Genomic DNA, 71,313 nt, shown 5'->3' on the forward strand with positions numbered 1-71,313 from the left:
AAGTTCATATCAATCCAAATTGAATTATTATAACTGTAGGATACTAACTGTAGTTTTTATGGTAACCAAAGAAAATATCTGTAGAATATACACAAAAGGAAACTTAAAAGAGAAAATTGTTCACTACAAAAAAATCAACAACAACAACAACAAAAATCAACAAAATGCAAATAGTAATGGAGGAAATGAGGGCTTGAAAAGCTATAAGACATACAGAAAACCAGTATTAAAATGGCAGAGGTAAAAAAAAAAAAAAATAAATAAATAAATAAAATGGCAGAGGTTTGGCCCTTCTTTGTCAGTAATTACTTTAGCTATAAGTGGATTAAACTCTCATAAGGAGGCAGAGATTGGCAGAACAGATTTTTTAAAAAAGTATCCATCCATATGCTATACAACAAGAGATTCGCTTTAAATCTAAAGACACAAATAGGTTGAAACTCAAAGGACGAAAAAAGATACTCCTTGTAAATAGTTACCAAAAGAGACCTAGGGTACCTATACTAATAACTAAATGATCTAAGTTACCAGAAATAAAGAATGACATTATATGTTGATAAAAGGGCCAGTTCATTAAGTGTATGTGTTTGTGTGTGTTAAGTCACTTTAGTCGTGTCCAACTCTTTGCGACCCCATGGACCGTGGCCTGCCGGGCTCCTCTGTCCAAGGGATTCTCCGGGCAAGAATACTGGAGCGGGTTGCCATGCCCTCCTCCAGGGGATCTTCCCCACCCAGGGATCAAACCCACACCACTTTATGTCTCCTGCATTGGCAGGCAGGTTCTTACCATTAGCACCACCTGGGAAGCCCAGTTCATTAAGACACTGTGACAATTATACATAGGCCAAACAGAAACCAAAATATATATTGCAAACTTTGGCAGAGTTGAAAGAAGAAATAGACATTCTACCTCAATACTTCACCTTCAATAATGATAGGAGAAACATACAGAAGATCAATAAGGAATTAGAGGATTTAAGCAATATATAAACCAGTTAGATGTAACAGACATATACAAAGTATAGATGCCAATGACAGGAGGATATACATTCTTCTCAAGTGACAAGGAATATTCTCCATGGAAAGCCAGGCCCTCCTTGTAAGGCTCTCCCTGTTTGAGGACCTCTCATGGCCTCGAGTGTTAGGGGCCTGATGAGATTTAGGATACTGGACATTTGAGAAGTAAAATAACTTGGAGGATTTTGCCAGATTGTTCTTTATCCGGTATCCCTTCCTTCTTATCTGGTGCATTATGGAAACAGCCCACAAGTTCCCCTGAATACAGTCTTTTTATTCAGTAGAGTTTTTATTATAATACATTCAGTGCCCCCATGTCCCTGTACAGCCACCCCCCATCCCCCCACCCCACCTTAGACTTGGAGTTTGACCCCCAACCAGGACAGCAGAACCAGACAACTGGGCCTGGTTGTCTAAGTTGAGCCCAGACAGCATTTCAAAGTTGCACTCTGTTTCTTTTTTGTCCACGTTTGATTTCTCTCCAGCTTCTTGGCTCTCAGGAGCAGTGTGGGTGTTGGCTAAGTGTGAAAGCATTTCTGGATCTTGATGTTTAAAGAATGGTGGGCAGAATGCTGTCAAGGGGAGGTCACTACAAAGTAGCTGAATATCTCGGGCTAAACCCCTTCTGCCATGGGATTGAATGGAACCACATCCTTTACTGATAAGCTATTGCAGTGGCTTGTATTACAACAGAAGAACACGTTTTTCTCCCGAGGGGTGATGCGTGTATACTCTGCACATCTTCTTGGGCAACCCAGCACAGAATATTGGTAGATATAATCTGAAGAGGGTAGGAGAATAACCAGGCCACAGATTAGACATCAGGCGGGGCACGGAATGTTCCCAAGTGAACAGTCCCTTCCTTTCCTCCTATCCCCATAGGTAGACCCTAGACTTGAAGCCCCTTCCACAAAAGGGGGAGTTTCCTTCCAGGGTGATTTGCTTCTGCTCCCAATGTCCACACACACTTACAGCAAAGTTGCTGTAACAGACAGACTCTATTAGGGATTCAGTCACTGAATACTAGAAATGCAAAGGAATTTGGAGACCATCCATCAAAACCTCATCACTGTAAGGTAAGAAACTGTAAGAAAGTCAGTGTCCCATCACTCCCCATCTTCTGCCTGCATCTCACCTCCGGTGTAATGATGAAAGTATACTTCTTTGGTCTGGCATGCTAAATCAGGATATCTGGGTTGGCAGGAATCTAAATTCTTTCTGCAGTTTTTGCCAATATATTCATCACAGGAGGTGCAAGAAATCAGTCTCATCATGGTATGATCTGGACAATACGGGAGAACCACAGGGTGAGAAAAAAGGAAAGCCAAGTAGCGAAGGGGAAGAGAGCAGGGCCCCTGCTGTAGATGTCAGGATTGAGGCCAGATTACTAGGCTTCCCAGGCCTTCCTCCTTGCTCCCCGAGGAGGCTCTCTGCAGAGCCAGATCTACCGAGGAATCTGTTTTAGGAGTCACATGGTAACCAGGAAGCGTTCTCCCTTCTTTCTTTTCAGATTCACCCTGCAGCTGTGGCTTCAAAAGTGACACTGAAATGTGCATTTCATTGCTAGTAGGGCTGGGTGAGGTTAGTTGAGAGAGACAGCCCGGGATCTAATGGGAGAGAAGAAGGAGGAGGATCTCCCTTCTGAGCTTTCTTATTAAGCCCTGGGTATTAGCTGATGAGTCTAATTTTCCCAGCTATTGATGTGTCAATCGTTCTTTTTTTTTTTTTTTTTCAATAAAGTAGTATTTTTTTTTTTTTCTGAAAGTCACTCAGTTGTGTCTGACTCTTTGTGACCCCAAGGACCATAGCCCTCCAGGCTCCTCTGTCCATGGAATTCTCCAGGCCAGAATACTGGTGTGGGTAGCCATTCCCTTCTCCAGGGAATCTTCCCAATCCAGGGATCAAACCCAGTCGCCCACATTGCAGACAGATTCTCTACCATCTGAGCCACCAGGAAAGCCCAAGGATACTGGAGTGGGTAGTCTATCCCTTCTCCAGGGGATCTTCCCAATCCAGGAATCGAACTGGGGTCTCCTGCATTGCAGGTGGACTCTTTACCAGCTGAGCTACCAGGGAAACCCACTGATTCTTTTTTTTTTTTTTTTTTTCAATAAAATAGCATTTAGACGCGTTTATTACCTGGAGAAGGGAATGGCTACCTACTCCAGTATTCATGCCTGGAGAATTCCATGGACAGAGGGGGCTACAATCTATGTGGTCCCAGAGTTGGACACAACTGAGCGACTAACATATACACATGAGTTTCTTAAGCATGTAAGAGCAGTTCATAAGCTGGAAGCTTTCAAATTTGAGACTGATATGAAGCTCAGAGACCTAATGTTACAGGATGACTTATAGAGTGAAAATAAGGAAGCTGTTTAACATTACAACCATTGATTGTTACGTGGGGTTTTCAGAAGGCAGGGATTGGTTAGAAGAGGTTGTTATTGTTTGTTCAGTTGCTAAGTTGTGTCTGAATTTTTGTGAACCCTTGGACTGTAGCCCGCCAGGCTCCTCTGTCCAAGGAATTTCCCAGGCAGCAAGAATACTGAATGGGTTGCCATCTCCTCCTCCAGGGGATCTTCCTGATCCAGGATCTAACCCAAGTCTCCTGCATTGACAGGTAGATTCTTGATTGCTGAGCCACTTGGAAATCCCTAGATGACTTAAGTTTCTTTTGATTATCAGAGGCATTTATAAGAAATAACTCCCTGGTAGCCCAGATGGTAAAGAATTGCCTGCAATGCAGGAGACCCAGGTTAAATCCCTGGGTCAGGAAGATCTGGAGAAGGAAATGGCTACCCACTCTAGTATTCTTGCCTGGAGAATTCCATGGACAGAGGAGCCTAGTGGGCTACAGTTCATGGGGTCACAGAGTCGGACCTGACGGACAGACTCTCAATTTCATTCGCTTCAGTTCAAGAGTTAGATTTGGTTTTGCTCAGCCCTGGGAGTTCTTTATCATCCCTTTCCCTCACACCATTCTTGGAGTGAGAGGGTGGAGAGCTACTGGGCGGCAGGAGCAGCAGGGTCTTCAGGAACGGTTTTCACGATGGGGAAGGGAAGTAGCAGCCGCTGAAGCTCAGGGGCCTGGCTCCAGCAAAGGCTGTCTCTGTAGCTCCCCCTGCTCCCCAATCAGGTCTTTTTGGACATTACTCCCAGCCCCCATCGCCCTGCCCTCTGCCTCCCTGCTGTTGGACTCACCCTCTCTAAAAGACCAGCACAGAAGCACGAGGGTTCCGGGGAGCAGGAGGAAGAGGAGCCAATCCATAGACTGAAGAGCGGACAGTGAGGCAGACAGCCAACCTCCCCCAAGTGTCCAGCGATGGTGCGGCAGACAGGATGTGGAATGGAGCTGCAGCCGTGGTTCCCTCCCTATCTCCTGCTCTGAGTTATGCCCTGGGCTGGAAGAGCAACACTTCCCTTGCCTATACTGGGAGGCCCTGCCTGCAAGGCTGTGGGTGTTCTGCTTCCTCTTCTCATTCCACCGCCAACACAGAGACTCAACCGAGGAATTTACATGGGAAGGAGATGAGCTTCCTCAAGATAGAACCTTCCTCAAGGTGACCTTCCTCAAGAACTTCATCCCAGAGAAGACAGGGGATCTAAGTAAAGCAGAGATGGAAGTCACCTTCAGAGTCCATATTTTCTTGGCTTATTCAACTTACTGTGTGTAAAGCTGCAGACTGTCCCCCTGAGCCCAGGTATTGGGCTTTGCTTCGCAGGCATCACAAGTGCACGGAACACTCCCTTGTTGCGTTGGGTTCCTTGATTTAGCCAAATCACGTAACACTGGGCTGGTAAAAGGAGAGACCACTCAGGTGAAGGTAAGGAACTGGCTCACCTCAGATTTGGGGAATGTCTGATAAGAATGCCGTTGGAGGGACTTCCCTGGTGGCTCAGAGGTTAAGAATCTGTCTGCCAATGCAGGGGACACAGGTTCGATCCCTGATCCAAGAAGATCCCCTGTGCTGTGGAGCAACTAAGCCTGGGCGCCGTAACTAACGAGGCTGTGCGCTTAGAGCCTGAGCTCTGCAAATAAAGAAGCCACCGCAATATGCATTGCTCTCCACAACTGGAGGATAACCCCTGCTCACCACAACTAGAGAAAGCCTGTGCACAGCAGTGAAGACCCAGCCCAGCCAAAAAAACCAAAGTAATTAATTAATGGAGTTGGAAACTACAAATTCCGTTATCATTAAAAAATGTCCAGCACAAGGAACCTAGCAAACCCTATTTTATAAAAATCCTCTCTATGTCTCATTGTCTTTGAATGACCTGGAAAACATTTGTTTCCCAAACTTTAACTCTTTATATACGCCTTACTTTCCCTTGAAGACTGTGAAATGAAAATATCTCCTGCCGTATCAATAAACAAGAAATGTCACAGCCATCAGTGACTTCTACCCTCCACAGGTGAATGAGAGTCCCAAAACTTCCATCCAATGTATGCTCCCCCCACCAGCCCAGAGACTGCAGGAGAGCTGGAGGAATGCAAAGAGCAGCCATATGCCACTGCTTAAGGTGAACAAGGAAACAGGATTTGCATCTCACGCTGGTCAGAATGGCTGCCATCAAAAGTCTACAAACAATAAATGCTGGAGAGGGTGTGACGAAAAGGGAATCCTCGTACACAGCTGGTGGGAATGCAAACCAGTACAACCACTACAGAGAACAGTGTGGAGATTCCTTTAAAAAATGGAAATAGAACTGCCATACGACCCAGCAATCCCGCTGCTGGGCATACACGTCAAGGAAACCAGAATTGAAAGGGACACATGTACCTCAGTGTTCATGGCAGCCCTGTTTACAATAGCTAGGACTTGGAAGCAACATAGATGTCCTTCGGCAGATGAATGGTAAAGAAATTGTGGTACATATACAAAATGAAATAATAATCAGCTATAAAAAAGAATGCATTTGAGTCAGTTCTAATGAGGTGGATGAAACTGGAGCCTATTATACAGAGTGAAGTAAGTCGGAAAGAGAAACACCAATACAGTATATTAATGCATATATATGGAATTTAGAAAGATGGTAACAACAGTCCTATATGCAAGGCAGTAAAAGAGACACAGATGTAATGAACAGACTTTCCGACTCTGTGGGAGAAGGTGAGGGTGGAATGATTGGAGAGAATAGAACTGAAATATGTATACATTGCCATATGTAAAACAGATGACCAGTTCTAGTTCGATGCATGAAGCAGGGTACTCAAAGCCAGTGCTCTGGGACAACCCAGAGGGATGGGGTGGGGAGGGAGGTGGGTGGGGGTTCAAAATAGGGGGACACATGTGCACCTGTGGCTGATTCATGTCAATATATGGCAAAAGCTACCACAATATTGTAAAGTAATTATCTTCCAATTAAAATTAGCTAATTAAAAAAAAAGAAGCAGGATTTGGCCCCAAATAACTGAGGTGCATATGAAAGGAATTAATTCCATGAGCCCAGAGGCTTGCATCTTCCCTTATATAGAATGCTAAATTCCTTGAATTAATACCTAATCTTTGATGTTCAGATGTCTGCTCCCTTTGTTGCAAACTTTTATATAACCTGACTCCCTCTTTCACCTCCTTGGAGCCATTTTCTCAGAGCTACTGAGATCCTGTCTCCCAGGCTTCAGCTCGGGAGGCTCGGGAGTCCTAAACGTTCCCAACAAAAGAAATAACTCTACTTTCAGGTTGTGAGGACAACAGGATTAGTTGGTTGGGGAGCTAAGATCCCACATGTCTTCTGGCCAAAAAACCAAAACATAAAACCAAAGCAATATTGTAACAAATTCAATAAAGACTTCAAAAAAAGAAAAAAAACAAAAACCCTTCAGGGAGCTCAGCATTTTTTTTTTTAAGAGCATGAACCACCAGTCTCATTGCAAGCCCTGCAATAAACCTCTCTCTGCTCCAAACTTAGTTTGTTTGGCCTCACTGTTCATCAGGAACAGGAGCTTGTACCTATAGAGAGACTGATGCTGGCAAAGGCCAACTCCAAGCACTTCCTAATCTGCAGCTCTGGGAGAGAACTGAATCTAGCTGCATGGATGTCTCCCTGAGGGCCTGGAATGTGGTCCCAGCCAAATCTCAGAGCCCATTGTTAATCAACTCTACTTGAATATAAAACAGAAAGTTGTTCTTTTTTTTTTTTAAAGAAGTGTCGGGTCTTTTTGTTTGTTTGTCTGTCTGTGGCTGTGCTGCTCTCAGGCTTTCTCTAGTTGTGGTGCACAGGCTTCTCACTGCCTTGGCTTCTCTTGATGTGGACCACCGGCTTCAGTAGTTACAGCTCATGGGCTTATCTGCCCCCGGGACATGTGAGATTTTCCCAGACCAGGGATCAAACTGATATCTTCCACATTGCAAGCCAAATTCTTAACCACTGGACCACCAGGGAAGCCCCTAGAAATGATGGGTCCTGGGAAACGCTTTGCAGAGAGAGCCAATAGGACTCGCTAATTGAATGTGTGATGGGGTGGGGAACCAGGAAAGAAGAAAGAGAAATCTCTGAGGACCCTTAGTTTTTAGCCTGAGCAGATGAGTGAATGGTGTGGTTACGAGTGACATGGGAAAGAATGTGAGGAAAGTGAGGTGAATCTGGAGGCGGTTGGGAGGGTGGTGTGTGGAGGGTATGATGTTGGAGTGAGTTAGGGTATGAAATCAGTTTTTTATTTGGGGGGCAGGTAAAGTTTGAAATGCCCATCAAACGCAGATATTTAAAGGGCAGAGAGGGGACTTCCCTGATGGTCCAGTGACTAACACTTCACCCTCCCAATGCAGGTTTGATCCCTGGTTCAATCCCTGCCAGGGAAATAGATCCCATATGCTGCATCTAACACATAACACAGCCAAATGAATAAATGTTTTAAACAGTTTGAAAAGGCAGTGGAGAGTTTAGAAGGGAAGGTGAAGATTTGAATTATCAGTCTATTGAGAGTATTTAGAACTAGGATACCTGTTCACTAGAGGAGCTAATTAATAGGGTAAGAGGACCAAGGACTGCGGAAGGCATATTATGTCCATAGCCTCGGATTTTTGGTACTGAAAAGATAAAGAAAAATAAAAACCTGAAACTCAAGCCACAGATGTTATTATTATGTGTTGCTGCTATTATTATCTGCAGTGCTATTGTTATTGTTATTTTGTACAGTTCTTGTGTGCTGGCCTGCACAGAGGACATGCCCAATAAACACAGTGTTTTCAGCCTGGCTCTAACAGTGTGACCTATGCTCCTTGCCAAGAATCCTCCTGAACAAGTGCAGGCAGATTTGTATCTGCCGATTGTCTTCCGAGGATCAGCCCAGAAGAATAGGGGAAGTCATGATGATGGAAATAGCAGAAATAGGACCCCCAATCCAATAGCCTATCAAGCCAAGTGGTGTTACTGACTGGTAGGAGATGGGACAGAAGACAGAGGGAAGACTGCTGACGCAGAATGAGAAACAAAAAATAACATGACAATTAAATATGCATATATTATGATTCAAATTAAGCTCCAATATACCTATGGTACTATTCCATCAATTTTGAAATTATGGAGACCTGAGCAGAAAGTCCTCATCACAGTATCTTTGAACCTGAATTCCAGACTTCTACTGGGGAGAGGAAATTTGCTGAGATGAGGAGGGGAAAAAAGAGATGTCACAGGAATCTTTGAAAAAAAAATTATTTATTTGGCTGTGCTGGGTCTTAGTTGCAGCATGCAAACTCTTAGTTGCAGCATGTGGGATCTAGTTCCCTGATCAGGGATCAAACTTGGGCCCCTGCTTTGGGAGCACAGAGTCTTAGCCATTGGACCACCAGGGAAGTCCCTCACTTTCTTGTCCTGTGTATGAGCACACATTCTCAGGAAATTTCTAAGACATAGAAAGGAGACCGTGTCCTCTCATTTTGCATTGTCAACTGTTTGGCACCTGTTTAAGTCTTTGAAATTATAAGAGTTGGGTTTTTTTTTCCCTCGAGTATATTTTTATCTTCTAAATGCACTCATATCCTCTTGTTCCTTCTCCACCCACTTCTGGATAGTGCCAACGGTTCCAGGGTTGCCTTGTTCCTTTTCTCACCTGAGTAAGCTTTTCACCTCTCATCTGATGCCCATTTGGACTTTAATGACCAGAAACTATCTCATCTCTAGACCTCAAGAAGCTGTTCTGTTCTCCTAATCCCGCAGGCTGTGTCCGAGTCTTAGTTCCCAGGCCTAACAGGCTTGCATGCCACTGAACTACTGTGTCCGAAGCCTGCTCCTGCCCTACCCGGGCTGTATGAAACTCCAGAACACTCCCTGCATCATTGTCCCTCTTTGAAAGGAGGATCCAATCTAACTCTCCCTGGCACTGTGGGTCATGACCAAGGGATGTGCTTCTCTCAGGGTCTCATCTCCTTGACTTCAGTTAGGCAACACCTCCTGCCGTTTCATCATTGTATTCCTTCCTCCGAGCCTTCTCCTGGGTTGAAGGGCTTAAAATAATCTCTCTTTCCAGCTTTCCTCCCTTCTTTCTTCATTCCTCCAAGCAGCCTCAGTATCCCAGCTCTGTAACGGCAGCTCTCCTGTACTCCAAGGACCAGAAGCAAAGCGAGCTTCTCTAACCAATGCTCATAAGACTCCTTTTCAAGGGATGTAATTCAACAAATGCTCAGAAAAACAAATATCAGATATTAACACATATATATGGAATCTAGAAAGATAGTACTGACCTATTTCTCAGTTTGGGAATTTTATGGCCAATCACTTCAAACACAAGAACATTACAAGAGTTTTAAAAATCTTGCCAAGTGATTAAGAATCCCTGGCCCATGGAAACCAACTTCCTTCTTCCCACAGGAGACCATTATAGCATCGTGCTCAGGGGTTGGGTGAAGCTCTGTTTAAATCTGATTCTTCACCTTCTGGACGTGTGACCTTGTGTGTGTCCTTTAACCTCTCTGATCTGAGGGTTTTTTTTTTTCACTAGAGAAAATATAAAATATATTTATCTATCAAGAAGAATTGTGAGGGCTAAATTAGCACACGTGAGCTATTTAATTGTTTTAAAATACAGCTTTTGAGGAGGCCAGGAGACATCATCAGTGGAAATGACAGGGGGACCTCTGAAGGACAGTCCCTCTCAGAGAAACATTGACCACAAGATAAAAGTCATCACAGTCAACCTCATCTCAGGCTTACAGCAACCACGGAAAGGATGACTCTAAAGGAGACAGTTTCCACATGGTAGGGGTTTTGTGGCCTTTTTAAAATAATAACTTTTCTCCCAACTTGCTCCCTCTATCTACACACACACACACACACACACACACACACACACACACACCACCTTAGGACTGCTGGTCTCTGAGCATGGCTTTCACTGGTGAATTTACCAGGAAAAATAGAAGAGGAATCTCTTATTTCTCCTTTGCTGAAGTCACCCTTAGAAAGAGTTCTCCTGGTGAATAGCCAGAGTTGGCTGATGCGGCAGATTGAAAGCCCAGGGCCTTTTATTTGAGCTGTAAGCTGCAACAGGAACAATGGGTAGATAGATTATTGGCTACATCTTCATTGTTGTTGTTGACCACCTCCCTAGTCATTTTAACATCATTTTATCTTTTCCCACCCTCAGCACCATTGGCATGAACTGTCTAGGGAACTGTGGACATGTTGAACAATTTTGAAATTCCCAGGAAATCCTTGGGGATGGTGAGTCTCATGGTAGAAAAGAATACACATAGAAGTTCTCCCCAGAAACACGTTTTTTTCATGTTCTTTCCTGGATATTCACATATTGTCTGAAAATTCCATTTTCACATCCCTCAAGGGGGTAGAACTTCTCTGGTTTCACCTAGTCTCAGTCAGCCAGAACGGTGCTGCTCCCTTGCTTAAGGGAAAAAGAGACACGATTTTCTGACTGAACTGTTCCTTCAAACCCTGATCTAGAAGAAATTGTTCTTTGTCTGTCAGATCACTGGTATAAATCCTATGGGTGCTGGGAAAACCCCAGGAGCTTACGGTCCCTGGGCTGCCTTGGAACAGTAACTGTGGTTCTTCATCTTGTTGACCTTCCCCCAAGGGGCTTCCGTGGTGGCTCAGACGGTAAAGAATCTGCCTGCAATGCAGGAGATACAGCTTCGGTCCCCAGGTTGGGAAGATCCCCTGGAGAAGGGAATGGCTACCCACTCCAGTACTCTTGCCTGGAGAATTGCATGCCTGGAGAATTCCACAGACTGAGGAGCTTGCTGGACTACAGTCCATGGGGTCATAAAGAGGTGGACATGACTGAGCCATTAACACTTGCGCTTTCAAGGTGGCATCTGCCTAAGCTGAGAGCTCATTCCTCAGATCAAATCCTGGCACTCACCACCCGCCCCATCAAGCTCTTCAGATGACATTGTGTGAAAATATCTCAGTTATCGATGAAGTTCAGGATATTTTTACTGTATTCACTATGGAGAGTAGCGATATGTCTTTTGAAAATAATGGTAACCGTTGGAAAGTGGATGTCTATTCAAGAAATACCACTTTTATTGTTTTGCATGATAACGGAGATGCAAACCAAAAATCCTAGCTCATCATCTAAACATCTTCTAATCATCTACATAAAGATATAACTGAGTACTCAGCTAATCACCTTCAGAGGTGAGGAAAATCCAGGGCTGCTCCTCTGGACTAACTGTACCTCCAGAACCCTGTGATAGAGAGAAGGGCACCCTGAGTACAGGAGTCCAGACTCCATGTGAAGAAGGTAAGTATTAGTCACTCAGTCATGTCCACCTCTTTGGACTGTAGCCTGCCAGGCTCCTCTGTCCATGGAATTCTCCAGCAAGAATACTGGAATAGGTTGCCATTCCCTTCTCCAGGGATCTTCCTGACCCAGGGCTCAGACACGGGTCTCCTGCATTGCAGGCGGATTCTTTAGCATCTGAGCCAAGGCATAGATCTGATTCCATGTGAGGTCTGGAGCAATAAGCAAAAGGGATTCTTTCCTGAATGCTTTTAAGTCGTGGGTCTATAATTTATGACATAAGAATAATTATTTTGGATGCCCTAAGAGGATAAGAAAAAGGATTAGGAACACTGAGAAAAGGTATGGACTGTGACCCAGTAAGAAAATCAGGTATTATGGGATACAAAGACCGGGAATGTGGATTTGAGGAGATTTTAGGAGAAAAATAAGCTGATGAAATAGAGTTCAGGGACTTCCCTGGTGGTCCAGTAGCTAAGAATCTGCACCCTCAATGCAGGGGTCCTGGGGTTTGATCCCTGGTCAGGGAACTAGATCTCACATGCCACAACTAAGACTTAGTACAACAAAATAAATACTTTAAAAAATAATGTTCAAATATAAACAAGGAGTTCAGGCGGACTGGTAAAGCTGAGAAGGGAGCATTTCTGCTTTAGGAGAAGGGGTACAATAATATCGACAGAGTGTAATGAAGAGAGGAGACAGTTTCTGATGGGATAGAGGAAGGAAACCTTCCCTCCTTTTGTGTGGGCTGCCATTAGCCAAAGAATTAAAGACAGAATTCCTAGGAGAAAAGGAGGGGAGATCTCAAAGATCAAAGAAAGGAATGTGAGGATGTAAGAGAAGATGCTAAGTTTCCAGGCGTTGAGAGCAGGAAAGGGACAGGTCTGCCAGTGGGAACACGGGGCTTCCCAAGTGGCTCAGAGGTAAACTGCCTATCAGTGGGGCAGACTCAAGAGACGCGGGTTCGATCCCTGGGTCAGGAAGATCCCCTGGAGGAGGAAGTGGCAACCCACTCCAGTATTCTTGCCTGGAGCATCCCATGGATTTTCTTAGAATCCACAGCCTCAATCCCCTCCACAGGAATTCTACATTCAGTTGCCACCCCAGTTGGTTACCTCGTCACGCTCAGAGTTGAGGTAACTGCCCCTCCTCATACCTGGCTCCCTCGGCATCAAATGGGAGGGACCAGCTGACCTCCCTCCAGGAGAAGTAATCTCAAACCTCTCTCTTAATAAAAGCCTAAGTCTCAATCATCGGGAAACTCCAAGTATGAGAAGGAATTTCCTCCAGTCTCTCATCCTCTGCCCCAGTTTTGCTTTGTCCCAGGATGACTGATGGTGGGAAACTGTTTCCCTCCCGAGTACCCTGTCACCTCAACTGCATTGAACCTCTCCATCTCTCTTCCCCATTTTCTATAGTACTGCGTTTTAAAGGCTCTTTGGTTCACCCCTCTTTTGGACTTCCTACAGTCCGATTATTTACACTCATATTCTCTTAGATTTTTTTTTGAATTTTTTTATATAGGCCATTTGAAAGTCTTTATTGAATTTGTTACAATATTGTTTCTGTTTTATGTTTTGGTTTTTTGGCTGTGAGGCACATGGGACCTTAGCTTCCTAACCAGGAATTGAACCTTCACCCCCTGCGTTGGAAGGCAAAGTCTTAACCACTGGATGGCCAGGGAAGTCCCTTCTCTCAGCTTTAATGAGCGTCTCAGTGTAAATGTCTCTGGATCTAACCCAGCTTGCCCTGATTTATCCTTGTCTTCTCCCACAGTGTGGTCTAGTGAGAAGACCACAGGATGTGGCATCAAAGCTTCCTGAATGCTAGGACTGAAACAATCAGACCCAGGACTTACCTAGGCAGTCCCTCTTCCTCACAATTGGCCAAAAAGAAACATTTCAGAGTTCTTGACTTCCCTTGAAGCAGGAAACACCTTTGAAGGACTTCTGTAATGTCCCCACCCCTAGCCCTTCCTGGGGAAGCCCAACCTGGCAGATACATAAAGAGGCACCTTGCAGCTTCCTGCTCCAGCCTGCTCTTTCCTCCCTCTGAGATGGACAAGTCCCTCCTGCTCGAGCTCCCTGTCCTCCTCTGCTGCTTTCGAGGTGAGAGGCCCTGCGGTTGACAGTTGGAGAGATGTGTCCAGGATGTTGGAATGGGTCCGGGTTCCCGTGACAGAGGTTCTCTTATGAGAGTCATGGGTAACAGAAGCTGTCATTGTAACACCGTGACTTTCACACACAATGCATCCCATCCCTGGAACCTTCAGCAAACTCTTAGTCTGCTTGCAGGAGGAAATAGGTAGATTATAAGGGAACTGACAAGATTTTCGTAAAAGCTGTGAGGTGAGTTTGTAAAATGAAGTCTGCAGAGAGTATATCTTTTTGTCTTTTTTCCTTAACAGTACTGTGTGGGTCATTTGCTGACCAAGAACAAAAAAGTGAGTAGAAACAGATCAATGGCGTGGGAAGGGCAATTTGAGGGGAAGGGGAGATGAGAGGGGATGTATGAGCATTGAGGGTTGAAAGGAATCCAGAGACAAACCTTGGATTCCACCACTCGGCCACTTCTTCCAGCAGGATGGGGCTGGGGTGGGAATTGACTTTGAGCCTGATGGAAAAACCCAAGCAGCAGTTGGCAAGGCAAAGGATCCGTGTGTTAAAAGGTGAGGGAAAGGGGAAAGGGGGACGTGGAATATTGATTTTTCAAGCGCTAGCTGGCTAAATCCACAGAGTAGCAATTCCATGAATTTCAGAGGCTTTGTCACCTTGTCAGCTTTCAGCTACCTGCGGGTAAGAAAGTCAGAGAGGTCAATTAAAGTGAAGGGAATGTGGGACTTTGCTGGCGATCCTGTGGTTAAGAATCTGCCTGCCAAAGCAGGGAACACTGGCTCGATCCCTAGTCTGGGAAGATCCTACACACTCCAGGGCAATTACTGAGTCCGAGTTCTCTACCTAGCCCGTGAGCAGCAACAAGAGAAGCTGCTGCAATGAGAAGGCCGGGCCTTGCAACTAGAGAGTAACCCCCCACTCCTGGCAACTAGAGAATGTTGGTGCGTAGCAAGGGAGATCCACAGTTCAGCCAAAAATAAAGTAGTTTAAAAAAAGAAGGCAATAAGACACTCACACACACAAAGTGTTCATTTATCTTCCTTCTTCGAGTCTGTGCTGTATCCTAAGGGGTGGTGGAGAGGCTGAGAGCCCTCTAGAGATGAAGAGAGTTGAAATGAGGGAGAGGCACAGAGATGCCCTGAGATGGGAACTCGGCTTTGGAGGGACAGAAGGTCCCAGAGTGGCTCCAGGTGAAGAGTTCGGAATGGGCCTTGTGCGTTTTCAAGGGTTACAGCAATGCGAGGCAAGGGTAAATCTTAGAGAAAATTGCATCTACATGTTATTTCTCTTTGCCAGCACAGTCGGTGAACTATCTGTTGATAAAAGCAAACTTCCTGGTGAGTATGAAGAGGATACAATCTGATGCTCTCAGCTTTGATTTTGATCCTCTTTTCCTTATCTTCCTGCCTGTTCTATGAGCTAAAATCCAGAGACGGTAAATTATAGCCCTTCTCTTGGCTCAGCCTGCATGATAAAGGTGGATGTCCTCCCTTCACGGGTCTCTGGAAAGCCCTCAGGGCTCTCAGAGGACTTCAGATTTGAAAGGGGAGATGGGTCCTTTCAGAGCAGCGCTTTCACATCTACTTCCCTACTCTCTGGCCCAAATTATAGAAATGATTCAGTGTAGGACGTGCCACATCCAGTTTCCAAGACAGAAGTGTTCCAGAGGCAGAGGACTATGTACTGCAGTGAATGAAGCTTGCACAACTGGGAGGATTTACAAAAGTAAGTTGTGGGTTGGGGGCGGGAGGACAGGGTGGTGGAAGCAGACGGACGTGTCGGCCACAGGAGAAAGGCGGGACCCTGCTTCAGATCAATCCTAGAGTCCCTAGTGTGAGTCACTCTGTCGTGCAGGACTCTTTAGGACCGCATAGACTGCAGGCTGTTAGCCTCCTCTATTTATGGACTTCTCCAGGCAAGACTACTGGAGTGGGTTGTCATTTCCTACTCCAGGGGATCTTCCCAACCCAGGGATCGAACCAGAAGTCTCCTGCATTGCAGGCAGATTCTTTACTGTCTGAGCCACCAGGAAAGCCCTAGAATGACTGAGTATCTCTACCCCATCACATGTCATGATGAAAAATAGATAGAGGTGGTCTCTAGGGAGTGGGGATCTGTAGCTATGGAATCAGTATTTTGAGAAGCCTGAACAAAACAGAGGAGACCAAGTTGCCAGAAAAGGAAAGGCCAGTGTTGAAGTGAGGCGGGCACTTTGTTCTCTCCTGGCCTGGCCTTTCCGTGCGGGAAGTTTTAAACCATGAAAATAGAGGGACCAGGGTCAGCCATAGATATAGGCTAAGTGGCCCTTCATAGGTAAGTTGAAACAGCATGATTTCTCGGATTTCCTATCCTTTGTGCTGAGCGATACCTCAGTATTTCTAACCCTTACTTATACCAGTGTCAACATTCTCCGTGGAAACACCCAGCTCTGGCAATCCTTGAATTGCTGTTGTCATCACAGCCCCACAGTCAGGGATTTTCTTTCTTTTTTTTTTTTTATTTGCTTTAAGCTACTCTGCTATTGTTTCTCTTTTGGGAAGTACCCAGACTGCAACATCTTCCAATTCTTCACCTTTTTTTTTTTTCATTTATTTATATTAGTTGGAGGCTAATTACTTTACAATATTGTAGTGGTTTTTGCCATACATCAATATGAATCAGCCATGGATTTACATGTGTTCCCCATCCTGAACCCCCCTCCCAACTCCCTCCCCATCCCATCCCTCTGGGTCATCCTAGTTCACCAGCCCTGAGCACTTATCTCATGCATCAAAGCTGGACTGGTGATCTGTTTCACAATTGATAATATACATGTTTCAATGCTATAGAACAAACTTTTGGACTCTGTGGGAGAAGGTGAGGGTGGGATGATCTGAGAGAAATTCTTCACCTTTAAATAACCAAGACTTGAACTACACAAGGTTGGTTTTTGTACACCTGCTGCGGGCTGGGAAGTTTTTTGCTTTTGCTTTGTTTTTAGAAACCTCTGTGCTGATAAGTTTCTCCTGCTTCTGCAGATGATGGCACTCTCTGGTTAACCTTCAGGGGGTGCCTAAAGAACTGCGCTAACGTGAACGACATAAGGTGGAGTGTCTACCTGGTGAACTTCAGGTGTTGCAGGAGCCATGATTTGTGCAATGACGACATCTAGAAATCACTGGTCCTTTTCTGGCTCCAGTCTCTGGGTAGGTGACATCCTTGGGTCCACCTCTTCACAGTAATCTAAAAAAAAAAACACATTTCAGATTGGAAACACACGGCTCTGCCTTCTGCATATGTAAGAAGAAAGCCCTCTCTTTTTCCAGATTTTCTGCCATGGCCCCTGGGAGGGGGTGTATGGGCAACATCTTGAACACAGGATCAATACATCCTGCATGTTTTTATAGAATCCAGTGCATTCACTGAACACCCAAGCTGCTTCAGAAAGGAAGAAGGGGGGATGGAGAGGGTAGGAAGAATTGAGAAAGTGGCATTGACATATATATACTACCATGTGTAAAACAGATAACTAGCTGTGTGTTGTGCTAGGCAATCAGTCGTGTCCGACTCTTTGTGACCCCATGGACTGTAGCCTGCCAGGCTATTCTGTCCATGGGATTCTCCAGGCAGAATAGTAGAGTAGGTTGCCATGCCCTCCTCCAGGGGATCTTTCTAACCAAGGGATTGACACTGTCTCCCATATTTCAGGCAGATTCTTTACCATCTGAGCCACCAGGGAAGCCCAGATAACTAGGGTAGCCACAGGGAATGACCTAGGGGGTGGGATGGGGGGAGGTGAGAGGGAGACTCAAGAGAGGATATATATATATACACACATACACACATACACACATAATTGTGTCTGATTTGTGTTATTGTATGGCAGAAGCCAATATAACGTTGTAAAGCAATTATCCTCCAATTACAAAATCAATTTAGAAAAAGAAAAGGAAGAAGAGATTAAGTCAGTTTTTTTTTTCCTGCTCCTTCCCTTCTTTCTGAGGCAGAATATTTTCATTTTTTTCTCTTGGTATTTTTCTTCTTGTCTCACTCCAATTAAAGCAAACAACCCTGGCCTCACAGGGAGGGAGGGGGTGACATGAAAAGAGATGACTTGAGTTTTCTTGAATTTTGTTCTTGAATGTTATTCCCAGAGTGAGGAGAAGGGCAGAATGGAGAAAGAAATTCGTGCCTGAACCATGAAGAGTGGAAGATTGTCTGCTGTATAGAATGAGACCCTCTCTGGGGTTAGGGGTTGGAGAAGAAAGGAAAGTGTGTTTGGAATTCTAGAGGTAGTTGGGGAGGAGTTGGAGGCAGGCTCAAGAGGGAGGAAATATGTGTATACATACAGCTGATTCACCTTGTATGTCAGAAACTAACACAGCACTGTAAAGCAATTATACTCCAGTAAATAAATATAGCATGAAAAGCATAAAGGGATAAGGAATAAATGCTAGAGTCTTAACAAAAAAACTTAAAACAGTGTATAAATTCAGAAAAAGTCATGTCTAAGTGTTGTTTCTGGCATAGCAGATTGCTAATTAAGATAGCTGTTTTCATGGAAAAGTCCAACATTCTTTTAAGTCAAAGTTCTTAAAAAAATCTTTTGGTAAGGGAAAAAACATTAACAAAAAAAATGTTTTATAACTTCCTCCCCATGGATAGGAGAATAAGAGTGATACTTTGTGGATGTTTTCAATGTACTTTATCAGAACTTGCTTTATGACCAAAAATATTTTGTTTTATGCAACTATAAAATATTTTCTCATTCTTCCTTGGACTCTTTAGGATTAATCTAGTATTTGTCACTTTATCTTCTCTATTACCTTATACATTCTTTAAAAATTCTTTTAATAGATATGCCTACTTAACTGTTTACATGCTATGTTAAACTAGTACACTTGCCACTTTATTAGCAACACAATGACATTATTGAATACAAGAATTTGATTCATTTACTCATTTCTGCTTCTTATGCTCCTATTGAGCCAGGTGGGCTGCAGTCCATAGGGTCTCACAGAGTCAGACATGACTGAAGTGAAGCAGCACCAGCATCATAGTTCCAGTTTTAGTCTTCTGAGAAACCTCAATCACGTTTTCCACAGTGGCTGCACCAATGTACATTCCCACCAGCAGTGGATGTGGGTTTCTCTACATCCTCACCAGCATTTGTTATTTGTGTTCTTTTTGACAATAGCCATTCTGACATGTGTGAGGTGATATCTCATTGTGGTTTTAATTTGCATTCTCTGATGGTTAATAATGTCAAGAAACTTTTCATGTGTCTGTTAGCTAAATCTCTATGTTTCTTCTTTGGAAAAATGGATATTTAGGTCTTCTGCCATTTTCAATCAGGTTGTTTGTTTTTTGATAATGAGTTGTATGAGCTGTTAGTATATCTTGAATATTAACCCATTGTCAATCATGTCATTTGCAAATAGATTCTCCCAATCCATAAATTGTCTTTTGCTTTGTCAATAGTTTCCTTTGCCTTGCAAAATTTTTTAGTTAAATTAGGTCCCATTTGTTTACTTTTGCTTTTATTTCTTTTGCTTTAAGAGACTGTTCCAAAATAATTGCATTACCATTTCTACTAGGATGTGTTCCGCTTATGTTCTCTTCAAGGAGCTTTATGGCTTCATGTCTTACACTTAGATTTTTAAACCATTTTATTTTTATATATGATATGAAAGAATGTTCTATTAGTATAATTTGTGGCTGTCCAGTTTCCAGCACTGCTGTTGAAGAGACTGTCTTTTCTCTACTGTATGTTCTTGCCCCCTTTGTTGTAGATAACTGGTCATCCGTGCATGTGTTTATTTCTGTGCTCTATTCTGTTCCATCTATCTGTGTCTGTTTCTGTGGCAATACAACCTGTTTTGATTATTGTAGCTTTGCAGTATAGTATGAAGTCTGGGAGGATTATACCTCCAGCCTTATTCTTTTTATTCAGGATCACATCCACATTCAGGTCTTTTGTGGTTCTATATAAATTTCAAATTATTTGTTCTAGTTCTGTGAAAAATGTCCTGGGTATAGGCAATGACTGCATTAAATCTATTGATTGCTTTGGGCAGTATGGTCATTTTAATAATATTGATGCTCCTAATTTAACAGCACAGGATATCTTTGCATTTATCTGTATTGTCTTCAACTTCCTTCATCAATATTTTATAGTTTTCAGAGTATAGGTGTTTTACCTCCTTCCTTAAGTTTGTCCCTAGGTATTTTATTCTCTTTGATGCAATTTTAAGTGAGATTGTTTCTTTATTTTCTCATTCTGATATTTCATTATTAATGTATAGAAATGCAACATATTTCTATTTATTAATCTTGTGTCCTGCAGTGCTGCTGAATTTATTTATTAGTTCTAATCATTTCCAGGTGGAGACTTTAGGATTCTTTATATGAGGTTATCATGTTGTCCACAAATAGTGACACTTTTAAGTCTTCTCTTCCAATCTGGGTATCTCTTCTTTCATTTTCTTTTTGTCTGATTTCTCTGACTAGGACTACCACTGCTATGTTAAAAAGAAGTGGCAAAAGTGGGTATCTTTGTCTTGTTTCTGGTATCCTTGTCTTGTTTCTGAATTTAGCTAGAAGTCCCAGCTTTTCACCATTGTGATACTGGCTGTGAGTTTGTCGTAAGTGGCCTTTATTATGTTGAGAAATGTTCCCTCTATACCAACTTTTAAAAATTACTTCTTCACTTATGGCTTCACTGGGTCTTCGCTACTGTGTGTGGGCCTTCTCAAGTTGTGGTGAGCAGGGGCTGCTCTCTAGCTGTAGTGCGCTGGCTTCTCACTGTGGTGGTTTATCTTGCTGTGGAGCATGGGCTTCAGGGTGTGTCAGCTTTAGTAGTTCTGGCACACAGGCTTAGTTGTTCTTCGGCATGTGGAATCTTCCTGGACCAGGGATTGAATTGGTGTCCCAAAGCCCTATACTAACTCTAATGGAAGTTGGTTTTTTTTTTTTAATCTTAAATGGATGCTGGACTTTGTCAAAAGCTTTTTCTGCATCTATTGAGATGAACGTATGATTTTTATCCTTCCTTTCACTAATGTCATGTATCACATTGATTGATTTCTGAAAGTTGAATCATCCTTGTGACTGGAATAAATCCAACTTGGTCACAGGGTATGACCCTTTCTATATATTGTTGGATTTGGTTTGCAAATATTTTGCTGAGAATTTTTGCATCTACATTCATCAAATATATTGGACTGTCATTTTCTTTTTTGGTGTGTCTTTGCCTAGTTTTGCTCTCAGAATAATGGTGGTATCATAAAATGAATTTGGCAGTGTCCCCTCCTCTTCAATTTTTCTGGAATAGTTTGAGAAGGGTAAATAGACTTCCCCTTTGAAACTTCCTAGCCCTGGACTTTCATTTCCTTGGAGGTTTCTTATTATTATAAATTCAGTTTCGCTTCTAGTGATCTAACTGTTCAAATTGCCTCCTTCTTCTTGATTCTATCATGGCAGGCTGTATGTTTCTAGAAATTTATTCATTTTTTTCTTGATTGTCCAATTTGTTGGCATGTAAATGTTCTTATGATCTGTTGTATCTCTATGGCATCGAGTATTATTTCACCTCTTTGGGATTTTTTTGTTGCTGTTGTTGTTCATTTGGGCCTTCTCTCTTATCTTCTTGGTGAGCCTGGATAAAGCTTTGTCAATTCTTTTAATCTTTTAAAAAAACCACCACTTGGTTCATTGACTTTGTTTTTGTCTCTTATTTAGAAACCCTGTTTCTCCGAATATTACTAAACCCTTCAGCTTGAAAGTTCCATACAATTGCTTTGTCTTATTTGATCAATTTTGCCAGCTTAGGTTCAGCACCCACCAAGGCACCATTGGCTGGAAGAGAACACTGGACCTGAATCTAGAGTGCCTGCACTTGCTCAGGGACTGGCCTCCCTCACTGTTGCCTCGGCTTCCCATTTGTTTCTGTAAAATGTAAGGAGTGAAGTGGTACCACACCTGGACCCAGAAAAGTAGGGGGTGATGGGGGCTGTCACATGGGGCAGTATGGCAGTCAGAATCTCATGGAAACCCAAGACAGGAAGCAGACAGGACAGACTCGGGAAGCCTGGACCTGCAGTCTTCTAGATGCGATGATGAGACTAGAGGGGCCTTGCCGCGGTGCTTCACAGAATCTTCACTTCCACCTTAGTTGTCAATGTGGCGTCAGTCTCCATCTGTATCACCCAGTGTGTGCCTGCTACCCTTCCTGCACCAGAACTGTCCTCACGTTGTGTCTCGGCTTTAATGTGAAGCTTCCTCTTGGTTTCTAGTTTTAACTGATTTGAGACCATTCTAGAAACTAATCACACATCACAGTGAGTCCCCCACGAATCATTTCATATTTGGAACCTGCTGCTACTATCTCCATTCTACTCTTATAAACCAATTAAACAACCCTGAATGGAAGGCTCTACCACATTTTCTACTTTGCAAGATGTTAAAGTATAATATTCATTCTAACATGATACAATTTGGGGGAAATTCCACCACACATAAATTGGAAATATTTTTAAATTAATTTGTGTATTAAAATTTTTTATTTGGGCAAGTAAAATATGGTAGAAACTAATAACTAATCATAGGCCTGCATATCAGGAGGAATACTACAACATATAGAATAATATATATATGTATGTAAATATATAGCTAAAAAATAAAATAGTAGCATGTGTAGATTTTAACACATAGAAAGGTTACTATGATAAAAGAAATTTTTTCACCAAAGGTGAGTGAATGATAACTTGGGAATTAATTATTTTCATTTTACAACCAATTGTTTTGTAAGGAAAACTACAGTGAAGATCTGAAACTCTTATCTCTCTGATATTTTCTGTTGAGGGACTGTGCTAAGAGCCAAAAACACCTCAGTCTTCTATCAATGAGTACACTGAATACAAGGTAGTATTTAAATATTTTTGAGGACTGGGTGGTTGAGTATTGCTCACATGCCAGGAACCAGGGTAACTGACCACCATTCAGCTAAATGCCCATCCGGATATACTCGGCTTTGAACTTGAAAATTAGGTAACATGTTAGAAACATGGTGATCCAGTGCTACACGGTCAGGAGTAGCTGTGGTTGGTATGGTTTCCCCAAAAGGATGTCTAGCGTGTGAGTCTAGTATACTGACTATTCCTTTCAGGGAAGTTGGTGCTTTCTAATTTCTCATTGACTTTCCCTAGCCTCAGCTGAATACCAGCCCTTTCTAGCCCTCACCAAATACCTCTTCTACTCTCCTCCCAAATATTCCCACAATCTCTTGTGATTTCTGGTCCTTAATTTTATTCCCTCTGCTTTCTCCTGACCTTCTCTCAGAAGCTCCTTCAGAAAAATACTTTGCTCCTTTTTGCCAGAAAATTTAGAACTCTGAATTTAGCAACAAACCTAAGGGCAAGTAAAGATTGCCTGGAGATGTCAAGTAGTTAATAGATGAGAAATCCAACCAGAAGGCCGCATTGACTTTGGTGGCGGGGTGAGGGTGGGGGTGGGGCTACGGCTTTGCACTTTCCTGTTAATGGATGCAATATGAGAACTACTGGAATACAGTGGTGGGGTCTGGCTTCTGAGAAAATGTGAGATGATGGGAAAGACAGGACCAACGTGGAGGTGAATCCAGAGGCATGCCAATGGGTCTCCAGTTCTCTGATGCGGAGATAATGTAGAAACCATAGTGTATGGTTGACTGTAGGTACGTGACATAGAAGAGCTTAAATGAGAATATAATACCAAGATAAGTCAACTTTTAATTCAACAGCCTCTTTTCTGCAATATCCTTTGCAGTTATGGGGGGAATTAAAGAGGAAATAAGCTGGCAAGAATGTATTCAACATTTCCAAGCAAGAGTGCTCTTTTTCCCTCTTTTGTTTATTTTATCCAGATTCTAGCTGAAAAGATTCATTTCAAGGAATTAATATTCTTGGAGATGTTGGAAAAAGATTCTTGGGTCTTGGGAGATAATTGCCAGAAACATGCAATGGAGGAATAAAATTGAAGGATGGTTTTCTTAGAGAACACTGTTGGATTTATAAACAATTCAACGATTTATATAATAAGCTACAGGCAATCCTTTGCACCAATTCAACATGCACGAATATCAGTTTTCACAGCGTAGTTAAACATTTGTCCCCCAACGAGGCTGAACTTTTAGCTGTCACAATATTAACCATGAACAATTGCATTAGTTTTGCTAATAGCCTTCATTTAAAAATCATTATGCAAATAAAAGATATGCATCATGAACAGTAACAATTACATAACTTCTTTCAAAGTCTTAATGATTGGTCACTGAAGAGCTATTAGTTACACATAGATAGTGAAGTATGTAGTTGTGTTTCCTCCTTGTCTCCCAGTGATAAACTGATGCGCTGTTTTACAAAAATCGACAATCAAAAGAGGGAACTATGGAGTAGGAAATGGCAACCCACTCCAGTATTTTGCCTGGGAAATCCCATGGACAGAGAAGCCTGGTGGGCTACAGTCCATGGAGTGGCAAAAGAGACATGACTTAGCAATTAAACAATAACTGATAGATAGCTTGTCAGCATACATCCAAAAAAAGCAGTATTCACTGAAGACAGCCATTTTTCATTGTTTTTACAATTCTAATATACTGTTGTCCATTTTATTTTATTATCATTTTTAAAATATTTATTTATTTGGCTGTGTTGGGTGGGTCTTAGCACATAGGATTTTTCATCTTTGTTACTAACAACATTGTAAATCAACTATACTCCAATAAAATTAAAACATAAGAAGGAAAAAAAAAAAAGAGGGAACTAGTCAACAAATATGACAGAACAAAGAAAGGAAAAGTGATGTATTGGAAGTGAAATTAGACTGGATTAGAAGATTGAAAAATGGCCACAGGAAAGCAAAGATAGGATGAGACCTGGGCCCACATGAAGCTGCAGTACAAACCATGTTTTAAAAATCTGATGAATATAAAAACAAGATAAAGTTGCTTCAACATCTTTTAGTTTACTTTGCACTGGGAATAGAAAGTCACTTATGGTTGAAATGGAGCATTTACTTCTACTTTGGATTGAGGAGTGGAGTCAAAACCAAATCCCCAATCCTTTTGTATTGAAGTTAGTTGCTGTGCTGAAGGAAAATGGTAATTACAAGGACATCTATTTGCTGCCAATAAAACCTGGTTTCATTGTTTCAAAGTCGACCTGAATTATGTTAAACTATTCAGTGAAACTGCAAGCGCAGATAAGGATGTTACTGTGAAATTTGCACCCAGATTTGCATTTGGGTGCAAATTTGCATTTGGGTGTACCCAAATTTGCACCAAGAATTACAGGCAGTCCTTGTTTTGCACAACAGTGAGAGACTGTATTATGTGAAAAGTTATACAATTTGAATAGAATAGAAATGGAGTTAGAAGATAAAGATGACCGGGTGAACATTGACACTGTTGCCAGTCAAGAATAAGCTCTAGGTGTGCAAGAGGAAGAACTTAGTGAAAACAAACATAAAGTTTTACCTGAGGAAAACAGTTGTAAAGGATAATCCAGTCTCAGAGGAAGTGATGCTGTTGATAAACTTCACATTTAAGGAACTCCCAGAGGTGTTGCAATACACTGACAGCACAAAGGATAAATATTGGAAGCTGATTCAAACTTAAAAGGAATGTGACAATTTGCTAAAGGAGAGCTAAGATGCTCACTCCATATTTTAAGTTATACAATGGGAAGAAAGCAAGCACTTTTCAGACTGCTCTTGATATATTTTTAAATGAAGAAAGAAAACATTCTTAACAAGAGGAAAATGTAAGATGGTATTACCACTGGGTAAGGGCAGGGCAAAAATTACTGGGAGGGATGGTTTCAAAATGTTAATCATTTTACTTATAGTCAACTGGTTCAAGATCATATATACTTTTCCTTCCCTCTAGTCCAAACTTTGACTTCTCTGAGAGGGTACTTCCATCATTGCACTTGTCATCATTCATGCAGCAATATGTTTCTCTCAGTAAGTCATGATGTAGGAGGTGGGCTCCTTCTTCACAATCCTTAGAAGACAGTGCTGAGTAATGGTAGAGCTGTCTGCCTAAAGAGAAGAGAAAAGAAGTTTGTCACTTAGTCCTGTCCAACTCTTTGTGACCCCGTGGACTCCAGCCCCCCAGGCTCCTCTGTCCATGGGATTTTCCAGGCAAGAATACTGGAGTGGGTTGCCATTTCCTTCTCTAGGGGACATTTACAACCTAAGAGTCAAACCGTGTCTCCTGAATTGCAGGCACATTCTTTACCAGCAGAACCAAGGTGGGAAGAGAAGAGAAAAGCAAATATGATCACCTTGCTTGATCCCACCATGTTTCAAGCAGTGACGTCTCCCCAGACCCTCAAAAATCTCCTACACACAGGAAACTTGCCCCAAGGCTATGTCTGCATCTCATCTATGTCTCTCTCAACAGGACCAGGCAAAAGACATCGACCTCCTAGACAGCCTCCATCCCAGATCTCTGTACGGAGAATCCCACTTTCCCACCAGCCCATGGTTCCAGTCTCCCTCCATGTGTTGAGTCCAGGGATCGTGGCCACGACTGATAGTATCTTTTGTTTCTTCCTATTCCCGCTTACCCGTAAGAAGATCATAAGAATAAAAGTGTTCTGTGGTACAACTCCTGTTAGTGAGCAGTATATTCCATTTCCAACAGTCTTTCATAGCCCTACGACAATGCAGTCCATTAAAATATTCACAAAAATAGCAATATCAAAACCCTAAAGGAAGAGAGGAAAACTATGATGCAGAATTCTAGGGACAGGGATTCTGTTCAGAAGCCCACCCCCACCTGGACACCTTTACACTTCAGTGGTGTAACACACACAGGAAGGATGCGGACACCCTCCCAGCTTCTGTCAGGGGGTCGTTACTCCCCTCAAGAGGTTAAAGATCTCCCCCTCTCACCCAAGGCTGGGGGCTGAAAGAAGACACCAGAACAGTCAGTGGGGAAAGGGGAATGTAGCCAGGGAGGGTAGAGAGATAATGTGAACAGAACTCAAAAATGTCCCCTCCCATTGTGGCATGATTTATCCAAGAACTGAAAATGAACTACACCGTACAATTCGCTGTCAGGACTCTGTCTCCTGTAGAGAGAAGAAGAAAAATTCTCCTTGAAGCACCTCACACCAGTCAAGTCACCAAGTCCCTCTCTTCCTCCCCATCCATTCTCTGCCCACCCATTTGCCCACCAAGGACCACCCTCACCAGGCTTACTCTCATTCATGAAGAGCACCGTGAACATGCTCATCAGAAGCAACCTGAACATCTGGGGGCCCATTCCTACCGAGGTCCCAGTAGGAGGCTTCAACTTTTTTTATCCCCACCACCTACCTGCCCTCAGGCGTCCCACTAGAATCGCAAAGTCATAAATTTCAGGTCAGTCCACTTCAATCCTCTCTCTCCAGTGTTCCCAGGAGACAGTACATCCTGTCTATTTCCACCTACTTAGAACACAGGCCAAGCAGATGTCCTGTTTCATTTTATTAGATCTATCATAAAATACTAATTAATGCTGGCATCGAATCTCTCTCCTTAACACCTCTTCACATGATTGTATTTCCGCCTGTTGGTCTACACAACAGGTGTATATCCACATCCATGTGATGCCCACTCAGCTACAACAAAGCTGAGGCCACCGGGCATCTGGGAGTGAGTTTCTCAGGTCCCTTAAGGTACCACAACCCTCCCAGACACTCACCTCAGTCAATTCCCCAGATACAGTCTGACTGCCTGGTGGAGCATCCCGCTCTGAGATGGATGTGACAGCCCAGGAAAACAGGCGACAAAGGTGAAAGTGATCCCCGCTTCCCTCCAGCTTTATTCATTAAAATTCTGAGTTGGGACAAAGACCAAGAATGATTACAATGGAGAGACAAACGCTCAGAGTGATGGGGAGAAAGAGGGAGAAATGCTTCGATTACTTGCTCAAAAGGTGATGTGGCGGGATGAGAAAGCCACAAGCCTGGCTGGGATTTAAGACTTACTGGCCATTGTCAAGGAAGTAATTCACTTAGGGACCACCTTTGCACATCTTGCATTCAAAACATGTGAGACCCACACAGAAATTCATGGACAGAAGTCCCAGGGGTCTGAGCTAAGAGCATGAAGCTTAGCCCTGCAAGCCCTCCTATTCTCTCTGGAAAGATGCTCCTGCATCAGTGATTGAAACCCCAAAATCCATGCAACCCAAACATTTCCCCTGTGTTTGTTCAGCCACTTTGAACGACATTATTCTCAGAATAAAAATCACAGTAATTTTGGAATCATACCAAATTTATTAAAAAGTAAACAAAATTATCTTTGTATCTCTGAGTCTGAAAATAACAATGTGAGTATCTTGCCTTATCTCCATATGATAATATTTCTGTAGGTGTATCTCATAGTCATGACATTAAAGACTATCCTAGTTGTCATGATAGATGTGATATGCTGACTCTTTGTTGTGGAATTTGTACCCTTCTTGCTGTACTTCACTTCCTCTCCTAGAATGTGAGGCCCAGACGTGGCAGGAGATTCGGGAGCTCATCCTCAGGGACCCTCCTTCCCAAAGGCTGAAACCTGAGCCTGTCTGACTCACCAGAAGCCTTGCCAGATACTTAGCCTTTCTTTTTTTTTTTTCCCATTTATTTTTATTAGTTGGAGGCTAATTACTCTACAACATTGCAGTGGTTTTTGTCATACACTGAAATGAATTAGCCATGGATTTACATGTATTCCCCATCCCGGTCCCCCCTCCCACCTCCCTCTCCACCCGGTCCCTCTGGGTCTTCCCAGTGCACCAGGCCCGAGCACTTGTCTCATGCATCCAACCTGGGCTGGTGATCTGTTTCACCCTAGATAATATACATGTTTCAATGCTGTTCTCCTGAAACATCCCACCTTCGCCTTCTCCCACAGAGTCCACAAGTCTGTTCTATACATCTGAGTCTCTTTTTCTGTTTTGCATATAGGGTTATCATTACCATCTTTCTAAATTCCATATATATGTGTTAGTATACTGTAATGGTCTTTATCTTTCTGGCTTACTTTGCTCTGTATAATGGGCTCCAGTTTCATCCATCTCATTAGAACTGATTCAAATGAATTCTTTTTAATGGCTGAGTAATATTCCATGGTGTATATGTACCACAGCTTCCTCATCCGTTCGTCTGCTGATGGGCATCTAGGTTGCTTCCATATCCTGGCTATTATAAACAGTGCTGCGATGAACATTGGGGTGCACGTGTCTCTTTCAGATCTGGTTTCCTCAGTGTGTATGCCCAGAAGGGGGATTGCTGGGTCATATGGCAGTTCTATTTCCAGCTTTTTAAGAAATCTCCACACTGTTTTCCATAGCGGCTGTACTAATTTGCATTCCCACCAACAGTGTAAAAGGGTTCCCTTTTCTCCACACCCTCTCTAGCATTTATTGCTTGTAGACTTTTGGATAGCAGCCATCCTGACTGGCGTGTAATGGTACCTCATTGTGGCTTTTATTTGCATTTCTCTGATAATGAGTGATGTTGAGCATCTTTTCATGTGTTTTTTTGCCATCTGTATGTCTTCCTTGGAGAAATGTCTGTTTAGTTCTTTGGCCCATTTTTTGATTGGGTCATTTATTTTTCTGGAGTTGAGCTGGAGGAGTTGCTTGTATATTTTTGAGATTAATCCTTTGTCTGTTGCTTCGTTTGCTATTATTTTCTCCCAATCTGAGGGCTGTCTTTTCACCTTGCTTATAGTTTCCCTTTGTTGTGCAAAAGCTTTTAAGTTTCATTAGGTCCCATTTGTTTATTTTTGCTTTTATTTCTAAAATTCTGGGATGTGGGTCATAGAGGATCCTGCTGTGATTTATGTCAGAGAGTGTTTTGCCTATATTCTCCTCTAGGAGTTTTATAGTTTCTGGTCTTACATTTAGATCTTTAATCCATTTTGAGTTTATTTTTGTGTATGGTGTTAGAAAGTGTTCTAGTTTCATTCTTTTACAGGTGGTTGACCAGTTTTCCCAGCACCACTTGTTAAAGAGGTTGTCGATACTTAGCCTTTCAAATACCTCTCAGCCCAGGATCTCAGTGTGGGTCACAGATGGACCCAGGACAGCTAAGGAACCTCTCCCTGCCAGTGATAGATGAGGACATGCTTTCCAACCCTCTCTTTTCTCCCTGCCTTTAAATGAGTCCCAAGAACTAGAATCCCAGCACCCCCAGCTTCCTGATGCCCAGGGCCTGCTCCTGCTCCGTGAACCCCTGGCCCCCACTCAAGGGCATTCCACCGCTTGCTGCTCTTCCCTAGACCTGGGTGGAGGCAGTGTGTGGGACATGGCATCCTGCACTGTCCTCCTCAGAGCAGAAGCTGTACCCATAGGCTCCTTTGTGGTCAGCCCAAAGCTGGGTTTACTTTGCCGCTGTAGGAGGACAGTGAAAGGGCATGCAAGGCAAAGGAAAATAAAAGCAAAAATTCTCAGGGATTTCCCTGGTGGTTAAGACTTTGTGCTTTCAATGTAGAGGGTGTGGGCTCGATCCTTGATTGGGAAAGGAAGATCTTTCATGCTGCCAGGTGCAGCGTAAAAGTGAAAAAAAAAAAACTCCTGAAATATTTCCTGCATTCAGCAATATCTTCAACTACTTCAGCCGACCTCAGACAAGCACTGTTGCTGGCCTTGCTCACAGAGAGGAGGGCTGAGAGTGGATCACTTTGTCCCTGAGGAGTCAGAGGATACAGACTTATTTTACTACCGAGTTCCACAAGTGCCCCTGGCTAAGCAGGGGAAAGAGAGTGTGGGTTTAGGGAAACAGTCACGTTTCTTCCCTCTCTCCTGCCTCACTGCCAGATCAGCTGATCTCCTGATGCTGCGACCCACCTCCAACCCCTGCTCCCTCAAGCTGCCTGGATCAATCTCAGGACATTGCCCTGCATGTCTGGATCTCACCCCAGAAACCACTGACCCACCCTCTCTTCCTCTATAGTCAACCCAAATCAGCCTCCTGACCTGGCCCCACTCACCCTCCTTTAATGGTCTTCTCAACTTTCTAGGCTTGGACAGTCTCGAAAGTTCACTTTTACCAAACGGGTAAAATAGAGGAGCTGGGCATGGAAGCAACATTGCCCAATGCCTTGACTTTACACCTATGAAACAGGACTGGATTCAGATTTTAAGGCAGTATAAAGGCAGAAGGAGACGCTGATCCATGTCCTCTCAGTCAGCAGGGCAGAGATCATGTCTGACAGGTGAGAGAAACGGAACGTGACCTTGGAGTCAGATAATGGGCTCTGAATCACCACTTCTCATCAGTTCAGCTCTTCTCCATGCTGGGCTTAGGAGACTAACTCTTGGAACACATGAAAAGGGAGGGGATCAGTTGCGGTAAGACGAGGAATAATAACTAGCTGCTTCACAAGGACTCCTCTGAAACATTTCTCCATGACCCCCTCCTGAGACATTTCCAGGAATGAATTAGCAGGGTCTCAGTCTCGAAGGTGGAGAAGGCTTTCCCTCGAGGCCATTCCCTCAAGCGCCACCCCTTCAACCCAGCTATCACCTTCCAGCCCCGTGCTCTGAGAGTAACCCACCAACTTTAGGAGTGAAGAGTACAGATGGGAGGCTCCTGTAAGCTGCCCCCAAACAACAGTCCCCAACTATTATCTAGGACTGCAGTCACAACAGATGCTGACCCAGTCCTTCCTACTGTACAGGCTTCTGGGACATTGACTTGTCAGGCTGAAGAGGCAGTGGAGGTTATACTGCCCCTAGTGGTGCATTTCTGCCAGTTCTTGCTTACCCCCTCTCCCGGCCCCCGCCCAGCTAAACCCAGGTACAATGCCCGCCAGGGTATTAACACTGACTCTGACGTCAAAAGTTCGTTGGGAAGTGGCTGGCAAACGTGACACCGTGGGATCCAATATCTCTATTTCCCCAAGCCAGGAGTGAATCAAGTGTGTGCTCAAGACTACCCAAATAAAAACCTGCATGGTTGGGCTCTGGTAAGAACATGGAATGCTTTTAATAGTTTTCCATAGCAGCCTTGGGGGTTTCCCAGGTGGCATTAGTGGTAAAGAACCTGCCTGTCAATGCAGGAGACATAAGAGATGCAGGTTCGATCCCTGAGTGGGGAAGATCGCCTGGAGGAGGGCACAGAAACCCACTCCAGTATTCTTGCCTGGAGAATCCCAGGGACAGAGGACCTTGGTGGGCTACAGCCCATGGGGTCACAAAAAGTCAGACACGACTGAAGTGACTTAGCACGCACTTAGCAACGCTGTGCATCATAGCGTTGACCTCCTAGCCAGGATAGATGTCAGAAACCTCAACCAGCGGGAACCACTCTGAATAATGCCATCTGCCAGAGAGTACAGTGGGCTAGGGGCCTGCAGCTAAAGCTCTGGATTGGGATGAGGAAGAACTTGGCAGTGGGCGCTGCAAGAGTGGCCTGTTAAATTTTAACTGCCACCAAGGCTTAGATCTGACTTGCATGTTCCGAATGAACAGGAAGGTCAGGAACAGTTTATTCTAGAATGACCTTTGAAGATGGAGGCTCAGGTTCAGAGCAGACTGTCTGGTTTTCCTTGCTGGGTGGACATCAAAGATGTTCGCCAAACTCTGTTAGTGTATCTGGGCGAGACTGGACCCCACCAGACAATTCTGGATGGTCACAGTCTAGGAAACAGCCAGAGAATGCATAGAAGTCCCAAGAAGCTTGTGTTAAATGTCTAGAAAGCCTCTCTTTGTGTCTCCTCTTCACTTCTAAGGTTTCCAACTCCCAGGGAATGCTGGCAACCCACCAGTGCCCTTCTAGATGTTCCAAACCTCTGGGAATTGGCAGTATTCCCTAGGTTGCTTGGGAGGAGAAGAGGGGGTCGTTGGGTAAAATGAAGGAGAGAGCCTGCAGGGAGTGTCAGGATTCTTGGGAGACAATCTATTCCCCAGCCAAGTTTAGGTCAGGCAAAATTTCCCAAGCTGTAACACATTTGGCCACCTGATGCGGAGAGCTGACTCATTTGAAAAGACCCTGATGCTGGGAAAGATCGAGGGCAGGAGGAGAAGGGGGCGACAGAAGATGAGATGGTTGGGTGGCATCACCAACTCAATGGATATGGGTTTGGGTGGACTCCAGGAGTTGGTAACGGACAGGGAGAACTGGCGTACTGCAGTTCATGGGGTTGCAAAGAGTCAGATACGACTGAGCGACTCGACTGAACTGAACTGAACACATCAGAGAGGGAAACTTATCAATTACTCAATGATTTTCTGATGGCTCCAGATCATGTGAACTCACATATTACCCTCAAGTAGATAGGAAGATCAGAAACTCCATTGCTCATACTACAGTTCATGGCGGGAACCAAGAACTCAGCACGAGAGTAGTAGAGAGCTTCTGTCTCGGAGGTAGTGAAGAGCAGGCACTGCCCTCTAATCAGGAAGTTCTCCGATTTGTTGTTGTTCAGTCACTCGTGTCCGACTCTTTGCAGCCCCATAGACTGCAGCATGCCAGGCTTCCCTGTCCTTCACTGTCTTCCAAAGTTTGCTCAAACTCATGTCCATTGAGTCTGTGATGCCATCCAACCATCTCATACTCTATTCCCCGACGCTGCTCATAAATCGCCATCAAGATGCTCGCTGCTGGACTTTGCAGAGTCTCACACATGCATGCCTTTGCTGTCACTGGCGGTTCCTCTACCCCTCTTCCTACCTACCCTATCTTCTAGGAAGGCCCTTTGCTTTCTCATTCAATGATATCACTCTTGCCAGCCAATTTGGGTAAGGAGAGTTCCTTTATCTCTGCATTGTAGCCCAGTGTGAAGGCTCCTATTTCTGCAAACCACATGTTTGTCCTGGATTAACTGGTTTCTCTCTCCACTCCCATAAAGGCCACTTAAGGTCCCAAGCATCTTATAATTTCGATAATATTTGTTATATGAATTTAAAGCAAAGACTTCTTGGGAAGTTTTGAATGCATCAAATTAAGAAATGACAGAGAAACTATTACACTGTTTCACAAAATTTATACATCTAGATGAGCAACCTATTCTGATATCCCATCTTGCTGCACATATGCTAACACCTACACAATCACCTCTCTGACTCCTGATTCATTTAGGGATATAATACTATTTAATTCTCTTGCTATCTCTCTTCACACATAGAGAGCAATATAGTAATCCCCTGCCTACAACAGTGTTCTTCCCAAAGCAAAGTAGTAGATTCAAAACTTCAGCTCCAGGACTTCCTTGATTGTCCAGCAGTTAAGACTCCATCTTTCAATGCAGGGGACGTGAGTTCAGTCCCTGGTGAGGAAACCAAGATCCCACGCGCTGCAGAAAAACTACTAAGGCCCTGTGCTCTGGAGCCGGCACCACCTAGAGAGGAGCTCACGTGATGCAATGAAGATCCTACGTGTCACAGCTAAGACCCAATGCAACCAAATAGATAAATAAAATATTTTTAAAAAGAAAATCAGCTCAGACTTTTGCAGCCAATCATGGGCTTTCAAATCATAGAATATTTATTAAAAAGATAATGGCATTGGACTTCCCTGGTGGTCCAGTGGTTAAGACTTCCCACTTCCACTGTGGGGGCACAGGTTCAATTCCTGGTCCCCTGGTCAGAGAAGTTCACATGCTGCAAGGTGTGGACAAAAACAAACCAAAAAAGATAATGGTATTGATATCAGCATCATGGTGGATTGAGAGGCATCCTTTGTCTCTCCCCCTCAATCAACAACCAGTTAAACATCCACAACTCAACAGAGCAGCTCTGCCCAACACACTCAGGATGCCAGAAAATCCATATATCCATATATCTAAAGGTAGGTGGGCTGGAACACAGGACTAGGACCACAGCACAGGTGGTGCCCACACTCCTGGCCCCCAGCCACTCTGGTTGAGCCTGCAGCCCCAGAGAACCTGGTAGCAGCAGAAGAGATGGCCATGTGCCTTGGGGCTCCCAGCTGCCGTGGTGCTCACAGACACAGGTAAGTGGGTATCAGTGACACAGGAGCCTGTGACCCCTTCCCTCTAGCCACAGAGGCATCCACAATGCTGGTCCTCCACCCACCACCCATAGCAGTGGCTCCCACCAACCCAACAGTACCACGAATGGCAGCGGTACCCTGATGTCAGCTCCCGCTCTTCCCCTAAGCAGCAGAGAGTGACATTCAGGAGATCGTAGCTGCAGTGGAAGTGCCTGCTTTCTCTGTGCCCCAGGAGGTGAGGCCAGAGACACTGGCAGCAGTGAGAGACCAGCAACCCCAGAGACACAGCAGCGCTCGGGAGCACAATGGGCTCCACCTGTGACGCAGGGCAGAGTCACAACCAGAGGCAGTTCAGGTATAAGAAACTGAAAACTTACTATAGTGCCACTCACTGGGAAACAAGAGAGAAGTCTCTAATTTCTAACCTGCTGAATCATTGGAATCAAGTTTAAAAAAACCTTTAAAGAAAAAAGATGATTGCTACTTCAAATGTGCTGGCAAAGGAACATTCGAGCACTATGAAGAACCACATAATACATAAAAAGCAAATGAAAACTTTTCAGAAATTAAAAAATTCACAGAATATTATGGTCTAACTGATAGAGAATTCAAAATAGCTGTCATGAAATTCAATGAGCTACAAGCAAACTAAGAAGGCAATTCAATGAGCTCAGGAATAAAAGTAATGAGCAGAAGCAGGACCTTACCAAAGAGATTGAAATTCTAAGGGAGAAGCAAGCAGAAATCATTCTGGAGCTGAGGAACTTGATTAATGAAATGGACAATGCATTGGAAAGCATTGTCAATAAAGCAGATCATATGGAAGAGAGAATTAGCAAGCTAGAAAATGGAAATCTAGAAGTGGTACAGGTAAAAGAGGAATGAGAATTAAGATCTACAAAAAAAAAAATGAGGAAAGTTTATGAGAGTTAACTAAATCTTTTAGGAAGGGCAACATTAGGGTAACAGTTATCCCAAAAGAAAAAGAGAGGGAGAAGAAAGGAGACAGTTTACTTAAAGAAATCATATCTGAAACTATCTGAGCCTGACAAGGAACTGCATATACAAGTCCGGGAAACTAAGAGAACACCTAATGGCTTCAATGCAAAAAGACCATCTTCAAGACAGACGGTCAAAGGTCGAAGACAAAAAAGAATGCGAAACGCGGCCAAGGAAAAAAAAGGATGGTGATCTGATGAATGGGAGAAGATATCTCCCATTCACTTACTGAGTGTAAGTGAAACACTCAGTACAGTGTTAATATCCAAAATATAAAGAAGTATACAACTCAGCAACTCACACAACTTAACAAAACTCAATTAAAAAATGGGCAGAGGATCTGAATAAACAGATTTATTTATCTGAATAGACATTTATTTCTTCAGAGACATACAGATGGCCAACAGGCACTTGAAAAGATGTTTAGCATCACTCATTACTAGGGAAATACAAATCAAAACCACAGTGAGATATTATCTCACACCCATGAATGAGCTATCATCAAAATAGAATGATTATTGTCAAAAAGGCAAGAAATCACAAGTGTTGGCAAGTACGTGGAGAAAATAGAACCCTCATACAGTGTTGGAATGTAAATTGGTGTAGCTGCAATGGAAAACAGTATGGATATTCCTCAAAAAGTTAAGAACTACCATATGATTCACTTATCCCACTTTCCCAGAACCCACTTCTGGGTATTTATCCAAAACATACAAAAACACTACTTTGAAAAGATATATGCACCCCAGCGTTCATCTTAGTATTGTTTATGTTAGCCAAGATATGGAAACAGCCTAATTGACCATCAATGAACGAATAGATAAAGATAATTCTTTATTCTATTATAAAGAATAGATAAAGAAAACTTTTGAGTTGCACGCATGCTCAGGCATGTCTGACTCTTTGTGACCCAATGGACTGCAGCCTGCTAGGCTCCTCTTCCCATGGGATTATCCAGGCAAGAATACTGGAGGGGGTTACCATTTCCTACTACAGGGGATCTTCCTGACCCAGGGATATAACCCAAGTGTCTTGCGTTACAGGCAGATTCTTTACAGTCTGAGCCACCATGGAAGACCATTTATATATATGGAAATTTTATATATATACACACATACACACATGCATACATAATATATATATTAATATATGTACAATGATATACTACTCAGCCTTTCAAAAAGATGAAATCTTGACATTTGTAACAACATGGATAGATCTTGAGGGTATTACACTGAGAGAAATATCAGATAGAAAAAAACAAATACTGTATGATTTCACTCATAGATGGAATATAAAACAAAACAAAAAAATCAATGACAAACATAACCAGAATCAAACACACAGATACAGAAAACAGAGTACAGTTGACCTTGAACAACAAGAGTTTGAACTGCGTGGGTCCACTTATTCCTAGATTTTTTTTTTCTTTATTCCTAGATTTTAAAAATTAAACACATACTATAGCGCTACGCAATCCACTGTTGGCTGATTCCCTGGGTGTGGAATCTTCTATAAGGAAGCCTTACTGTAAAGTTATATGTGGATTTTTGACTGGTGGAGGGTTGACACCCCAACCCTGACATTGTTCATGGGTCACCTATAGTGGTCACTGGAGAGGAAGGGGTGGCTAGAAGATGAAATGAGTATAGGGAACCAAGTGTGTGATGATGAACGGAAATGAAATTTTTGGTGTTGAGCATGCTGTAATGAATATAGAAGTAGAAATATAATGTTGTATACATGAAAATTATCTAATGTTGTAGAGCAACTCAGCACAGGCTTCGTTGCAGCATAGCACGTGGAATCTTCCCAAACCAGGGATCAAACCCATGTCCCCTGCACTGGCAGAAATATTCTCAACTGCTGGACCACCAGAGAAGTCCTAAATTCACCATGATTGAGGGGGTTTAGCCTCACCTGGGATTGCTGGAAAGATCTCAAAGGCAATAGGGTTTGGGGAGCTGAAACTGTTCGTTGCAGACATTTGGAGACTGTCCTGAAATATACATGCTCAAGCCTACAGCAACATGGTCCAACTCAGTGCTTTAGATTCAAAATTCTATGGGTTGCCAAGTACTGCCATCAGACTGCTGCGGAGGGAGCAGGTCTAATAGAGTAATAATTAATAATCGATTACTCAACCATCAACAAATATAGCGGATGTTTGCCATCTGATAGATATTGGGAAATTGTTTGAAGTTCTGGAGATACTGCTATGAACAAAAGAGACAAGGAGAGGGGGAAACAGTGCTTTGAAGAAGGATTCAGAGGACTAGTTCAATTCAGTCACTCAGTCGTGTCTGACTCTTTGCGACCCCATGAATCGCAGCACACCAGGCCTCCCTGTCCATTACCAACTCCCGGAGTCCACCCAAATCCATGTCCATTGAGTCGGTGATGCCATCCAACCATCTCTGTCATCCCCTTCTCCTCCTGCCCTCAATCTTTCCCAGCATCAGGGTCTTTTCAAATGAGGTGAGGAAGGGATTTTGATCTAAAATGGAACCAGTTCTCCAAAGAAGACATACAGATGGCTAACAAACACATGAAAAGATGCTCAACATCGCTCATTATTAGAGAAATGCAAATCAAAACTACAATGAGGTATCACCTCACATCAGTCAAATGGCCATCATCAAAAAACCTACAGACAATAAATGCTGGAAAGAGTGTGGAGAAAAGGGAACCCTCTTGCACTGTTGGTGGAAATGCAAATTGATCCAATCACTATGGACAACAGTATGGAGATTCCTTTAAAAAGTAGGAATAAAACTACCACATAACCCAATAATTCCACTCAGGTGTATTACCTGAATAGACCATAATTGAAAGAGACACCTGCATCCCAATGTTCATCGCAGCACTATTTACAATAGCTAGGGCATGAAAGCCACCTAGATGTCCATCGACAGATGAATGGATAAAGAAGTTGTGGTACATGTATACAATGGAATATTACTCAACCATAAAAAGGAACACATTTGAGTCAGTTCTAATAGGGTGGATGAACCTAGAGCCTACTATACAGAATGAAGTGAGTCAGAAAGAGAAAGACAAATATCATATATTAATGCATATATTTGGAATCTAGAAAGATGGTACTGATGAACCTGTATGCAGGGCAGCAGTGGAGACACACGCAGAGAGAACAGGCTTGTGGATACAGGGAGGGAAGGGGGACAAATTGAGAGAGTAGCCTTGAAGCATACCTTACCGCATGTAAAATTAGACAGCCAGTGGAAATTTATTGTATGACCAAGGGAGCTTAAATCCAGGGCTCCGTGACAACCTAGAAGGGTGGGATTGCGAGAGAGGTGGGAGGAAGGTTGAAGAGTGGGGGAGCAGACATATGTATACCTACGACTGATTCATATTGGTGTACGGCAGAAATCAACACAATATTGTAAAGCAGTTGTGCTAAGTCACTTCAGTTGTTTTCGACTCTGCAGCCCCATGGACTGCAGACTGCCAGGCTCCTCTGTCCATGGGATTCTCCAGGCAAGAATACTGGAGTGGGTTGCCATTTCCTTCTCCAGGGGACCTTCCTGACCCAGGGATCGAACCCGGGTCTTCTGCATTGCAGGCAGATTCTTTACCCTCTGACCCCCTAGGGAAGCCAATTGTAAACCAATTATCTTCCAATTAAAAATAAACAAATTTTAAAGAATGAAACCAGAGGATATGTAACAAAGAATCTCATGCATGCTCCCTGAGAAGTATAGAACTTAATAACTGAGAGATTGATTTTGCACACGTGCCTGATTTACAGAAGATTGAGAATTATCTCCTGACCAATGAACATCCAGCAGGGATCTCTCCCCATCCTCAAGCCAATGAACTTACTGCTTGAACTCTGGCTGGACTTACCCCTCTTTGCACTTGTTGCCTGTAAATACAGCCCACCCCAAGCCCTCAACAGACAAGCTTGTGTCTTGCTACAGCATGCCTTTCCTGAATTGCAGTTCCCCTGCTATTCCTGAATAACCTCAGTATCTGGTCATTGAAACTTGCCTCAGTTTCCATCTTTATTTAGGTTGACGTGGGTCCTGTGTGGGATGGCCTAGGATAAATTTCAGTTTCCTTTTCTTTCCATTGGACTATGGAGATAGCTGGGTTTCCCTGGTGGCTCAGTGGTAAAGAATTCACCTGCATTGCAGGAGATGTGGGCAGGAGACATGAGTCAGAAAGATCCCCTAGAGGAGGAAATGGTAACCCACTCCAGTATTTTTGCCTGGAATACCCCACTCCCTAGGGTCACAAAGGAGTTGGACGACTAAAGAACAACAACAAAATTCTGCACTATGGATGTACCACAGATATGGAGATAGCCATATTTAGCTTATATTGGGTTGGCCCAAAAGTTTGTTTGGGTTTTTCTGTAAGCTCATATGGAAAACCTGAATGAACTTTTTGACCAACTCAATAGTTTGCTTTTCTGTTTCACCTAGGTCAGCCAGTCCATAAAGTCTGATATATTCATTTGGCTCTGAAAGACGGTATTGTTGGAGTAAAGGAACTGGTCCTTCATACATTAACTCCTTTATTGAGGTCACTTTATGGAAGAAGTAGCATATCAGCTTAAAACAATGCTCCTATGAACTGTGCCTTCAAATGGCAGCTCTAAATACATATGTAACCTTACAAAGCATCTTAACTTCCTGTACTTCATAAGGTTGCAGTGAGAATAAAATGAGGTACTGTGTGTCAAGGGCTTAGGGCAACAGTTGGCATGAGAAAATGCTCATTATATGCTGAATGCTAAAATTAAGCTTATAGTAAAGTTTGATTACATCAAGAAGGATGGTGGGGAAGGAGTCCCAGAGGGTGAACAGTATTCAGTGAACCAGGGCCTATTGTGGAAACGAGACTGCACTGAGAAGCAGTTATAGGACTAAACTAAAGTAGGAGAGAGGATAAGACTAACTCTCCTTTGTTATTGTTGTTTAGTCACTAAGTTGTGTCCTGCCCTTGTGACCCCATAGACTCTGTGGACCCCATGGACCTCACCAGGCTCCTCTGTCCGTGGGACTTCCCAGGCAAGAATACTGGATTGAGTTGCTACTTCCTTCTCCAGGGAATCTTCCCGACCCAGGGATCGAGCTCTTGTCTCCTGCATTGGCAGGCGGATTCTTGATCACTGAGCCACCAGGGAAGCCCTACGTCTCCTTTATTCTCAAATATGTTTGCAAGAGGAGCCCTGTGAATACAGTTTGCAGAAAGTTCACAAGCAGAACTTGGAGAGGAATACTTTGAGCTGCTGCTGGATCAAACTGCTCAAATGTGGGAACGCGCCCTCTCTTGAGCCAGAGGGCAGCCAAGTGTGAGAAAGCCTCCGGGCACTGTGCTCACTGCCTGTGGCTTCAAAGCAGTCAGTGCCTCAGGGTAGGCGATGGCCAGTGTTCAACAGCCCTAGGATAGAAACTTGGTTTCATAGATGGTATCAGAGAGAGTACATTTAGCTTCTGGCCACCTATGGGAAAACAACTCAAGTATCTTTGCTTATATGCGGCAGTTAGATAAACCTTGGCGGAGGCCATGCAAATAGGAACATAGTTGGGAAATTCAGGACTCGAGAAGATTTCTGAGGCTTTTAACAGCAAAACATTACTGTATGACTCAGGGAACTGAGCCCCTCTAGGGCTGTGACAACCTAGAGGGATGGGATGGGTTGGGAGGTTGGAGGAAGTCTCACAAGGGAGGGGACATATGTATGCCTATGGCTGGTCCATGGTGATGTGTGGCAGAAACCAACACAATACTGTGATTATCCTTTAATTAAATAAATTTTAAAAGATAGTACTGTCAAAGCTTAGATTTCTTAAGATATAAGAGGAGGTCCTGGAAAATTCTCACTGCTTACTATAGTTAATTAAAGAGGAAGAAGATAGAAGAAACACTATATTGGTTGGTAGGAGAAGCTTGAAGGCTCTCAAGCTGACATTCTGAACCCAAACCCAGCCTAGCTGAGAGGCACTGAAGCCCAGTAACCCAAGTCCCGCACGCAGTGGTAGAGGCTTCTGAGACTGGGAAAAGTGGTACAAGGCAAAGTTCTGTTGTATTTTATTTATTTATGTATTTATTTATTTATTTATTTAGGCCACACAGCCTGCGGGATCTTGGCTCTCGGACCAGGGATCTGACCTGCAACCCCTAGAGTAGAAGCATCAAGTCTTAACCACTGGACTGTCAGAGAAGTCCCCTGTTTTATCTTTTATGTGATTTTTCACTTTTGCCTCCCGCAGGAACCAACCTGACCCCATTACATCCTGAGTAAGCCTCTGTCCAGGAATAAAACAAGATTTGGTATAAAACAAAAGAAAGCTAAAATGTAGTAATACGCAGTGTGTGTGTGTGTGTGTGTGTGTGTGTGTGTGTGTGAGTGAGCACGGTGTTGTGTCCAACTCTTTGGGACCCCAAGGACTGTAGCCTGCCAGGCTCCTCTGTCCATGGGATTCTCCAGACAAGAATACTGGAGTGGGTTGCGATTTCTTCCTCCAGGGGACCCAGGGATGGAAACTGTGTGTCCTGCATTAACAGGAATATTCTTTACCATTAGCACCACCTGGGAAGCCCTATAATAGGCAGGGTTTTATATTTTTAAAACATATTTTGCAACAAGACAATAGCCTAGTAAGCCAGAGAATTACTCTGAGGAGTTTCACAAATTCCTTTCCCTTTTGTTTATGGTGGAACCTGGGAGACACCCATGGGATGATTCTCTTTACAGTGTAAAGGGTATGCCCGGTTCCCCCTGGTCACCTGCCTCAGCTTGACCCTAGGATAAGACAAAGGTGGGGGCGGAGGAGGAGAGGGAGCAAAATATCAGAGTCTCACAGGTAGCGAAAAAGAGGTGACTGATTTTGATCACAAGGGAATTTAGGTTGTTACTACACCATGACGGCATGAAGAACTCTTTTGAAAACCATAGGATCAACGCTGGAACATCTTTAGTACTCTTTTGTCCAGCAGTTTTGTTCAATAGAAACCTGTAATGATGCCATAAGGACAAAACCACCAAGAGTTCAGATCATACAAGATTGAAGGCTGGAATACGCCATCAGGTCAAGAGCCCTGTCCAGCTGAGACATGGGCGGAAGTGAGAGAAGGTGGAGCAGGCAGAGTGAATGCAGCTGTGACTGTCATCTTCCGCCTCATGTCCAGTTACAAAAGTGGGGACTGCGTCAAGGATTTTACATTGCTTGATCATTTCAAGTATCTCCCTTGACTCTCACTAGCAAGAGCCCTGTAAGTTGAACTTGAAAGTTGTTAGTTGCTTGGTTGTGTCCAGCTCTTTTTGATCCCCATGGACCATAGTCCACCAGGCTCCTTTGTCCAGGCAAGAATACTGGAGCGGGTAGCCATTCCCTTCTCCAGAGGATCTTCCTGACACAGGGATTGAGCCTATATCTCCTGCACAGACTGAACATGTGCATTGCAGGCAGATTTTTTTTTTTAACCACTGAGCCACCTGGAAGTCCAGAAAGAGGCCTGGGTGGTAGCTATCTCCTAGCTTTTGGTGAGAATATGACTGAATTGCTATCATCTCCCAAGGTTGCAATGGGAAGTTTTTCATTCCCTATGCTGGGAATGTAGTTTCCACTTAAATGAAAGAAAACGGGTGCGGAGATCAATTCTCTGTCCTTTTCCATTCTGCTCTCTGACCCACTGGAAATTCTGTTTTTTACCCCTTGTTTCCACAATTCTTTCTTTGACAACAACAGACAATCATGGTAACAGGTCTTTTGTTGTTGTTGTTTATATTTATTATATAAAATTTTCACCTAGGTCTTATTCTGTTCATTTGTTCAAGTTGGAAAATGGAAATAGGAATAATATCCCAAGATGTGGTACACCAAAAGAAAATTCTCTCCAAGATTAGAGCAATGTTATCTGGCTGTGAGGAAGCCGAATAAGGCCAATTCACATACCACATGCACTATCACTCAGAGGTACCAGAATGTAACATTTGTAACCCAACCTCATCTTGTTTTATTTTATTATTTAAAAAAATTTTTACTCTGGCCACATCACATGGCTTGTGGGATCCTAGTTCCCCAACCAGGGATCAAACCTGTGTCCTCAGCAGTGAGAGTGCAGAGTCCTAGCCACGGGACCACTGGGGAATTCCCTCATCTTGTTTAAGCACTCCATGCCCTATGATGGTAGAAAACACTTGGCCTTCTCAGCCTAAAATTTACAGGGGGAGTAAAGAAAGCAAGGGAGGTCAGGGGAAATGTTAACAATAACATGGTCTCAACTGCAGACTGGCTTTAGCCAGATCCCACAGAAAAGCTCTGGCACAAGAACCGCCACAGACTTAGTCCCAACATGATGGGAGGAGTTGGCCATTTGTTGGCTGAGGGGTTTGCTCTAGTCGGGAGCTTAGTGTCCAGGCGAGGCAGCTCCCATTTGGCAGAGGGCTATTCTCCGGAGAAGGAAATAGCTGTGAGTTGTCATAAACCAACACCCAGTGCAGTGGAGGGGCAGGTGCGCTGGTCAGCAAAGAAGCTTCGAGCAGGGCACCAAAGTCAAATCAAAGTCATCCATATATGATGTAACATTCAATGTTTTAATGCTGACAGTACCAATGCTTGTTCTTGAAAGATTAAGGAAAGGTTTTAGAATTAGAAACTTCTTGTTCAACAAAGCCAAGTTTTGTCTAAACATTGATTCACAAATATTTTTAAAGTCTATTATGAAGCCCATTGGAAAACAATGATCTCTTTCTTTTTTCTTTTATTTTTTTTAGATTACGTCTCCCAACCCCATAATTCAACAGGTGAGAGAGCCTATATAAAGTCAGAAACAACAATATGCTCTTTCCCCTAAATGTCCATCCGCAGATGCATGGATAAAGAAGATGCGGTATATATGTACAACGGGATGTTACTCAGCCGTTAAAAGGAAGGAAATCATGCTATTTGCAGCAACATGGATGTGCCTAGAGATGATCATACTAAGCGAAGTAAGTCAGACAGAAAAAGCAAGTACCATATGATACCACTTGTACGTAGAATCTAAAATATGACACCAGTGAATATATCTGTGAAACAGAAACAGACTCACAGGCATAGGAAACAGACTTCAGGTTAACAATGGGGAGGGGTATGGGGGATGGAAGGGTTGGGAGTGTGGAGTCAGCAGATGCAAACTATTATATACAGGATGGGTAAACAACAAGGACCTAATACATAGCACAGGGAACTCTATTCAATATCCTGTGATAAACCATAGTGGAAAAGAATATGAAAAAATATATATATATATATAACTGAATCACTTAGCTTTACAGCAGAAATTAACACAACACTGTAAATCAAATACACTTCAATAAAATTTTTAAAAATATGTGTTTCCTTAACTCAAAATATCCCTGTTCGATTGACTTTTCCAACCTGCCTGCCTATTTTTAAAAAGTTATCTACTTGTCTCTTTTTATCCCCACTTTGTATGGATAAAATCCCAAATGAGAATCTCTCAGGAAGGATTATATTTTCAGACACAGGCAACGGCAGAGACTACACCAGACTATTCAAGTAGAGGCGTGATCGGTTTATTGTAAGAATTTCCTGCGGCATAATAAGGGAGAAAATTGATCATGGAAATCCAGGACCAAGAACTGCAGTATGCTTCATTCACAGGGAGAGAAATGCTGGGGTTATTTCACACCCAAGGAGGCTTCACCACCTTGGCCACAGGCGTGCTGTTCCACCACCAATGCAGTCCAGTCTTTCTCTGCCTATCTGTTTTATTATATCAGAGAGGGAGGGGAAAAGAGAGGTGGAGGAAGGAAGGGAAGGAGGGAAGGAGGGAGAGTGAGAGGGATGGGGAGGGAGGGAGGAGGGAGAGAGAGGGAGGGATCTACATCTCTTCCCACCACTGTTGTTGTTCAGACGCTAAGTCATGTCCAACTCTTTGCAACCCCATGGTCTGCAGCACTCCTGGCTTCCCTGCCCATCACCAGCTCCTGGAACGTGCTCAGATTCATTTCCATCGAGTCAGTGATGCCATCCAACCATCTCATCCTCTGTCACCCCCTTCTCCTCTTGCCCTCAATCTTTCCCAGCATCAGGGTCTTTTCCAATGAGTGGCTACTCATATCAGGTGGTCAAGCATTGGAGCTTCAGCTTCAGTCTTTCCAATGAATATTGAGGGTTGATTTCCTGTAGGACTGACTGTCTTGATCTCCCACCACCATTAGCTTTCGCTATATCACTCCTTCTGCTTATTCATAACTGCATCTTACATAGGGCTCTCTGTAACTAGAACACTACTGCATGGAATCTCCATACATTCTATTATCTTCACCTGCTTTATTAGCAGCATCTTTTTTCACATTCTTGTGGGAAGAAACAGCCATTCTGGCACAAGGTCTCCATTTCCAGTTCAATCACTTGGTTCAACCAAGTGCCACCTGGTCAGAGAGGGTGATGGCAGCTCCAGCCACACCAGACTGTTTCTTGAATCTTCCTTTCCACAAACTGAAATGCCCCTAAAATAGTTCTTGAAGCCTCTTTCCTATGTTTGTCCAGTTTTTTCTTGGCCTGAGATTTCCCCCCCAAAAGGTCTCCATGAGAAAGATACAGCTCATGTTGCCAGCAGATTAGAAAATTCGAGTTAGTCTTCTTATTGGCATAACCCATGGACACAAGGAGGGTGCCAGGGCTAATCCAGATAATCCTAGCCTAGAGCAATGAGTATGAATGAGGATAAAGTGTGGTTACAGAATTCCCAGTACTGGTTTGGGATGATTTTGACACAAGTCTTTGCACTTACATTCAGAATGGGATAAATAAAACAGACATTTATGTGATTAAAACGAGATTTGATATTACTACATTACCTAAAGTTGGCTTCTCAGGTGGCTCAGGCTGTAAAGAATCTGCCTGCCAATGCAGGAGACCCAGGTTCAATCCTTGGATCGAAAAGGTCCCTTGGAGAAGGGAATGGCAACCCAGTACAGTATTCTTGCCTGGAGAATTCCATGGACAGAGAAACCTGGTGAGCTACTGTCCATAGGGTCACAAAGAATCGGACGTGACTGAGTGACTAACACTGTGCATTTCCATATAGGACATAATGAATAACCAATTGAAATCCCAACAATATCCATGGCAGTACCATCATAAAAAAACCAAAACCCTGTAAATAGGGATTTGCAAAAATTCTGTCTGGGGCTCCATCAGTAATGATGGCTACGCTTTTAACTACCTGCTGGTTTTCTCACTGCCCGCCACTGGTTAGAAGAGGAGAACAAAATATAGGTTTGGCAAAAAAACATATAGGGGATGATGAGTTGAAGAATAATCAAAACTCCAGGAGAGATGCAGAACTAGACACCTTCGGGGAGGTTGCAGTAGCTTTTATGTTTGCAACAGATGAGCTCTGTCCTCTTCTCAAAACTTAAGAAGTTGATGTCCTCACAGTTGGCCTTACACGACAGTTTTGAATAGTAATACATACTCCGCCCTGAGGAGGTGAAAGAAACGGAATACAGCCAGGATGACTCTGTGTTCTCCTATCATGTTCCTAGGAATCACCTCTCTTCAGACCTTCACTGACTTTTCTCTAGACCCTAGTGAGCTAAAAGACACAGTCTATTAATTACTGACCCAGAGAATGGATTTTATTTTCTAACTTAGAGGGGACATTTACCTCTCCTTCGCTCAATACTGTCTTACAGAAAAGTCCATCTTTGCAGGACCATCCCATCCTCACCCATCCGACTCACCCATGTGTTCTAATGACAAAAGGAAGCGGCTGCCTCTAAGTGGGGGAAAGGTGGCTCCTTCTCAGTTCCTCTATGCCCACTCTACCTTTCTTGGTGAGGAAGTAAATGTTTTCAACGGCACATGTCTGTCTGTGCTTCAGGTTGCAGGACCTCATGGATTCATAGCATATCCCGAGATGATATCTTTTACATTTGTAACACATCATTGAAGGCTCTGCCAGACACAGAAAAAGGTGCTTATAGGATGCAGTTTTATGGTGAAGATTCTCCAGGCTGGGGGGCTTCCCAACAGGAACTTTACTGCCTAGTGCTTCCCAACTTTTCTTGGGACCCTGACTCCTTTGATAATCTTGTGAAAGCAAACTTGTACAGACATAAATCAAACACTGAATGTAATTTCAAGAGGTCAGAGTTCCCCTAAAAATTCATCTCTGGTCCCCAAGTAATGAGCCCCTTATCTAGCCTGATGATTTTGTTCAGTAATGGAGAAAAGGAAGCAAAGACAGGGATTTTAGCTTCCTAACTTCACGAAATGGACTAAATTGGTAAGATCAAACTCCCAGGATTTTACAGTAAGAATGGATTACAGCTTTCTCAAAAGAGGGAGGGGGAGGTTTACACCTAGAGTGTCACCAATAACCTTTTTACTGAGGACTTGAGACTAGCCATGGTCGTACCTGTCTCCTGTTCATGAAATTCACCTGTGAAAAGAGAAAGTTTTTCTTATCACAGCTGCATATACATCTGCCAAAGCCCCAAGAGCCAATTCTGGAAATTTCTCCTCCCCTAGCACCTTCCTTTCTCTTAACCAACAACCAGCCCGCCCTTTGCCTCCAGGACTTACCCTTACTCATGCAGACTAGAATAACAATGCACAGCAGAAAGGGAACAAACATCCTGGGACTTTGGTCATGTGCAGTTAGTTGCCTGTGGAAGGTACTGGCTGATCTCCATCGTGTTCTGTCCTTGGGCTATTCTTCTAAATCATATAAGCATATAATCGTAAAATTTCAGTGACGAGCAGTATCTCAGTGTTCCCAAAGCACCAACTGCAGCCCGCTGCCCATAAACCATCTATTTTAAAATTCTCCTCTATAGCTAAGCCTTGGCTCTGCTAGGAAAGACAAGTCTCTTTGCCACATTTTAACCTTTTAAGAGAGGGTTTGGATACTTTCATTCCTTTTAGCTCTTTTTGATAATCTCAGAATAATCAGATTTGTCATTGTCTCACTTAGACTGAGGCGTGCGCTTCAGTCATATCCAACTCTTTGCGGCCCTGTGGACTGTAACCCACCAGGCTCCTCCGTCCATTGGATTCTCCAGGCAAGAATACTGGAGTGGGTTGCCGTGCCCTCCTCCAAGGGATCTTCCTGACAAAGGGATCGAACCCTGCCTCTCTTTTGTCTCCTGCATTGGCAATCGGGTTCTTTACCACTAGTGCCACTTGGGAAGCCCTAGACTGAGGCACCAGGAATTAAATTCAGGATTTCAGGTATTGTCTGAATGTGAGGGAAACACTGAAGTGTCCCTGCTGTGGTGTAGGAAAGGGAAGTTTCAGGAGGAGGAGAGATGTGCCTACTTTGCCTTCAGGTGTTACCAATTAATTGATGTCTTTTTAAAAAGTAAATATTTTCTACACACATACCAAATGCCAGTATTATCAAAAGAGAAGATACCAAGCAAATCAGGCCACTAATCTGCAGCATCACGAAGGTTAGAGGCTAGTTAAGGTGAACACAAGTACATCAACCACAGCTGACTTGGAGGCCTAGATAAAGGACATTCAAATTTGACTGTGTGACCAGGGAAGGTGTCCCTGAAGAAAGGGTACTTGCAAAGGAACTCTGAAAGCTAGTGATGTGCCATTAATAGCTAGAATAAGTGAATAGGGTTGTGGTCGTTGTTGCTCAGTCACTAGTGTTGTCTGACTCTTTATGACCCCATGCCAGGCCTCCCTTCACTATCTCCCAGAGTTTTCTCAAACTCCTGTCCATTGAATCAGTGATGCCATATACCCATCTCATCCTCTGCTGCCCTCTTCTCCTCCTGCCCTCAAGCTTTCCCACCATCAGGGTCTTTTCCAATGAGTCGACTCTTTGTATCAAGTGGCCAAAGTATTAGAGCTTCAGCTTCAGCATCAGTCCTTCCAATGAATATTCAGGGTTGATTGCCTTTAGGACTTACTGATTTGATCTCCTTGCAGTCCAAGGGACTCTGAAGAGTCTTCTCCAATACCACAATAGGGTGGTGAATAAGGACAGGCACCCAAAGGCACAGCAAATGTCCAAGTTCAGAGATATCAAGCAACCTGCCACATGGGGATGAGAGCTGCTCATGTGGTTCTAGAGACATGGGTGAGCAAAAAACTCAGAGAGATGCATCTTGCTGGAGGTGATGGCAGGTAAGGAGGGAGAGGGGCTGCAGTGGACGATGCTCGGTGCTTGCTACTGAGATTACTTAGTCCCATACACATAAAGTGGGATTTCTTGCTCACTATTACAATTGCAAGATGTCAATGAAAAGCATCATTTTTCCCAGGACTGCAAAAGACATCAAAGTACCCACTCTTCTGTACTGATACTAAATTCTAGAAAGGACATCTCCCTTTATCCCAGGCTCAAGTTTGGTACTCATGTGGGTTCAGATTCTGGTTCCGCTGCTTGCCAATGTTGTGACTCTGGGTATGTTACCAACATTGAGAATGAATTTTCATCATAAGATTGGTGTTAGTAGTATATTCAAGTCTGCGTGAAGGCCTTGGAAACTATCAAACACGAATCCCTTGTACAGGGCTTAAAACTTCAGGAGCAGCCTGGGTCCTTTTGCTAGGGTAGGTGTCAGAAACTTCAGTCAAAAGGAGCCATGTATGGGAAAGGGCACCTGGCCAGGAAAGCTACAGGAAAGGCTGTAGCTGCGGTTTTGGCATTCAAGGATCAAGAACCTGGCTGTGAAGATGATAATTGGGAGCATCATGTCATATGTTGTTTCATCAAGGCTTCCCTTGGGCTTTGGGTGTTGGAAAAGATGGAAAGACTGACAGCTTCTTCTGGAATGAACTTTGAAGACACCATCAGTTTCAGAATAAACTGTTTAATTTGCTTTGGGTGGGTTAGCAGCTGGGAACTAATTGAGTTCTGAAGACTGCATGAGACCTGGGTCTGTTCTCACAGCTTGAGCTTGAGATCACCCATGTGCTGATGACACCCAGTTTTATATCTCTACCTCTGACCTCTATTTTGAGTTCCAGATTCACATCCACAAATATCCATTCTACTTTAGAAGGCCCACAGTACATTGTTTCCAAGAGAAAATTTGATGGGTGAGGGATGAGAAGTAAGATCAGAGAACCTAGTGCGTGGGCAGCATTGCGAAATTCTACAGTCCTAACTGGAAATAGGGAAGAGGTTCAAAACTCAGTGGGGCTTTCAGAAAATATCTGCCAGAAGGCACCTTGAAGGCAGTAGCATAGAAACTGGGCAAACCCTCTGTGGTTTAACCTAGAATTTCTTCTTCCTTTGCTTTGATTCTAGAGTCACTCTCTTTAAAGATAGAGAAGAGGAAACAGGTGGCACATAAAGGCTCAGAAGCTTGCCTTCTTGATAAGCCTTTGGAAAGTCCTGAAAAATGCTATCCCAGTTTCTAACATCTTCTTCTGAAAGGTGGAAGACAGAAAACTGGATTCATAGACTTCACGAAGTTGATTTCTAGAATCAATTATTTTCAAAGGAACAGACTCTCTCATTTAAAGGCCTATGGCTCTCTTCTTAGGCAGATGGACTCAACACTGTGCTCACATAAAAGGAACATCATAAATTTCATGGCACTTGAGCTAAGGCTTGATTTCACCCAATCTTTATCTGTCACCTAAAAATGTCATACTTGAGACATTTTGAAGAACATACTGTTCCTACAGCTAAAGAACATGTCATTAAATGAGTCCACGATAGAAGATTCCTATTATCTCTAGCCAAAGTACCATAAGTTCACTGATGGGTCAGTGAAATGTCAGAGATTGACAGTGCCTGAACCAGTCATAGTTTTCCAGTAGTTTACCCATGGTGAACCTTACCTGAGTTAATTTTTGTAGAGACAGATCCCTAAAGCATGTGGGCCAAACTGGCCAGATACACAATATAAATTCGCAAAAGATCAAGCCATGTGATAATCCTAGAGATGATTTCACAGCCCTCCAAAGTAAATATCTCCTGGCCTTGGAAAACAGATTTCTGGTAAAATGAAAGAGTTCTGGGCTGAGAATCAGAAGTTCTAATTGGAAGACCCAGCTTAGTCATGGATGATCCCTTCTTTTTACCTCTTTCTCTCTTCTTTTGCTCACCCATAAGGCGTGGAGCTAGGTGAGCTTTTTTTTATCTTATTTGTTGCCCTGTTCTCATACATGAAACTGTGCTTGGCCTATAAAAGTGCTCAATGAATACTAGTTGAATGTATGAACAGACCTCCAAGAGGCATTCAATCAAAATGGTTAAAGGCATGGCTTCTGAAACTAGAAGATCTTGCTCTGAATACTGGCACTATAAGTCACTAGAAATGTGATCTTGGGAAAGATACTGGACCTCACCAGGCCTTAGCTTCCTCCTCTGTGAAATTAGGATAAGAATAATAACTGTGTTAATAATAATTACTAAGATGAATTATATATATATGGTGAATATATATATATATATATACAAAAAAAAAAACAAAGTTAACTTCATGTAAATGCCAACATTTTTTAACTACCATCCTCTGTGATGGGTGGAGAAAGCAAGAAACTGTGGCGCCCAGAGATGACTGTGTGGGCCTGGTTCCCCTCGGGCATGAATAATCCCTGCCCTGTGATGAAGAGCAAGGTTTCCTCTTGTAGCCTACGGGCCTGTGCGTGCCAGCCCTGGCTTCTTTTCTTCCCGTGCGAGGTGCTTCTCTGTCAGGATGGACAGATCCTTCTCGTTGCTCTTATTCCTCCTCTGCTGCAGTGTGGGTGAGTCAAGAGGCTGCAGGAGTGGGCTCCAGAGCCAGGGTCGAGGGGACTCCCTGGGACACTCCGTACGTGTGGGTGGTGTCCAGGCTGGGCTGAGTCTTGACTAGATTTATATGGGAGGGGAAGCCAGCCTTTAGAGTGCTCCCTGGGCCTCCGCGTCGACTTGTCCGATGTTTGTAACATTCTACCGTTCCCCACCAAGGGTTCAAGCCTCTACGTCTGCCCCTTCGTAGGACGCCCCTACCACTCCGTCCCTACCATTCCCCATAATCAAAACTCTGGGCAAGGTCTCCCTCAGTACATCCTTCCCATATATAAATCTGTGCCCTATTTGCTGAGGGAGCTGGTCAGTCTACAGTGAATAATTTCATAGTTGGTTTTAGTGACATCAAGGGTTTTGATACCCTTACCAGTGATTTTTATATTCAAACAAGTGATTGTAGGAAAGAAAATACTGGATGCACTGGGATCAGACACGATAAAAAAATAATTCAGTCACTGTCTTAAATTCTCTGGTTGCTCATCTGAGAAATGGGGAAATACCTAGTTACAAGGCTTCTGTGAGAATTAAATCAGATAACAAAGAAAGAGAACATGGCCCAAAAAAGATGCTTAAGAAATGATACTTTCTCATTTAGGTGTATTAAGGAGCATTTTTTAAAGTTAAACTTTATTTTGATCAGTCCCCCCCACAGTACCACATAAAGTGGCACCGACTGTGGTATATAATTCAGGAGGCTTTCACATAGATTCAGTTTGAAGTTCAAAACAGACTATTATCACCTAACCATACCTATGTGATGAATGTCAGAAATCCCATCAGAGTAATGGGTCAAACACTTTAAAGCACTCAGCTTCATTATCCCACTCTATCTACACTGCTGCCAAGTAAGCCAGGTTAGCATTAACAGAATCATCTTTAAGCCAGAAAATGCATGCCATAGAGGTTAAATCTTTGTTCAAGGTTATCAGGTTAAACGGGCTTCCCTGGTGGCAAAGATGGTAAAGAATTTGCCTTCAGTTCAATCCCTGGGTTGGGAAGATCCCCCGGAAAAGGGAATGGCTACTCACTCCAGTTTTTTTGCCTGGAGAATTTCATGGACAGATGAACCTGGAGAGCTACAGTCCATGGGGTCACAAAAGAGTCAGACACTTCACTTTCACCAGGTTAAAAGGGCTAAATTGGGGGTCAGAATCCTTTTACTCTCACAATGAGCTCACAATGAGCTGGTGAGGGCTCAAACTGCTTGCTACCTCATCCCAACGCCCCCCCCTGCACTATCCCCCCAGCCCACTCCCAGGTCTAGCTAGGTCTAGTTTCTTCTAAGTCTCTGCCTCCCCGGCCTTACACCAGCTCTGTGCCCTCCTGCAGTGACACCACTGAGATGCATAACCTGCCACCTTCGTACCCAGACAGATCGCTGTAGAAGAGGCTTTGGCATCTGTGTTGCTCAGAAGCATGAGACATGCATGATCTTAAAGATCTTCCAGGGTAAGTTAGAGGGTCCGGGGAGGTGCTGTGAGATTCCTGGAAAATTCTTAGGAGAGTATGCCAGCAAATTTCTATCTCAGGCTAAGGTCAATTCAAGAGAGGAACCAAAGTGCCACATACCCATGGGCACAGGCCCCTGTGCATGCAGACTGAAGAGGACTTGGGGAAATGAGCCAGGAGGAAGAAACATCAGTACAGAGGGTTGAGGTTTTCCAGGGAATTTAGGCCAATAAGTCCTGCAGGGGACCCGTGATGTCTTCATCTCCCTGCCTGAGTCCCCTTGGGAAGTACAAGATGGGAAGCCAACCCCAAACCTACCCCTGATGCCCTATTAAATCTTTACGGACAGGACTAGTGCCACATGTGACTTGTCTTTAAAGAACTTAGATCACTGGCTGATTTTTCTCTGATTCCTTCTTATTATAGATGGCACCCTCCAGTTATCGTATTTGGTGTGTCAGAGATTCTGCAGAGATCTGACATACAATTTCCAGGATCGAACTTATGTTCACAAATGCTGCAACTACAATTACTGTAACTTCAAAGCGCCAAAATACTTCTACTACTGAGTTCTCCCTCTAAAACGTTACCAGGACGTCTCTGCCTTCACAGTTGGCCTGCCCTGGCTTTTCTGCCCTGTCTGTTCTGGAGGGACCCCACCCCCCTCTCTGTAATTCAGTGTTATCCTTGCTGTTGCCTCAAGCTTGGTTTCTACCTCAGTCAGAGGATTACTATTCTGAACAACAGATTTCTCCCATTACAAGGACTAGCATTTCTGTACTTCAAGCTTACCCTCAGACGCACAGTAGAAAATTTTAAAATAAGACCATTCTAGACCCTCGTGGATTATCTTAGCTAGTGGAGATGGACTAGAAATTCTTCAGCTGAAAATTCACAAAAGTTTTTGTCTGAAACTCACATTTATCATGATTATAGTTAAGCAGAAATAGCAAAAAAGCAAATGCTGAACACTTGAGATTTTCCTCTGTGGACAAAAATTATTGTCCCCAGTGGACAGTGTCCACCTCACCCTCAGTCATGATTTTCTTGGCATTTACGAAGTGTCTCCATATACAATGCTAGTAGTGAACAGTAAATAAAGGACTTCTTGCCTCTGTGACATTCACATACAGCCACTTCTAGGCCTGGCAAGATGTGTGTTTAAGATACATTACAACTCTCATTTCTTCCTCTCCCTCTTCCAGTTTTTCTCAACTCCTTTCCTCTTTTGCCACCCACTTCCACTCTGATTCACCATTGCTATACAAATTCTCCTTCCTCTGAATACCCAAGTCACTTTATAGGTACTTTTTTTTTCTTCCTCACAAAAAAGGAATCATTTCTGTTTGTCTAATTTGCCCTAGAATGTTATAAATCACAGCAAGAACACATGCCTTATCTTACTCATCTCTAACTGCCTTTAGATGGCCAATTAGACTTCATTGGGTTTAAAAGAGCTGCCAGTAAAGCTGATGGAATTTTTCTTGTACATTTGTTTATCATGTTTTTTTGGTTTTTTACCTATTTTGTTGAGTATACTGAGAATGGTAACCACTACTCCCTACCAGACATGAACATTCACTCCAGTGCCAACATACCATGTGTCTTCCTCAAAGAAATTATGAAAAGGACATTTCTGATTATGGGACCCTCCAGTGTTCAAATATATTAACTGATAGAAAAATTTTTTTTGATGGGATTCTTCCAAAACTCATTACTTACTTCAATATTCAAAATTAAAACTATTATTATATCAAAGCCTTACAAAATAGGCCTGGAAGTTTAGAAAGGGTAATCTGGCCCAACACTTGAAAATATCTGAAGGCAGACATTTTCCTAGTTTTAATGACGTCAGGAATAATTATATAAGTTTTGTTGCTCTCAGATTTACCTATGCAATATAAAGTTTCCCTTCAATTTTGCATCTAACAGCTTTAGCCCCTACTGATTATTATTAGCAAGATCCGTCATTCATTATGAGATGAATAAGAATCTTCTTTTTGTAATATTTATTTTTAACTGATTGATGATTGCTTTACAATATTAGTTTGATTACTGTCACACATCAACATGAATTAACCATAGGTATACATATGTTCCCTCCCTCTTGAATCTCCCTCCCACTTCTGGCAATTATCTTCTTAATTGAAATATAATTCATGTATAATAAAATGCACATATTTTAAGTATAGAGTTTGATGTGATTTGATAAGCAGATAAACCTATATAACCACCATCCCAATTAAAACATAGAATATTTTCATCATTCCTGTCAGTTTCTGTAAGTAACAATCTACTCCCAAAAGTATTATTCTTCCATCACCATAGAACTAATTTTATCTGTTCTTGAACTTATTATAAAGAAAATTATACAGAAAATACTGTCTTGAGCCTAGTTGCGATCACCCACCATAGTATTTTTAAGACTCGTGTGTTTTCACTTACACCAAAGCTTTGTTCTTCTTCTCCCATTGTGTCCATACGCTGGGCTCCCCTGGTGGCTCAGACCGTAAAGAACCCACCTGCAATGTGGGAGACCTGGGTTCGATCCCTGGGTTGGGATGACCTCCTGGAAGAGGGCATGGCAACTCACTCCAGTATTCTTGCCTGGAGAATATCCATGGACAGAGGAGCCTGGCAGGCTATAATCTAAGGAGTCGCCAAGAGTTGGACACAACTGAGTGACTAAGCACAGCATAACACACACATACACTAACAATTCATTAAATCAATTCTCTTATTGATGGACATGAGTTGTTTTCAGCTTTGGGCTATTGTAAGTAAATCTGCTGTGAACATTCTCATATGAGCCGTTTTTAAATTTTCATCATGTAAGAATTTTGACAGTCACACACACTCATCTCTCTTGGGTGGGTAATTAAAAGTAAAATGTATGAGGCACAGGGTAGGCATATCCATAACTTAAAAAGAAACCACCAAACAGTTTACCAAAGGTGTGATACTAATATAGAGCCCTACCAGTACTGTGTGAGAATTCCACTTACTCCAGGTAAGGAAATGATTCATTCATGTTTCCTGCCAATAGTTTCTAGGATTAAATTAACATTTTGATTACCCATTTGGAATTTATCCTTGTAAGAAATTTATCCAAGTGACTATATTTACATGTGACTAGCCAATTAACCCAACAATATTTATTTAAAAGTTGGTATTTTTCTCAACTAATTTGATATGCTTCTTTCCATTAGCACTTAACACTCTGGGTTCTCAGTTAAATTTTTCTACACATTACCTCTACCTCACAGTATACACAAAAAGCAAATTCAAACTTTTTGGATTGTAGGTCTAAAGTGAAAAGTAAAACAATAAAACTTCCAGAAGAAAGCATAGCATGTATTAATAACTTTAAAATATGCTAAAGGTTACTTAAACATCACCTAAACAACAAAACCATTTTTAAGAATTGGTAAGTTAGATTTCATTAAAATGCACAATGTTGGTCCATCAAAATGTATCATTAAGAGAGTGAAAAGAGAAGTTAAAGACTTGGATAAGATATTCGCAATACTGATATCCTATATAGAATTTGTGTAAAGAACACAAAAAATCTTATAGCCTTCCTAGATTAAAAAAGAAAAAATAAGCTAAGAGAATTCATCATGACTAGATCTGACTTGCAAGAAATACAGAAAGGAGTTAGTTAATACAAGGTGAAATAAAAATATGCTAATTAAAGACATGAAGACATATGGAAATATATAACACATTGGTACAGGTAAATATACAGTCAGAAAACTCTAATATCATGGTTTGTTAACCACTGAAATATACTACAAAGATCAAAGGAAAAAGCATTAAAAATAATTTAGCTACTATCATTTGTTAATGAATGTGTGTGTGTGTGTGTGTGTGTGCGTGCGCTCAGTTGTTTAGTTGTGTCTGTCTCTTTGTGACCACATGGAGTGAGTCCATGCAATTTTCCAGACAAGAATACTGGAGTAGGTTGCCATTTCCTACTCCAGAGGATCTTCCCAACCTATGGATCGAACCCAAGTCTCTTGTGTCTCCTGCATTGGCAGGCAGATTCTTTACCACTGTGCCGCCTGGGAAGCACAATATAAAAAGAGGAAAATAATGACTTCAAAACATAAAAGGACGAAGTAAAAGGGTGAAACTTTTGTAGATAATCAAGATTAAGTTGTTATCAACTTGAACTAGATTGCTTTACCTATAAGCTGTCTTATATAAGACTCCTGGTAGAGGGGAAGCTGGAAGAATGGAGTCAAAATGTACAAACTTCCAGTTACAAGATGAATAGCTACTAGGGATGTAATATAATGTAATAACGGTGAAAGAGCTGGCTTAAAACTAAATATTAAAAAGAACTAAGATCATGGCATTTGGCTCCATTACTTCATGGCAAATACGGGGGGGAGAGGTGGAATAAGTGACAGATTTCCTCTTCTTGGGCTCTAAAATCACCGTGAATGGTGACTGCAGCCTGGAAATCAGAAGACATTTGCCTTTTGGCAGGAAAACTATGACAAACCTAGACAGTGTGTTGAAAAGCAGAGACATTACTCTGCCAACAAAGGTCTGTATAGTCAAGGCTATGGTCTTCCCAGTGGTCACGTATGGATGTGAGAGCTGGACTGTAAAGAAGGCGGAGGGCCGAAGAATTGATGCCTTCTAACTGTGGTGCTTAAGAAGACTTCCTGAGAATCCCTTGGACAGCAAGGAGATCAAACGAGTCAATCTTAAGAGAAATCAACCCTGAATACTCATTGGAAGAACTGATGCTGAAGCTGAAACTCCAGTATTTTGGTCACCTGATTTGAACAGCTGACTCATTGGAAAAGTCCCAGATGCTGGGAAAGATTGAGGGCATAAGGAAAAGAGGGCATTAGAGAATGATGAAATGGCTGGATGGCATCACCGATGCAATGGACATGAACTTGAGCAAGCTTCCAGAGATGGTGAGGGACAGAGAGGCCTGGTATGCTGCAGTCCATGGGGTCACAAAGAGCTGGACACAATTGGGCGACTGAATGATAACTCTATATCTTCATGCTATCCCTTCACTGTATATTGTACAGTTTCTTTTACAATTTTCTTTCTTTTGTAATCTATGCACTGGCTTTAGATTTTTGCTTCTTTCTCATTTTGAGAAAACATTTCTTTTAGGGGAAGTTTAGTATTGTTGAATTCTTTTAGGTTTTGCTTATCTGAGAAACAGCTTCTCTCTCATTCTCTCTTAAATAATAATCTTTCTGGGTAGAGCATGCTAGGTTGCACATTCTTCTCCTTTTGTACTTTGAATATATTATGCTGCTCCTTTCTGACCTGCATAGATTCTGCAATCAGGTGATGCCTTGTAGGGATTCCACTGTATATGACTCTTTCTCTTGTTGTCTTTAGGATTCTCTCTTCAACTTTTGCCAGTTTCATTATATGCCTTGGTATGGGTCTGTTTGGATTCATTTTGCTTTGGGACCCTCTGGACTCCCCAGGTGGTACAGTAGTAAAGAATCTGTCTGCCAGTGCAGAAGATGCAGGTTCTATCCCCAGGTCACGAAGATAAACTGGAGTAGGAAATGGCAACCCATTTCAGTATTCTTGACTGGGAAATTCCATGAACAGAGGAGGAGCCTGGCAGGCTATCATCCAGGGGGTTGCAAAGAGTCACACAGATCGAGTATGCATGCATGTGCTTCCTGTACCTGGATATATTTTCTTCTTTAGGTTTGGAAAGTTTTCAGCCATAATGTTCTCAAGTATATTTTTCACTCTTTTTTCTCTCTCTTCTTCTGAAAAGCCTATAATGCATGTGGATGTTGGCACCTTATATATTATCCCAGGGATCTCATATGTTACTTCATTTTTTTTTTCCATTAGTTTTTCTGTTGTTCTGATTGGGTGATTTCCACTATTCTATCTTTTATATCACCACATTCATGTGCTCTTCTCTGTCATTTATTCAGCTATTGATTGTTTCTAAAATGTTTATTTTTAATCTCAGAAATGGCATTATCTATTTCTGACTGCATCTTTGTAGTTTATAGTTTTTTGTTAAAATTATCTGTTTATATCACTACTCTTTCTTAATTCAGTTAGAAGTTTTATTACTAACATTTAAAAAATATTTATTTTATATCAGAGAAGAGTTGATTAACAAGTTGTGTTAGTTTCAGGTGTATAGCAGAATGATTCAGTTGCACATGTATAGGTACCTATTATTTTTCAAATTCTTTTCCCATTTAGATTGTTACAGAGTATTGAGCAAAGTATTCCCTGCGCTATACAGGAGGCCTGTGTTGGTTATCTGTTCTAAATATAGTGATGTGTATATGTCAGTCCCAGACTCCCAATCTATCCCTTTCTTCCCACCCTTTCCCCTTGGTAACCATAAGTTTGTTCATTAAGACTGTGAGTCTGTTTCTATTTTGTAAATAAGTTTGCTTGTATCTTTTTTTTTTTTTACATTTCACATATAAGGGATACATACGGTATTTGTCTTTCTCTGACTTATTTCATTTAGTATAACAATCTTCAGGTCCATCCATGTTGCTATAAATGGCATTATATCATTCTTTCTAATGGCTGAGTAACATTCCATTGAATATATGTACCACATCTTGATCCATTCATCTGTCAATAGACAGTTAGGCTGCTTCCATGTCTTGGCGACTGTAAACAGCACTACAATCAACATTGGGGTGCATGTATCCTTTTGAGTCATGCTTTTTCTCAGGTATATGCCTAGGAGTGGGATTGCAGGGTCATATGGTCGCTCTATTTTAGTTTTTTAAGGAATCTGCGTACTGTTCTCCAAGTACCAACTTACATTCCCACCAAAAGTGTAGGAGTGTTCCCTTTTCTCCATGCCCTCTCCAGCATTTATTGTTTGCAGTATTGATGAAGGCCATGCCTACTGGTGTGAGGTGATATCTCATTGTAGTCTTGATTTGCATTTCTCTAGTAATTAGTGATGTTGAACATCTTTTCATGTGCCTCTTGGCCATCTGTATAACTTCTTTGGAGAAATGTCTATGTAGGTCTTCTGCCCATTTTTGAAATTGGGTTGTTTGTTTTTTTGATATTGAGAGCAGGAACTGTGTAAATTTTGAAAATTAATACCCTGTCAGCCACATGATTTGCAAATATTTTCTCCCATTATGTAGGTTGTCTTTTCATTTTGCTTATGATTTCCTTTGCTGTGAAAAACTTTTGAGTTCAATTAGGTCCCATTTGTTTATTTTTTAAAATTTCCATTACTCTAGGAGATGGACTGAAAAATATATTGCTGAGATTTATGTCAAAGAGTGGTCTGCTGACGTTTTCTTCTAACAGTTTTAGAGTATATTTAGGTCTTTAATTCATTTTGAGTTTATTTTTGTGTATGATATTGAAGAATGTTCTAATTTTATTTTTTACATGTAGCTATTCAATTTTCCCAGCACTGTTTTTTATACTTTAAAAAAAAACTTTTTATTTTGTATTGGGTATAGCCAAGTTTTCTCAAACTGTAGTGCTGGAGGAGACTCTTGAGGGTCCCTTGGACTGCAAGGAGATCAAACCAGTCTGTCCTAAAGGAAATCAACCTGAATATTCATTGCAAGGATTGAGGCTGAAGCTGAAGCTCCAATACTTTGGCAATCTGATGTGAAGAGTTGATTCATTGGAAAAGATCCTGATGCTGGGAAAGATTGAAGGCAGTAGAAGAAGGGGGTGAACAAGGATGAGATAGTTGGATGGCATCATCTACTAATGGACATGAGTTTGAGCAAACTCTGGAAAATAGTGAAGGGCAAGGAAGTCTGGCATGCTGCAGTCCATGGGGTCTCAAAGAGTAGGACGTGACTTAGGGACTGAATAACAACAATAGCCAATTAGGAAGCAATGTTGTGATAGTTTTAGGTGAGCAGTAAAGGGACTCAGCCACAGATACGCATGTACCCACTCTCCCCCAGACTCCCCTCCCATCCAGGCTACCACACAACGCTGAGCAGAGTTTCATGTGCTGTACAGTAGGTCCATGCTGGTTATCCATTTCAAACATAGCAGTGTGCACATGTCAATCCCAAACTCCCTAACTATCCTTCCACCCTATCCTTCCCACCAGCAACCCTAAGTTTGTTCTCTAAGTCTGCCAGCAGCATTTTTTAAAATTATTTTTTATTGGAGTACAGTTGGTTTACAATGCTCTATTAGTCTCAGGTATACAGCAGAATGAATCAGTTATACATATATTCACTTTTTAAGATTCTTTTCTTATATCAGTCATTGCAGAGGGCTGGACTCAAGCTGGCTGTGTTCCCTTTAAGTATGTGTTTTTTCTTCTTCCCATTGTAGGGCTTTTGGCCCAAAGGAGGGGCCGTGCCGAAGTAAACAAGGCTCATGTGCTTATGGAAGTCTGCGGTGTTGCCGGTGTAGGCATCCACAGCTCTCCCCAGACACAGCCCAAGGTCACGTTTTCTTCTGTTTTGGTCATCCCAGACCCAGGGCAGAGTTGTGGCTGGGAGTGAAAGGGGCCAGAGCATTCACTAGACTGGAATTGGGGAAAGGGGTATTATGGTTGTAGGAATTGACGTGACTGCACTGCTGTCAGAGGTGTGAGCTGTTTTCCTGATGCTGTTTGAGTAAGCACCAACCATGGCCACTAGCCCCACATGGACCACACCCCAGGCTCCAGGCTGTCTCTGTATCCCTCGATTGAATCTTTCCCCAGCCTGGCAGCCCTAGATCTTGTGTCTGCCCTAGATCTTGTGCTCAACTGCGGCATGAGCAAGCAGGGCCAGTGGATTCATCCAACTCAGATTGGTAAGCATGACCAGGTGGCAGCCACTAAGCCAAACCTCTCTCCACACTGTCTGTGAGCAAGCCAGCACCTGTACACTCCCTGGGAATGAAGTCTAGGCTTCTCCAGCCTTTCTCTCTGTCCTCTCTGTCCTAGTTCTCCCACCAGCCAAGGGGGCTGGTTTGTTTCTATGCAGGAGTCTTGGGACTGGAACACCCAGTCTGTCTCAATCTGCTCACTCCCCACGGACAGAGTCCACTTGTGTGGTCTTTATTTCCCTCCTAGACACTTCCTGGGCCACAGGTCCCAACTCAATGCCTTTTGCCCCCATCCTACTGAGTTACACAGGAATCTTTCTTGCAGCCTTGGTTGTATAAGGGCTCTTCCAGTTTCCAGCTGGTTTTTCATGAGAATTGTCTCACGTGTATGTATTTTTGATGTGCTTATGGGACAAGGTGAAATCCATGTTCTTACTCTGCCATCATGATCGCCCTCCAAAATATTGTTTATTTTGGAGGAACTTTATCTAACAGTAATGTGACCGTAATTTTACCCTTCTTATGCTTACTGTTTGCAGGTACCTCTTTTCCTTCCCTTTTACTTTTTCTTTAAAAAATTATTTATTTTTTACAGTAGGTCCTTGTTGGTTATCCATTTATTTATTGAGGTGTTAACTCTTTTGTAGTTTAAAATTTTTAACTGGAGGATAATTGTTTTACAATATTGTTAGTTTCTACTGTATGACAATGTGAATCAGCTGTAAGTATACATACACCCTGTCCCTCTTGAGCCCCCCTCCCAACCCCCTTTTACTTTTAATATATCTATTAATATTATTTACATTTATAAGGCATTTCTCATAGACAGCAACTAGTTGGGTATAGCTTTTTATCTGTTGGGACACATACTTTTAATTGGAGTTGTTAGATCACCAATATTTTATTATCACGGTTGGATTTAGGTCAACCATTTTTCCACTTGTTTCCCATTTGTCCCCTCTGTTTTCTGTTCCTGTATTGCTTTTCCTTTGCTACCTTCTTTTGTTAAATATTTTTAAATTTTTCCTTTAATTATATATTGGCATTTTTATCCATACAACTTTATTTTTTAATATTTGCCTTTTATAAATTTAGGTAGTGAGGGTTTGAATATAACATTCTTCTCAGTTATCTGAAAAGTTATTTCATCTCAATTGTTAGAGTATAAGAATTTGTAGGTAGAACAATTTTTTCTTTCAACACTTCTCACATGTCATTTCATTAACTCCTGGCTTTCATTGTTTCTAATAAAAGTTGCTCACTATTTTCATTTTTTAAGATAATGAGCCATTTATTTGGGCTACACTTAAATTTTATCATTGTGTTTGGATTTATAGCAGGTGGACTTATAATGTACCCTGGTGAGACTTTTGTTGTTATTGCTATGTGCTTTTTAAAATTATTATTATTGTTAATCCTGTTTGAGACTGAGGTTCTTGATATTCTACACTGATGACTTCTGATAATTTTAGAAAACTTGGGGTCACAGTCACTTCAAAAACTTTTTTGTTTTCTCTCTCTTCTTTCCCAATTGGAATCATTTATGAATATGTTAAACTGTTGGATATTGACCCCATGTATCTGTCATGCTCAATGTGTTTTCTAACATAATAATAATAATAATAATAATACATGTGTTACTACCTTTAGTGGCAGTGGTAGCAGTAACATCTCTGTTTCATTTTGGATAGTCTGTTGATCTACATTTCCATTTATTTAGTATTTCATTTTCTGGATCTGGAATCCTCTCAAGCTAACCAAATGACTACTTAATTCAAGTTGAATATCTGTTTGGTTCTTACATTCTATTTTTCTGTCAAAATTTCTCCTTTTTTCCCATGTTTTCTCTCATTTAATTTATCCATAATATATATATGTAAAGTCCTCATCTGATAATTTCAACATCTGGATCATTTATGAATCTGCTTCTATTGGCTATTTTTTCTCTAACTTGGCATTCATCCTCAGCCATGTCTGACTCTCTGCAACACCATAGACTGTAGTCGGCCAGGCTCCTCTGTCCATGGAATTCTCTAGGCAAGAATGCTAGAGTGGGTAAGCATTCCCTTCTCCAAAGGATCTTCCCAACCCAGGGATTCAACCTGTGTCTCCTGCTTTGCAGCAGATTCTTCACTGTCTGAGCCTCCAGGGAAGCCCACATATAATGTAAATAGTTAAAGATGAGTGGAAAACTCAAGTTTTGCTTTTTGGAATTTCATGAAAAATTTTTTTCAAATATTTTCCATCCTTCAGGTGAATCCATGGCTATGCAGATACAAAGGGCCGACTGTATTTTCTTCAGACTGTATTTCTCTAGCTTAATGGTTACATTTTCCTGCTTCTTCACTTTCACATAAATGTTTATTATATTCTCAGCATACTAGACAGTGATACCTACCTCCTAGAGGGAGTAAACTCTCCTATATCCAATCAATATTTGAGCCAGGTCAGGACTATGTGGAAGAGTTGGTTTCAGTTCACCACTGACTTCACATGCCTTGGGGCGGTGGGAGCTAGATCTATGTATGGCATAATCTCCTTCATCTAACATCTAGCAGAAATTTACAGATTCCAAACCATCACATCTGCCTAAGAGGCTGTTAAAAGAACTATGCTGGTTTCTCTTATTCAGGCATTCTTTCTATGCTGAGCCTGTTTCTCTAGGCACTTTGAAAAGCCTTGGCAGTTGTTTCCAGGGAAGAAAGTTCCTGATGGTCTTTTCTTACCTCAAAAGCACTCATTTCTTTCTGGAATTGAGTTTCTTTTTCATTTGAACCCACAGATTTCCAATATCATTTTAAGGTATTTGTCTTTGTGTCATTTTATCCATTTTTTCTATTTATCACAGAGGAATACATTGCTTCTAACAACTCTCCACATCCTAACCAGAGCCAAAAGTGTAATAGTCATTTTTGAAATGTCTTTTACAGGGATATCTTGAATGTCCCTCATTGTTAATTTTTTGTTTGCTAGCTGTCACACATCTCAGCTTTTCTATATGTTTTTTTTTTCTTTTCTCAAATTGTATTTAATAGGACCAAACTCTAAATCATACAATTTAGACTGATCTTAGTTTGGATTAAGCTGTAATCTTTTTAATACCATAAGGATTTTTTTTTCCCCCGAACCATTTGAGAGTAAGTTGATGACATGATGCCTCATTATCCTTGAATTCTTTAGTGTGTGTTTTCTGAAAACAAGGATATTTTCCTTTGTAGCCATTCCACAACCATCACATAGAATTGGTACATTATTCCATCATGAAATCACAGACCTCAACCTAGGTGTTACCGATTTCCCAATAATATCATATATAGCAAATGAATTCAATCCAGGATTATAATATTGCATATATTTGCCATGTTTCTGCAGTCTCCTCTAATCTGGAATAGTTCCATAGTCATTTCTTTCTTTTCATGACCTTAAAAACTATATGCTAGCATTTTGTGCACTGTTCCTCAAACTAGGACTACCCAACATTTACCATGATTAGATTTGGGTTAGGGATCTTTGGCAGGATTATCACAGAAGTGATGCTGTGTTCTCTTCATGTATCCTATCACATAGTACATGATTTTGTTTCATCCCATTGCTAGTGATGCTAACTGATGGTAATTAAAATTATTTCTTTTCTATAAGGTCACTCATTTTTTGGTAATTAACAACTATTGGTAGGGAAATTCTTTGAGATTATGTGAACAATCCATTATTTTTCCACTTTCACTACCTAGCTTTAGCATCCATTAGTATTTCTCACCTAAATTAATTCTTACCATGATTGTTGCCAGCTGGTGATTTTTTCATTCAAACATTTCTTTTGTGTCTATTAGCTGACATTCTACTAAGGGAAGTCTTTCTCTTCTCCCCATTTATGTATTTGATTATATAAATATAAACTCACAATTCTTATTCCATTTAACAGATTCTATTTTGATATTATGATACATACCTTGATATTCAGATTTGGCCAGAAAGCATCCCTTCAAGTCTAATTCTGAGATCTGTCAACATTCTCCAGCATTCTTAGAACATTTCCTTAATCTGCCACAGTGAAATAGTCCAAGGTCCAAGAAGCCTGTTGCACTTTCCATCCAAGAAGTCCTACTTGTATTTAGCGGGAAAAGATATCTGGAAGCCAAAAATCAGGGTACTGGGTGTCACTGCTCCTTGGTCCTTCCCAGAGTCAGAGAACAAATGTATATACACACAAACACAAACACACACTTACATCTACAATTCATACTAGTATTACCTCTTTCTGTATTTATAAGTCCTTCAACAGTAAGGATCTACAATAATGAGGAGAGCTCATCTTCAATACATTTCTTGTTTTGTCCGTCTCCACTGCACAAAAGCAGACTCCCACTGCTGCCACCTCACCCGACGTGGGCCGCCACGTCCACCTCTGGCCACTGCCATTGCTGGCCCCTGTGCAGATGCCCTCTTCACAACTCTCAGTCTCTGCATCCTTTTCTGGGGCTTTCCTCATAGCTCAGTCAGTAAAGAATCTGCCTGCAATGCAGGAGCCCCAGGTTTGATTCCTGGGTCGGGAAGATCCCCTGGAGAAAGAAATGGCAACCCACTCCAGTGTTCTTGCCTGGAGAATCCCATGGACAGAGAAACCTTGCAGGCTACAGTCCATGAGGTTGCAAGAGTCAGACCCAACTTAGTGACTAAACCGCCACCACCACACTCATCCACTTGAACTCTAATACTCTTCACTGGCCCCCACTGATCTCTACATAAGTTGCCCTTCTCACACGGTGTGGACACTAACAACCAATACTAGACCCAATCGACTCAGTCACCAACTACCCTTGGCTTACATACTTGCACCACTACTGCACTCTGCGTGGATGCTGTCCTCACCAAAGTCAGACTCTGGCAGTCTGTACCAAGATGCATGGATGCTATCCTCACCCCAGTTTGGGCTTCCAGTACCCTATGTTGGGCCTAATCTCCTTCATGGAGACCTACCTTCATCAGCCCAAGTGACTTTTAGACCAAATTCTTAGAAAAGAAGCAACTGAATCCTTTTTGATTTATAATTTTTCAGAATTTCTATCATTTCTTTCACCTTAGTTCACTTTTTTATCATTTCCCTCATTTCTTTCACTTAGTTTACTTTGAAATGTCCCACTGAGTTTCTGTTTTGGAGCTGTGTTTTTCTGGTATTGTTTTCTATATGCATGGGATTTGTTTCATTTTTCTTCTAATATATACATGGGGTTAATTTGCAGGCCTTTTATGTCAAGTATATTTTTGTATTTTTTCCATAGGGAGAGTTTTACGTTGGAGATGGAAAAGGACTAGGTGACATTTCCTAGGTTCATCTTTTTTTCTTAATTGAAGTATAGTTGATTTACAATGTTTTGGGTATACATCATTTGATCCAGTCATATATCTATATATATTACATATATAATTTATAAATTCTTTTTCAGATTCTTTTCCATTATGTTATTATATTGAATATGTTCCCCTGCAATATACAATAGCTCCTTGTTGTTTATTTTATATATAGCAGCATATATCTATTAATCCCGAATTAATCTTTCCCCACCCTTTCCCTATCGGTAACCATAAGTTTGTTTTCTATGCCTGTGAGTCTATTTCTGTTTTGTAAATAAGTTCATTTGTACCATTTTTTTAGTCTTACATACAAGTTATGTCATATAATATTTGTCTTTCTCTGACTTAACTTCACATGGTATGAAAATCTCTAGATCCATCCATGTTAGTGCAAATGGCAATATTTCATTTTATATGGCAGAGTAATACTCCAGTGTGTATATATGTGTTTGTGTGTGTGTATCAGCTTATCCACTCATCTGTTGGTGGACATTAAGGTTGCTCCCATGTGTTGGCCACTATAAATAGTGTTGCTATGAACTAGCTTCATCTTTTGAATGCACTGAAAGCAAAGTAAACTTTGCTTTTGTCTTTATAAAGCAATCTCTATAATAATAGCCAAGATCTGCTATCTCTTGCTTCCTCCCCTACCAATATTTGAACTTTTACCTATTTCTTAATCTTTCCCCCCTGCTCAGTTTCATTTCTACTAATAGTTCCTTTCTTCCTCAGAAGGAATTTTTTCAGAAAGAATGTGAGTGGCAGAATTCTATATTTCTGAGATCTTTGAAGGCTTACACTACTCTAGTAGACTATGATTTTTTAGATGGGAATTTTCTTTTTACTATCCTACTTGTTGTGGAGATTTATAAACCATACTGCTAGCCTCCAACATGTCCCAAATGCAAGCCATAATCTTGCCTAGACAGTTCTAAGCAAAGCTTTGCAACCAACCCAGGAACTCCATAGTAAACACCTCAGCCTCCTGTCTCACAGCTTCTTCCCAGCTCCAGCTAGCTCACAGCATTCTTCCGGGTGGCCGTGAGTTTGCCTGAGAGCCAGTGGGCAAACTTGCCTGCCCCAGTGAATCCCTCCCTGACAGAACAAATAAATACCCACGTGGTTGAAAGACTGAGTACAAATCATTTTTTGTTTTTCCAGTTTTTCTTTGTCCCCATTAGCAGTACCTTACCAGCATAAATCAAGAAATCCACATACATTTGTGTATCAAATACTCATGAGGCACAGTTTGAAATTCAGCAGTTGTTTTAGAGCCCAGTCCACGAAAACATGAGGTCAGATTGAAAGCGTCCATCATATAATGTCTCTGAACAGTGCCTATTGAGACTTTAGACCCAGGTTCCTGGATTCCAATACAATTACAACTTGTATAAAGTTTGCAAACAAAAGTTGTGAGATGTGACTTTCTGACAATTCTCAATAATGAACGCCTTTCTTTTGGAAATCTATGATTTTGACACACATTTATATGAAAGAAATCCTGTTTCTCCTAATATTAATAAACCCTTCAGCTTGAAAGTTCCATACAATTGCTTTGTCTTATTTGATCAATTTTGCCAGCTTAGGTTCAGCACCCACCAAGGCACCATTGGCTGGAAGAGAACACTGGACCTGAATCTAGAGTGCCTGCACTTGCTCAGGGACTGGCCTCCCTCACTGTTCCCTCGGCTTCCCATTTGTTTCTGTAAAATGTAAGGAGTGAAGTGGTACCACATCCGGACCCAGAAAAGTAGGGGGTGATGGGGGCTGTCACATGGGGCAGTATGGCAGTCAGAATCTCATGGAAACCCAAGACAGCAAGCAGACAGGACAGACTTGGGAAGCCTGGACCTGCAGTCTTCTGGATGCGATGATGAGACTTGAGGGGCCTTGCCACGGTGCTTCACAGAATCTTCACTTCCACCTTAGTTGTCAATGTGGCGTCAGTCTCCATCTGTATCACCCAGTGTGTGCCTGCTACCCTTCCTGCACCAGAACTGTCCTCACGTTGTATCTCGGCTTTAATGTGAAGCTTCCTCTTGGTTTCTAGTTTTAACTGATTTGAGGCCATTCTAGAAACTAATCACACATCACAGTGAGTCCCCCATGAATCATTTCATATTTGGAACCTGCTGCTACTATCTCCATTCTACTCTTATAAACCAATTAAACAACCCTGAATGGAAGGCTCTACCACATTTTCTACTTTGCAAGATGTTAAAGTATAATATTCACTCTAACATGATACAATTTGAGGGAAATTCCAGTATAAATTGAAAATATTTAGTTTGTATAATAAAATAATAATTTGTATGATAAAACACTAAAAATATCTTCTATTTATGAAAATAGAATATGGAAGAACTAATAACCAATCATAAGCCCAATTATCAAGAGGAATATTACAAAGCATGATATATTTTACATATATATAGATGCATGTGCATATAATTATACACCTAAAAAATAGCAGTGTCTATAAATTCTAGCACACAGAAAGGTTAATATGGTAAAAAAAAAATTTAACCAAAAGTGAGTAAGTAATAACTTGTGAATTATTTTCATTTCACAGCTTATTATCTTCTAATAAAAACTACAGTGAAGATCTGAAACTTTTCTCTCTCTTTGACATCTTCTGTTGCAGGACAGTGCAGTAGATGAAAGACTTCAGTTTTCTATCCATGAGCACACTGAATGTAAGAAAATATTTAAATATTTTTGAGGACTGGGTGGTCAAGTACGGCTCACATGCCAAGAGACAGGGTAGCTGACAAGCACTCAGCCAAGTGCCCATCCTGATATACTTGGCTTTGAACATGAAAATAAGATAACATGATTAGAAACAAACAAAAATCCTAAGATTCTCGAGTGCAGTATACTGACTATTCCTTTCAGGGAAGTTGGTGTTTTCTAACTTCACATTGACTTTCCCGAGCCCCTGTTGAATACTAGTCCTTTCCGGCCGCCAACAAATACCTCTTCTACTCTCCTCCCAAATATTCCCACAATCTCTTGTGATTTCTGGTCCCTAATTTAATCCCCTCTGCTTTCTCCTGACCTTCTTGCAGAAGCTCCATCAGAAAAATACTCTGCTCCCTTTGCCAGAAACTTTATAACTCTGAATTTAGCATCAGATCTAAGGGCAAGTAAAGAATGCCAGGAGATATCA

The 71,313-nt window shown here is 42.1% G+C and overlaps 3 protein-coding genes across 3 annotated transcripts; 2 read left to right on the forward strand and 1 right to left on the reverse strand.

The window, feature by feature from the left end:
- The first annotated feature begins 13,769 nt into the window (after positions 1 to 13,769).
- PATE1 (prostate and testis expressed 1) lies at positions 13,770 to 26,797 on the forward strand. The gene is made up of 6 exons (XM_020877702.2): positions 13,770 to 13,833; positions 14,133 to 14,168; positions 15,141 to 15,176; positions 15,451 to 15,564; positions 16,857 to 17,024; positions 26,261 to 26,797. The coding sequence occupies exons 1-5, from the start codon at positions 13,782 to 13,784 to the stop codon at positions 16,988 to 16,990; spliced, it is 372 nt and encodes a 123-aa protein (XP_020733361.1). The 5' UTR covers positions 13,770 to 13,781; the 3' UTR covers positions 16,991 to 17,024; positions 26,261 to 26,797.
- Positions 26,798 to 46,250: 19,453 nt separating this feature from the next.
- On the reverse strand, positions 46,251 to 53,662 carry PATE2 (prostate and testis expressed 2). The gene is made up of 5 exons (XM_020877699.2): positions 53,576 to 53,662; positions 48,371 to 48,505; positions 48,204 to 48,227; positions 47,612 to 47,740; positions 46,251 to 47,264 (listed from the first exon to the last, which is right to left on the reverse strand). The coding sequence occupies exons 2-5, from the start codon at positions 48,420 to 48,422 to the stop codon at positions 47,128 to 47,130; spliced, it is 342 nt and encodes a 113-aa protein (XP_020733358.1). The 5' UTR covers positions 48,423 to 48,505; positions 53,576 to 53,662; the 3' UTR covers positions 46,251 to 47,127.
- On the forward strand, positions 49,842 to 54,591 carry LOC110127446 (prostate and testis expressed protein 3). Its single transcript, XM_020877676.2, has 3 exons — positions 49,842 to 49,880; positions 53,822 to 53,996; positions 54,423 to 54,591. Exons 1-3 carry the CDS (start codon positions 49,842 to 49,844, stop codon positions 54,563 to 54,565), a joined length of 357 nt encoding a protein of 118 aa, XP_020733335.2. The 3' UTR covers positions 54,566 to 54,591.
- Positions 54,592 to 71,313: the final 16,722 nt, after the last annotated feature.

This window comes from Odocoileus virginianus, chromosome 28, assembly GCF_023699985.2.
Source record: "Odocoileus virginianus isolate 20LAN1187 ecotype Illinois chromosome 28, Ovbor_1.2, whole genome shotgun sequence".
Classification (NCBI taxonomy): domain Eukaryota; kingdom Metazoa; phylum Chordata; class Mammalia; order Artiodactyla; family Cervidae; genus Odocoileus; species Odocoileus virginianus.

What these genes read in the sequence shown, in the direction of transcription:
- LOC110127446 (XM_020877676.2), top strand. Translation starts at nt 49,842, where the DNA reads ATGGGGATGAGAGCTGCTCATGTGGTTCTAGAGACATGG. An exon ending in ATGTGGTTCTAGAGACATGG is followed by an intron (nt 49,881 to 53,821) that starts GTGAGCAAAAAA and finishes AGCTAGGTCTAG; the next exon opens with TTTCTTCTAAGTCTCTGCCT. An exon ending in GATCTTAAAGATCTTCCAGG is followed by an intron (nt 53,997 to 54,422) that starts GTAAGTTAGAGG and finishes TTCTTATTATAG; the next exon opens with ATGGCACCCTCCAGTTATCG.
- PATE1 (XM_020877702.2), top strand. Translation starts at nt 13,782, where the DNA reads ATGGACAAGTCCCTCCTGCTCGAGCTCCCTGTCCTCCTCTGCTGCTTT. An exon ending in CCTCCTCTGCTGCTTTCGAG is followed by an intron (nt 13,834 to 14,132) that starts GTGAGAGGCCCT and finishes TTTCCTTAACAG; the next exon opens with TACTGTGTGGGTCATTTGCT. An exon ending in TGCTGACCAAGAACAAAAAA is followed by an intron (nt 14,169 to 15,140) that starts GTGAGTAGAAAC and finishes TTGCCAGCACAG; the next exon opens with TCGGTGAACTATCTGTTGAT.
- PATE2 (XM_020877699.2), bottom strand. Translation starts at nt 48,422, where the DNA reads ATGTTTGTTCCCTTTCTGCTGTGCATTGTTATTCTAGTCTGCATGAGT. An exon ending in TCTAGTCTGCATGAGTAAGG is followed by an intron (nt 48,228 to 48,370) that starts GTAAGTCCTGGA and finishes CTCTTTTCACAG; the next exon opens with GTGAATTTCATGAACAGGAG. An exon ending in TTACTTCCTCACCAAGAAAG is followed by an intron (nt 47,265 to 47,611) that starts GTAGAGTGGGCA and finishes TCACCTCCTCAG; the next exon opens with GGCGGAGTATGTATTACTAT.